Genomic DNA, 72,089 nt, shown 5'->3' on the forward strand with positions numbered 1-72,089 from the left:
ACTCAAGCAACTCATGACTGAGGCTCTCGTATTGGCCATGATAGATTTCTCAATTCCTTTCATTTTGGAATATGATGCCTCAGGTTTCACTATAGGAGTTGTTCTCCTTCAAAAATTCCTATCCCATCACCTTTTATAGCAAGACTTTTTGCAAGTGATACAAACTCCGGAGCAACAAGACTTTTCGCCTCCCAGATTCCCACCAATCAATTCTTCTCATGATTGCTCCCCAACTTTGTATTTATGGAACAACTTCAACAATTGTTGTTGGAAAACCAGGATTACCAGGAGTTACTTGAGCAAATCCACCAACACCCAGAGGCACACCTAGACTTCGCAATCCAATGCGATCTCATTTTTATCCACGAAAAGATTTGGCTCACTTTGGACAATCCTTTCACATCACTTTTGTTGGAGGAATTTCATAAAATTCCTCTTGGAGGCCATATAAGAGTTACTAAGCCTTTTCATCGTCTTCAGGACAATTTCTTCTGGTCTTATATGCGCTCCGACGTCCGCTAATATGTTTCTTGGTGCCTCATCTGCCAGCAAACCAAGTATGAAACTAAGAAGCCCATGGGTCTTCTTCAACCTTTACCAACACCATCATCAATTTGGGGAGACTTATCCCTTAATTTTATCTTCGGACTATCGCCGTTGAATGGTTTTACCACCATTTTGGTAGTGGTGGATAGATTCTTCAAAGGGGCTCATTTTGGTGCCCTTCCTCCACAATATATGGCACACAAGGTCGCTCTCCTCTTTTTGGATATTGTCTGCAAATTGCACGACTTCCCTCGTAGCTTGGTATCAGACAAATATCCTTTGTTCATCAGTTTATTTTGGCGTGAACTATTTCGCCTGAGTTGTACGAAACTCTGAATGAGCACTTCATACCATCCTCAAACGGATGGACTGACAGAGGTTCTCAATTGCATCCTCGAACAATACCATCGAGCTTTTGTTCACGACAAATCGGTTCAAATTCCTTGCGCTTACTAAATGGTCATATAACACTTTGGTTCACTCTGGCATCGGTTTTTCACCTTTCGAGGTAACGTATGGGAAGCGTCCATCGTCAATTCCCAGCTATCTACTTGGGTCCTCACCAGTCGAGGCCATCGATGTAACATCCCAATTTTCATAAACTAGATTAAAAAAGATTGTTATTTATAAATAAATAGAGTTTTAAAAAAATGATGAGATTTTATAAAAAATAAATAAGGAGATATAATTATTAATTAAAATAATGATTTGAGAGAAAATAAAAAGAGTATTTTATCTATTTGTTTGATAGAGAATAAAATAAAATTTGTTTTTATAAAATAATAAATAATAAATAAATAAATAGAGTAAATAATAGGTCGTAAATGCCCCTAGCTATAAATAGCAACATGCTAGGTCAGTTTTCAGACTGACTCCTCAACCTCCTCTGTCTCACAATTTCGTTTCTTCTCTCTTCTCCCAAAACCCTCTCTTTTTCTCGTAGGCCACCTAACCTGTCTCAGAAAAACGACGATCTCGGACTCGTTCACCGTTGGATCATCGTGAAATTTGAGTACTACGTTTGCAGCCCAAGTGGAGGTTTCAATCCCTTCTCCGTCTCTCTGACGTTTAGGAACTCTATCAGAGCAGTCGGAGGAAAAACTGGAGGAATCTCAGGAAACCGCTAGAGATGCTGTTGTCATTGTTGGAAGACACGTGAGCCCACTTAGAGGTAAGATATGAGTTATTCACAATTGGGAATTAGTGAGAACATGTGTAGGGATCCTTAGAGATATCGATTGGAATGAGTTTTGGGGTGTTTTTGCAATTTTCATTAAATCCTTATAATTATTACAGTGAATTATATATGTTTGATGAATCAATTGATGTCCCAATGAGAAATTGGTGTGAAATTGATGTGTTCTTGTATTGAGTGTGAACCCCTTAAAAAAATTAAACTCTTTTTATTAACGTAAATTATATTTTAAATAATATTATTCAATGATTTATTTTATATAAATTATTATCTTGTTCTAATTTTTCTACGACGATGATCAACATGTTATGTGTATATAATTATTGTAATACTAGAATAATAAATTAAAGAAAATTGTAAGGTTAATGTCTAGTGGTAATTTCTTTTGATGTAATATTAAATTAATTGTTATAGAAATCCTTTGATTAAAAACAATGTAGTTTAATTTACTATATACATATACATATATGTTTTGTATCATGCAAATATTATTATTGTGTGATGTGTATGAGTTATAAGGTGTAATAAGTTATTATAATGGTATTATAATATTATAGTGAAGATTGAGTAGTACAAAGTTGAATGTGTCAATTTGCGAGATACATGTAAAAATGAGATGATTGACGTGATATTATGAGATGTTAAATTGTGGGCATGATATTTGATTGTGAATAAGTGTGTGTGTTTGACACTCGATGTGACAATAATTATATTATGAGCTATGAATTATACAATAACCCGACCAGTGTTATCTTGAGAAAAGCGTTGATGCACAGTGTTTAAGAGAAAATGTAGGTTTCCTATTCAGGAACCAATGTTAAATTGTAGCGCAATGTGTTAAATGTGTTTGAAACACGAGTGTAAGGTTGGGGGTATTGTATAATTCATGAGCAATGCTTATAAATGAAATATGTGATGAATTGTGGAATAATATGTTGCCTTGAGATTATAATATTGTTATTGAGATTAAGTAAAAGTGTAAAGTAGAACAGGTGTTGAATTGTGAGATACGTGAAAACATGTGATGGTAGATTGTAACATTATGAGATGTGAAATTATGAATGAGTTTTGGTTGTGAATAAGTGTGTGATTAACTCTTGATGTGACATTATTTGTGTTGTAAGCTGTGAATTGTACAATAACCCGATCAGTGTTATCTTGAGAAAAATGTAAATGCGCAGTGTTAAAGAGAAAGTGTAGGTTTCCTATTTAGGAACCAGTGTTAAAGAGAAAGTGTAGGTTCCTATTTAGGAACCAGTGTTAAATTGTAGCGCAATATGTTGTACGTGTTTATGACACGAGTGTGAGGTCGTGGGTATTGTATAATTCACTAGCAGTGTCTGTGTGCTAAAATGATTTTAGGGGTTGGACCTGAATCAGGAGGGAGAGGCCCTGACGGACTTTTCGGAGTGTAGGCCTTGGGGGTCACCAGGTTTGAGTGCTCCTTTAAGCCTATGCTGATCCATATGGTTGGAGCATTCTCGAAAAACATCGTGACCCTGACTGGTCTCCCTATGATCTTAATTAGTGAGAGTGACCTGGCAAACTCATTGTGTGGTGTGTCTTGTTATGTACTCCTAAGCTTCCCAGGGTGGTTTTTCACTGACATGGTACCACATTGCATGTAGGCTTGAGTCTTAGCATAATTGTCTCATGCGCTTGCTAATTGTTTATTATGAAATTGAGGTGTTATTATGTCTTTATCAGAGCGTGTGATTCTTGTGTAATGTGATTGATGATTGAAAAGTGTGATTGATGGATGAAAAGTGAACTTTGAATGACAAAGTGGTGAAATTATGTGAATTACGTATAAGTTTTATTTGGTTTATATGATATGTATATCTAGTTGTCTTGTTTCTCTATTAGTTAGGAATGTGATAACTCACTCCCAGTTTGCTGTTTGTGTTTGGATCCTGTGATGATCTTGAACTTTGTGCTCGGGGGAACAGATGACTAGGTGAACTGCTTTAAGGAATATTGTGCTGAAGGACGTCGAGACACAACGCTCTGATAAGATGTAACATTGGGATATAAGTTTTTATGTTAATTTTATGATGTTAGTCTATTTTATTTCACCTCACTGATTTAACAAAATATTTTTTATAATTTTGACGGCCTTATTTTGAGTCGAATATGTTTTTAATGAATTTTATTTGATAATTAAAGTGAATGTGAACCTTTTACTCATGTGATTTTGTTTATCAATATATATATATGTCGGGCTAGGGTGTCACAATCGACTCCTTACTAGCCACACAGGCCCCCATTCATGAAACATTATAGTGTCACCTCTCAAAGGCCCAAGCCATTATAAAGCGACACAAGGTCACCCATCGCTGCGATGTTCAGCTTTGGGTCAATGATTGGGTGTTTATTCATCTCCATCCCTATCGCTAAACTTCACTTACCCCGACATACACTAAACTGGGGAAATGTTTTTGTGAGCATTTTCAGATCAAAGAATGTATTGGACAAGTTGCATATCGTCTCAAGTAATTACTTAAATCTTCCAAAATCCATCCGGTCTTCCACGTCTCGTTGCTGAAGCCTTACCAAGGTCCCTCTCCTCCCAGTCCAGACCCCCTACCTCCTATGGCCACCGACAACCACCCGATAATAGAACACATGTCGATTCTTGATTGGAAATGGGACACAACGACAAATCCCCTGACCAAGCTACCGCTGGTGCAATGGTTTGGGTTGCCTTCGGAAGACACAACATCAGAACATTGGGAGGATTTATGGGCTTCTCACAACCTTCTGGACAAGGTTAATTTTCCAGAGAAAGATGATGATAGCAACATTGCAACATATACTAGGCCCAAGAGGACACAGAAGAAGAGGCCCAATTACCTCATTGACTTTGTGTAATTCAGGCTCGGAAGATTGCTTATCCTCCAATTCTGTTATCATTTTGTTATTTTCTGCTTTATTACGAATTCTTCTGCTGGCGAATGATTGGCAGTATCTTCCTTCATCTGTATCCTTTATAAATACCATAATAACCCATGAAATGAGCAGAAATTTCCTTCATCTTTTCTTAGTTAAATTTAGTATAGAAGCTTACCTATCATTGAGCCCGTGAAGTAGAATCCAAAAAAAGAGATCATCAGTCAACACCCCAACAAACCCCTATACAATATTCACTCGGCCCAATGAAGGAAAAGTGGTCAGCAATCTAATTCGTGGCCTAATAGACAAAACCACTTTAATATGGTCACCACCAATCAAACCGGACTAAAAAACCATAATAATTCATTGCTGTTGTCAAACTTTGGAATTGACAATTTGTACGATGTATCCAATTCCTCATTTAAAACAAGGAGCTCACCACTATTGTCATTCAACAAATGATTAAAATGTTACAGATCCTTGGTCTCTTGCATCATCTCGAGACATACTTGTGAAGTATACGGTGATGTATGTTGGCTTGATTATTTGTGAGTTTATTTTTTTTAGCAAGTTGGTATTTGGAAATCGGTTATTATAGCAATTAATTGAAAGAGAGCCAGCTACGTTTCATTTCAGTAAGAATAATTTTGTAATATGTTGTGCATGCATTTGCTACATAATTAGTATCTACTGTGCACTTTAGTAATTGTTATGTTAGCTGTCGTGTCATTTCCCTCTTGACTCTTTTAATCTGTCTTCTTCTCTAAATGATCTGCACCACTTGTGCTTCTGTTTAGATTGGATAAATCATTGGCTTTTTTTTTAAAAAAAAAAGAATTCTTATTTGGCGTTTCTCTTAAAAGCAAAGTCATGAATGAGAGGTGCAGATCATTTAGCCACACAATCAATATTAAAGTCCACAAGAGAAACATGTACGAGATAGAAAATAGGGTTGTGAGATGTATTTGGAAACTCATGCAACGGATATTCAGAATTTGATTATTTTGTTATAATTCACAATTCTAATTTAGTGACCTGACAAAAAAATCAAAAACATTATATTTTCCCTTCTATAAATAATAGTATTTGGAATATAGAAAGGTTCTTCCTGGCAAAAGATAAAGCAATATAAAATGAGAAGAAAAGCTTATAATTTGACATTTACCGGTGAAAGCTCCAATTAACATTTATTTTTTATACAACCAAAATATCTGTAGATCACAACACATCAAAGGGAACATTAGCTTGCTATCGAGGAAGAAATTCGGTTATAGATATTTCGTTGTTGGACAATAGTGTGGAAGATTGGCTGGAACTTGATTCTTGTACAATTGCTTTTGGATCCATTTGCAACAAAAATGCATGCTCTTGTGGAGTTGGTAAATTAATCAAATGATTGCTCATATATGAAACAATTGTTGCCATTGTTGGTCTAGCATCAGGATATTGTTGAACACATAATAAGCCAATGTGAACGCACCTAATTACTTCAATTTCAGGAAAACTTCCTTTCATATTTGGGTCCAATATGCTTAACGGTGCATGATCCCTCCATTGCTTCCAAACCTACAGCATTTGTCAAATTAAAATATCCAAATCATAATTTAAAACTTCTTTGCATGCATTTCTATTAATTTGAGTGTACATTGGATAAATAATGGCATATAGGCATTGATTAATGCAAGGGAATAAAAAGGTTGTGTTATTATATACTCACATAACTTAGGAGGCTATGACCAATCCGTTGTGATTCATATGAATTTACATTCTTTTTTCCAGTAATAATTTCTAAAATCATGACTCCAAAACTGAAAACATCAGATTTCTCCGAAAATTGTCCAAGCATTGCATATTCCGGAGACATATAACCTCTAGAAAGTAAAATTAGAAGCAAAAAATAGAGTCATTTTAGCTAAAATATACATTATAAATAAGCATAAAGAAAGGATAAGGATGAACATTTGTAACTTACAATGTTCCAACAATTTTATTTGTATTTCCTTTGTCTTGATTTATTTCAACAATTCTAGCTAGACCAAAATCTGAGATTTTTGGAATCATATTTTCATCCAATAAAATATTACTAGGTTTGAGATCACGATGTATAACTTTGAGTCGAGAATGTTCATGTAAATATAAGATTCCTTGAGCAATTCCTCCTATGATGTTGTAGCGTTCACACCAACTTAACAATTTTTGCCGTTTAGAATCTACAAAATTGTATAAGTGTGAAATGTCAATGAGAAGCATGTGTTAATCAATAATTGAATTAGATCAAGTTCGTATTAAAGCATATATACTTAATGAATGAGTAGTCTTAACGCATAAATTAGTGAAGGAGTCTAAGGTGAAAAGTGTCAAACCAAATAAAAAATGATCCAGGCTCTTGTTTGACACGTATTCATAAATAAGCATTTTCTCTTGCTCTCCCAGGCAAAAACCAATGAATGTTACTAGGTTTCTATGTTGAAGCTTGGCTATTAGTAAGACTTCATTCTTGAATTCATTTGCACCTTGCTTAGAACTTCTTGAAAGTCTCTTTACTGCTATTTGTTGCCCATCAGGTAATATCCCCTGAAATTAAACCATTATTCATGTGAAAAACAAAAATATGAAAATAACTTTTCTCACATTTACTCACCTTGTAAACTTCTCCAAATCCACCTTTGCCAATACAGTTCTCATTGGAGAAGTTGTTAGTCGCCGCTTCAATTACAGCCAAATCAAATTGCAATGGCTCTAAAATGGCGCTTTCATGACCAACTAGAACAAATATGGTTAGTTTGTTAAACCAAGTTTTCAAAGTTTTGAGGATAACAAATACGAGTTTAAAGTACATATTTTTTACATACAATTTTCTTTGAGAATGGTCCTAAAACTCTTTCTTGCTTGTCTCCTTAGTAAATAGTAGCCAACGGAGAAGACCATTATTGAAACTAACGTGGGCACAATAATTAAGATAATTAACCGAGACTTGTTTTGTCTTTTCTCTGAAAAAAAAAAAGAAGACAATCATCATATCTCAATTACATGGAATAATAACAATAAATAAACGATAAAATATGCTCTTGTTCCTCTAAAATGTCTGAAGTTTAGTTTTAGTCCTTCTAATTTTTTTTAATCCCTCTAAAATGCCATTATTTGTACCAAAAACTTAAAAGGTCATTTCTAATTATCATTTTCAGACTATCTTCCAACATTTTTAGATATTTATCATAGAAGTCGATCCATGTGGGAGAACCTTTTTGATGGACCAATAATGTTTTAAAAACCATATCATTTGTCAGCTGGGTCGAGATACTAAGTTGTTAGATCAATGGTCAAATAGAGGATTAATAGTTGAATCGCATAAACTTATGTAAGTAATATATGTAATGTTTAAATAAATTTATATAAATTATTTTTGTCAAACATTAACTAAACTATCATAATAGTGTGGTGGTAAGTTGCAACTTGAAGTTGTCCCATATATGTCTTGGGTTTGATGTCTATAGAGTGAAGTTTTTTACATTTTTATGCTTAAAACTAATTAATATCATCCCATTAGGCTTGCCTGACAACGAACAGAGTTTGGTACAATAACGACTTTCAGATCTTAGACATCTTAGCTAGGCCCTGTGCGAAGACAAAGTCTAGCACAACAACTTCCAAATCTGGGGGCCTCTATGACATGGCTACATTTCGGTATCTCGATAGCTTGTTGCTCTTTTTGAGGACCTCCTAAACGACCTTTCTTAACAAGGCTACATTTTGGTATCTCGCTGTACACCTAATTAGCCTACATGTTTCCTTAATTTGGCATGTATTTCGATTCAGTCTACCATGTGCATTCCTTTATCATATATACCCTTCCAAAAGGAAATTACTCCTCATGATTTTGTCTGTCTAGTTACAAACATGTTAAGGTAATCAATTAAGTCGAATACCATATGAGAGGATATATAAAGGATAAGATTGTATCCTCTAATGTGGCTCTGTGACTTTTCTTGGATGTTTAAAAGTTTCCCCATAAAATTTAAACCCTGAGTATTTCCCATATTATTTATAAAGCTAATATCAATAATATTCTTAATCTGCAAGTTGTAGTGGGGCACTTTGCAAAAGGAATAGGCTCTAGATTTTTCCAAGCTTATTTTCTTACTTGATAATGAGCAGAAAACATTTATCACACGTGAAGTGAGATAAGCTTGAGATTGCTTTGCTTTAGGAAATAATGAAAACATGATTGTCAAAATCGTGGGATCTACGTAGGTTCATGGGAGTTTCCGTAGACTCGAATAGTAGACTTGTAAAAGTCTACTTTAAATAAAAAAATAATAAATTAACTATAAATATCATACCAATTTAATATTTTATTAATATTTTAAATCACATAAGTAATAAGTTCATCCAATTACAAAACATAAGCTCTTCTCCAACACAAGGTCATACAATTAGAAAACACAAATAGAGAAGATGAACCTGATTGGCAGCAATTGTTTACGAATGGAATGCAGGATAGAGAACAAGTTCTGCTGAGTGAGTATACTAATACTCTTTGGAATTATAAAGATATGAAAAAGACTAGCCAAAATAGAGAAGAAAAATCAAGACAACAACTCTGATTCATCTTTCCAGCTAAAAGAACTGAAGACGGCTAATGCCATGAAAGATGCAGAGATAAGACATTTGTGTCAGAAATTAGGTCTCCTGTAGAGAAGCATAGAAGGAAATGAGGATTTCACAAAGGAACTTTTACAAATTGAACCACTTGAATCTACTTCACCCATTGAAGAGAAATTCTGGTCAAACATGGATGAAATTCTAGAGGAGAACTTAACTTTCTGGTTAAAATTCAGTGCTTATTACTCTAAGATACAAAAGTTTGAAACCCCAAAATGGCCAACAACTAAATATATCACTTGATGAGGGTAATAGGATTGTGACGAACCAACCAACAAGGCAACAACAAAACTAGTCAACAACAATGCATGAGTCAAAGACTAAAGAAGCTTACATGGCTACAACAGAGGTGCGCTTGAGCCTTCACTTGGAAGCAAATCACGATTGGGATGAGAGTAAAGTGAAGCAAGCAAGTTGTGCCTTGAAGTGAAGCAAGCACTGCCTTCACCTTCAAACAAATCGCAATATGAGAGAAGATTCGCAAGTTGTAAACTCGTGATGTTTTGGGTTTGGAAGAAATCACGACTTCCTAAAGAATTGAAGAACCAAATCACAAACTAGGAGAGATTAGGAGGCAGAGAGAGAACAGATGAAGCAAAAGGAGGACTCTGTGGGTTCATTTTAAGGTTGCACAATCGAAGACTAAATGGCAACCCTAATCGCCCAAATTGACCCAAGAAAAATGCACCAAACAACGTAATTTCACGTTAATTTTTTTCCCAAGCAAATTCATTTGACTCAATCTAGACTCATGAGTTAGCATCAGTTTAGCCAGAGTCTACCAAGTCCAGTCCGAGTAAGCTAAAAAATAAGTTTGAATGCGAGTTAACCCGTGTGGATCTCTTAAACTCATAAGAGTTTACAAGTTAACTCTACAGTTTGACAACCATAAATAAAAAAGCATTTGTATGAATGTGAGATAGTGGACCCATTCTTGGACATTTGGATGGGTAAACACCTACCCTTAGGCCTTAACCTCTTTGGTCTCTAAACCTCTCTATTCAAAAGTATAAACAAATAAGCGGATAATGAATCTCTCTATTTCAAACCTTTAAATGGATAAAAATTGAGTACTAGTTTCATTCTAAACATGATTATCAAACTCTCGAGTTAACTCGTTAACTCTTACGAGTTTACGACTCCACTTATCCTATGTGATTTGACTCGTATGTAAACTCTATTTTTAGTAGATTGTAGGTAAACTCGATAAACTCTCAAGTTTACTATCGAACCAACGAGTCATCAAGCCAAAAAAATTAGATCATATAAGTCATTTTAGGTTGTTTTTTGTCTATTTAGTGTTCAATATATCTTCATTTAGTGTGTTGTTCCCGAATAAAAAAAATTTCACCTTAAATAACATCAAACCCTTATTCTCTAATAACATCAAACCCTCGATGGGAATGATCTACCACTACTATAACATCTGCAAGTTATTATCTAGTAGTAATGTATTACTAGACTTGATTATTTGAGTATTGTGAAATTTATGAATTACTATTTTGTTTTATTATATTGTTAAAATGTTTAATTAGTACGTTATTTATAAATATTTTATTATTATTTTGAGTTGAATCCATGAATCGAGTCTATAGAATTTTTAGAGTCTATATAAACTCTTAATTTGATAACCTTGATTCTAGATAACAAAATGGAGGTGGAATTGAATTGACATCCATAATGAGAGAGAAAGTAACTTATAGGAATTGAAATGTCCTTAGGGTTTGTTTGAGGATGTGTTATTTAATTAATCTTGCCTTATACCTTTTCTTAGTCAATCTTAAAGAAACATCCCTTTCCTTCCTTTTCTCCTTGGTCATGTGATGATTAACCTCTTGGAGGACAATTTCATTGTTAGTGGTATTTCTCCCTATAATGAAACTTCCCTAAATAGGGTTGATTAGCTCATGGAGCAAAGGTCACAGCCTTTTCGTCAACACGTTGATATTAAAAAACATTGCATATGTACATGGGCCTAGAATCCTTGAACATCGTTAGGTGATCACTCATAGGAATAAGGACTATTAAGGTTTCAAGTTGATAGTCTTGGCACTTTATACGCTTTCATGCTCATAAAGGCTCTGTGTAGGGGAAATCGTATAAAAATAAAAATAAATTTTTTAAGTATTTAAGTTAAAAAAATAAAAATAATCCTTTATATATATATAAAATAAAAAATACAAGTTATTAGCTTAGACATCACTTTATGAATAATTAAATGTTATATAAAATATAATATCTTCCATGTAAATGTTATATATAAAATGTACATCAACTCTTGATTAAAATTTAAAATTAATGCTGTGCTTTCATTAAAAATCCATTGATTTTATTAAATGAATAAATTAGTCTTAGTCTGCATGTTTTAAAGCAGTACTTAATTAGATTTTTACTGTACTATTAAAATATAAATTATCATGTATGGTATGGAATTAAGATTTTTAATTAACGGGATGATTTGAAGTAGACAGAGAATACATAAAAAGGAGAAACAGTGGAGAAAAAAAATGATAGTATGAAAAAGGAAGAGAAAGATATAAGAAGAAAATGTAGTAGATAGAGAGGAGAGATAGATAAAAAAAAAAAAAAAAAAAGAGAGAGAGAGAGAAAAATGATGTCAACCGTCAACGTTTTGGGGCCGGCCAAGGTGGATTAAGATGAGAATGAGAGAGAAAAGAAAAAGTAGAGGAAGAAAAACGAGATATGTGAAAAAATAGGTTAGAAGTGAGTTGTAACAGAATGAGAGATCATTTATGTTCGGAGAAAAGATTGATAGAAAAAGTGAAACAAATGATGGAAAAGGAAGAAAGATATAGAATGAAAAATAGAGTAAAGAGAAATGAAAGATAAAGTTAGTGAATGATCATAATATTTCTTTTAAAAAGCAAATATTCTGCGTCAGCAACGACTATCATACGCCGCTGGAAAACATCTGCACATGCGGTTTTAGAAAAGAAAAATACTATTTTACTACGAATCAAAACAATTTTTTAAAGAATAAATAGACACAGACGGTTATGTGTTATGTGATGCTTTAAAAGAAAAAGGAAAAAAAATATAAATATATGATGCAATGGAAAGAAAATAAGATTGTTAATTAAGGATTTAAAATTTGTGAATGTCTAAACATATGTATTTTTTTTTTTTTTTTGATGCTGGAGATTTTCTAATAACAACACTTTTTACCAAAATTGTGCATAACCTTGAGGAAGAACTTCACCTGATGAAGAAGGCGTAGCAGCTTGGTCACCATCCTTGTAAAATTGGACCAATTCAAATCGCAGATTGCAGCTAGGGTACATAACTCTTCCCCCTACACTCCCCAAACGAGACCATGGAATTCCGGGTCCAATAACATCCCCCAAACACCCCTTACAATCATCACTGGTCAAATCCCGTGTACACTGACCAAGAGTATAAAGCGTTTGCAAATCATTCAGTTTCAACGATTTGGTTCCGAATCTCTCATCACTGTCCCCTGCTTCAATAGCAACTTTCGACAACGCATTCGACAACACGAAAATGAAGAATTTTTGTCCCTGATCGGGGCTTGAGAAACGCGTGATATTCAGCCTCGAGAACACGGGACTTTTTTCTACCATGTTGAAGAAATTCCGATGTGAATAGCGAAGCAAGCAGTGACTGTACCAAATTATAGCCTCTTGAAATGAACCACACTCTGATAACATTCGATGAGTTGCGTTTAAAACGCACTGTTCACAGTTAGGAGAAGGAACATCACCTCGGCACATGAAGAGACCATACACTTGGTTGTTTATATTTGCATCATGAAACGACTTGCCGTTTGTGGCGTTGGAAGACAAGTAAGAGAAGAGGGTGTTGAGGCTTTTCTGGAAAGTGCTACTGACAGTGAAGGTTTTGCTACTTAAGCAATTGTGAGAGAGATAAACTGGGTCTTCTGAAAACTTTGTGTCTTCCTCGGAAAATTTTGTCTCAGGAACTAGCTTTGGTGTTTGTGTATTAAGAGTGGAGAGAAAGAAAGGGTACATTTCATACCTAATGTTACAACTTGGATTTAGAACTCTCCCTCCTATTTTTCCCTGACAACATGATGGAAGTTCTCCTATGATTTCATCGAGACACGTTTTGCAATCATGGGGTGAAAGGTTGGGTGTGCACTGTACGAGACAATAAAGGGATTGAAGTTCAGAAACTAATACTTCCCTTGTGGCGAACTTTTTAGGGTTACTTGCTGCTTCTTCTCCGGTTTGGTTCATGGTCTGAAACAACAAACGCATGAAGGTTTGAGGGTTCGAGACGTTGCCCGTGTTCAACAAGTGAAAACTCGGAGTTGTGGCCACGGTGGTGAAGATCGGGTTGGTGGAATACCAAACCATGCACTCGTCGTACCAAAACACCGATTCTTTGGACAAGGAGCATTCTGAGGAGAGTCTTTGAGTGGCGTTTATGACGCATGCTTGACAAAGCTGAGAAGGGACGTCGCCCCTACACATGAACATGGCGTAGATTGTGTCGGAGGGGTTGGTTCCGGTGAATGTTGTGTTGTAGAATTGGGTGTCGCCGGTGGCGTGAGATGAAAGGGAAGAGAGGAGGGTTCTGAGGTTTATTTGGAAGGAGGTGTTGGCAGTGGTTCTGTTGCTTGAGCAATATTGGTAAAGGTAAAAAGGGTCGTCTTGTGCGTGACTTGTTGAAAAATTGAGCAAGGTAACAAGGATGATAATGAGGAAGGGAAGCTTGAAGTAAGCCATGGATGTGTTAATTTTTAGAGGTCTAGCTAGCATGGCTAAGATGAATGGATGTCAGGGTTGTGGTTTAATTACTTACTATGATTTGTGAGGATTCTTCACAAGGTCTTATATGTGGATGGAAAATAATCAATGAATTGCCATGGTTATTTAACACCTTAAAAGATAAGGAAAAAAAAAAAGAAAAATAATTATAAGTATGTAAGTATTATGATGTGTTAAAAATTGAAGAAAAATAAAAAATTAAAGATAAGATTTAATAGAATGTTTATTACATAACTAATTGAGAAGTGTCCATATATCACCAACTCTATTGGGATTGTAGTCATGATTTGATACTGTGTGAAATTAGAGAATAAATGCAGTTGATGTTCAGTTGCAATTCCCTTGCGGGTCAATGAAGGCACAAAAACTTTGACACTAATTGCTGTGCCAGACCGTTTCATAAAAAAACGAGTAATTCTGGGTGTTTGTTGTGATGGCCACTGGGGTCTGCTTGAGTTCAGCACAAAATACAAAATACAAAAGATGATAGAAATGGAATTTCATTACTCATGTAATCATGTTATAGTCAGTGTGGGTCCGTTGATTTTGGTTTGGGTCTTGATTCTTGATACATGTAATCATGTTATAGTGTGGGTCCGTTGATTTTAATTTGGATCTTATTCTTAATAACTAGTGTTCCAGACATTTCTTAAGAAATTATAAGATATTATTATTCATGTTATAGTCGGTGTGGGTCCGTTGATTTTAGTTTGGGTCTTGACTTTTGATAACTAGTGTTCTAGGCATTTCTTAAGAAATTAAAAGATTTTTTTTCTTTTTTTAATTAATAATTATATAAGAACCCAATTAAAAATTCAGAAGTACGTATACTATATGCAGGAAAACTAGTGTTTAGATAACAGCTGCATATCATAATAATAATAATAAAAAATCTGTGACAAGAAAACAGATGCACTGATCTGATGCAGTTATAAGATTCGTTGTACAAATACACAAATTGGGTAGTGTTTGCATTTTAGTATTGGAAAAGCATATTTTGATTTGATTATCTAATATTCTCTCTAATTTAAATACTACCTCTATTTATAAATAAACTGTTAGTTGGTGTTCTGTTATATGGAACCCAGCAATCCTCTTTAATATGTTTTTCATTTTGTGGCTTGCTAAAAGGAATCGGCCGCGACAAAGTTGTTTTTTTAACAAGGATTCCCTCTTGTTAAAAGGAATCGGCTGCGACAAAGTTGCTTTTTTGAACAAGGATTCCCTCTGCCCTTTATGTTCAAATGAGCCTGAGTCAAATGCTCATTTGTTCTTTTCTTGCAGGAAATCTTTCCAAGTTTGGGCTCACATTCGTGATTTGGCTCCTTTCCGCAGACGTTTCACTTCTTTACAGCGCATTACTGACTCTTTAATTAGGGGCAGATCCACATCAGGTGTTCAAGAAAAATTACGTTGTCTGACTATAGCAATTACAGTCTACTGCATTTGGCTGTCTAGGAACAAGCTGATTTTTGAAGATTATCAATTTTCTGTCATAGAGGTTATTAGCAAGATTAAGTTTCTTATGTATAAACAAGCGCACCTATTGCATTTGTTTTAGCATTTTGATATATGTCTTCTTGTATTAGGGAGACTTTTGATTTTCTTTAACTGCGATGTATGCTCCGTTTATTATTGTATCATTTTGGGTTTAATATAATTTACATTTTTTTCCAAAAGTCTCTTTTAGATAATTTATAACTTTTTAAAAAGTTGGTTAATGCAAAACACAGGACAGTGTTTTTGCTGGCAACTCGTCTAAATTTTGGGCCGGTAAAACGACACTTTTAATTAAACAATCTTACTTTTTATCTCTATTCTATTTTTGACTTATTTTTCTTTTAAAAAAAGCCTAAGATTCTATTTTATTTCTACTCAATCTCTATTTTCTGTAATAATAATCTCTCGTCTATTTTCATATGTTATACTTAATTCTCTCTTGATAACCAAAGCAATAGTCTCCTGAAAATGGGTGGGCACATGAGTTGCTCCGCAATGGAAGTCAATTACACAGATTACAGTCAGTGTGGGTCCGTGGATTTTAGTAATGTGAAAGGATAGTTTGATTTGATATATTATAACATCTGGTCTCTACAAATCTTTATATAATACATAATTGAAGTTTATTATTTTTTTATAAATTTGTTTTATTTTACTCAATAAATATCATAAATTCATCATTTTTAATATTTTTTCACAAAAACTTAAATGATGTTAATTTAATAATTTATTACTCAAAAAGGAATAATTAGGAGAGAAAAATTACAAATTTCTATATAAATTAACCCCAAAATATACTCATAATTAGCAATTATTAACCTCGTCCAATTTTAAATCTTTGTTTGTCCTTAAGCAAAAGGAAAAGGTTTAGAGTTTACTAATCACAATTCATGATATAACTACATACATTCTAAAATGTTTTATTGGTCAATTCTCAAGTTCACAATTATCATAAGTTCATGAAAGGAGCAAAACAAGATGCGCTTAAATAAAATGGTTAACAAGAATGACTGATCACAAGGAATAATCACCAACTTCAATCCTTACAAGGCTAGTGTTTCTCTCAATCTCACAAGTATCTCGGTAAAAGTGTTTCAATTACAATAGTTGAATAGTAAAATTTCAACTTTGCACATCATCTCAATCAATACTATCATACATGCACAATGTGGATCACTACAGACTTTATTAGGCTTGTAACGTGACTGAGCTAACAAAGAAATCATGGTTTTTCTAGGATTCAAAACTTAGGATCTAGGAGAGAATTCATTCCCCCAAATTACAAACAAACCACAACTTAGAATTTTTCACAACACCAACATTTTTGTTTTACTACTCTTTTCAGCACATTCATTTCCTTTGATGATGATTTACCCCAACTTTTATTCTTTAAAATAATAGAATAATAAGTATTATTTTTAATGCAAATGTAATAACATTCATACTGGCTGGAGTAATATCATATTTTGTAACTCAATCTAATTAACTTGTGTTGTTTATTCATTTTTTTCAATAGAAAATCAACTAAAAACATTCCCCCAAATTTTGGTCAAATTTTTCTGGATCCATGAGTACTCTCCTATAACCTAAGAAAGGGTAGTTAGTAAATATCACATTTTGGGCTTGGGTTCCAATGACAAAAATGTTACATTAAGCTAAAAAAAAAGGGTGCAAGGGATGTATTCATTCACAGGATGACTTTTTGGCTAAGTAGCTGAATAAAATAAGAAACAAGGCCTTGATCATTTCCACATCATACATGCATTTTAAGCAATCCAAAAATCATGTGAAATCAAGAAATTAAAACCAATCATTCTCTCACAGTTTAAAGTTCGCACAAATTACCATTTTTCATTGAAGTATTAAGGTTCTCATTCCATGTTTTTCTGTCAGAAATACTAATCATTTCTCTCGTGTACTGTTAGTTCACACTTCATCACTTACATTGATGTCTGCTGCACGAGAATCAATAATTCACAAAAATATCCATTAGTATGCAGTTCATCTCACTCATGCAATTGATTAACTCCAAATGCGTCGCAACCAATCAATAAGTACCTACTTCTCTATCATGCATCGAACTAAATTACAACTATTACATGACTAAATTTAAACTGCTGAAATTAAGTTGTCCTAAATGCAAGAAATTTAAAATGAAAATAAAATAATAGAAAATGAAAACAAAACAAAATAAATAAAGACAAATTAAAAAATTAAAGAAAAATTATTATCAAAATGGGCCTTAATCCTGTGTGGGCCCTAGATCCCAAGCTTCATGTGCAACAATGATGTCCGCAACATAATCATCATCAGCTCCAGCATCTATGACATCATCATTACCAATATCAGAGATATCACCCCCCTTATAGAAGGAAGTTGAACCCCTGCCCAGGCAACCTGAGATAGGAATGCCTCTAGTGTCATCACTGGTTGTTGAAGAGAGAGCTGGTGAAGGCTTTACATCAAAAGGTACTAGTCATGGTGGAGTGGAGGCTCTGCAACATGGAGAAGAGCTGCTTCTGTTGAGAAAAAGAGGGAGAAAACTTGTTGGTTGTATCTGGACAAGGGATCACCGAAGGTGGAGTCGGTGGAGCATTTGGAGTGGCTCGTGCCCTGACCCGCCTTGGCCCCGGGAAGACACTAGAAGGAACTGTTGGATTCACAACTGGTTTGACCTCATCTTCTTCTAGAAACACATATTTAAGTAGTTTAATTAACATGCCACACAATAAGAGATATAAGGTGAATCAATGATTAAGAGAGAAGAAAAGGAGGGGCTGCAAGGTCACGTGTTTTAATAACTAACATTTGACAAAAAAAAAATACAAATAAATACAAATGAACCTATTGTTTGTTTTTGTAGATGACAACAAAACTACACTATATATATATATATATATATATATATATATTGAGCTTCTTGGTTGTCATGTTTAAGCAACTAAGTTGAAACTGTAATGCTTTAATTTGCTTCTAGGATCAAATGTTGTCATTGTTCTTAATCTTTTGATAATTATATTATGAAATAGATGTTTCATAGCATATATGAAGGGATGAAAATATCCCACGGCAGGGTATTGGCACACTTTATATCTTTTGGTTTCCAGACCAAGGTGTTAAGTAACATCCTTACTTTTTCCTGCAACCAAAAAGGAGATGTTTAATAAGTAGGATTTTGATTGCCATTATCATTTTCCTTTTCCTTTTTCCATATGGGTAAGAATGTCACTTTTTATGTTGATTGTTGAGTCTTGAGTAATTGAAAGTAAGTCATTTCCCTGGATATGATTTTCTTTATTCGATCTTAAATTGGCTATTGCTTTTGATTGTTACTTAGTACTAATGTGAATTGAAAATAAGAAATGGAAGTAGTTGAAAGTAAGTCATATTTCCCTGGATATGATTGTTGACTATAGATTATGAATTGATGATAATGTGTGAACTAAAAACATTGTTATGGTTTGTTAAAAGTTCAAATCTGCAACTGCGTACTATTCCTGACTTGTACCATAGATTACCAGTTATCATAGTTTCGGTTTTGTAGACTTAGTTCCGGTTTTGCTACTTGTATTGTAGCTACAGTACACCAAAAATTTCTATAAAAGGAGTCCTCAAACCCATTATGAGGCACCTTTTCAGATAGAATTTTCAGGTTTAGAGAGAGAAGCTCTACACTAAAACACTCTTTGTAAGCTTTTCTTTCGATTTCAATAAAACTCAAGTTTTCTTTTCATATCTCTTCTCTGTATTGATTGATCCTGTGTGGCTCTACCGCCGTTTTAGTTTCTTCTCTTCTCCTCCCTCATAGATTTTGTTCGGCTCTACCGTCATTTCTGTTTCTTTTAATGTTGCTTTCATTTTAATTTCATTTACAATTAATTTGTTTCCATTACATTAATTTTCATCCTGTTATGTTATACTCTTATACTGCATTCTTACTTCTCATTTGTCCGTTGATCCCTTTCCGTTGATCTTTGGTATCAGAGCCTGATGGGGAAGTAAGAATATGATCTATAAGGATATATGTTTATTGATTTCATGGATCTGAAGTTTTGTACAATAAATGTTTTGGTTCATATACAATACGTTTAATTTATGCAGTATGTGTTTGAACAGTATTCTTGGAAGTACAGCAGTATGGTATTTTAGTTGGATGATATTGTAGCAGTAAGCCCCGTGGATGAGAAAGGACAGTAAGGCTAAGGTGTATTGTTCAAATAAAATATTAAGACATAATATACTGGTGGCTATAGGAGTAATGTTCAAATCGTATTGAAAAAAAAGAGTTAAAATTTTTATTTTTTCAGATCCAAGAAATTTAGTAACATATAACCTTGTGGAAACATTTCTATGGAACCACATGAAGGAAAATATACTAGAGGATAATATTATTATGCCGTGTCTATTACGTTCATTTTCCTGTATTTCCTTTCACTCTAATTCGTCCTCATCATCCTCAAATAGTAGCCCAAGAAACTTAAATATGCTCAATGAGCAAGACAATCAGACCCACGAGGTCGCTCCAAAACATAATCTCTTCGATGAGGAAGTCTGATTCGAAGAAATAAATCAAAATATGGATGACTGGAGTATCCCAGAAATCCATCAGGACAAACTGTATGTTCCTGAGACAATCAAAGATAAACAGAATTTTAATTATGTAATTAAGACTGTAGAAAATAATATTCCTCTAGGACAAGACATAGGGGAAGAATTCCATTTACTCACAAAAAATTCAATTTATGAACATAGCAGAAAATACAAATACCTACACATAGGATGTGTTCAGGTATTTGTATTTTCTATGTGTAGTTGAAGTAGTTGAAGAACTTCTTTTAAGTTCTTGGTCAAATGTTCCTTTGACTTGGATCTTTCTAGGAAAGCCGCTAGCTTGGATTTCTGATTAAGAAACAATGAAGTCTTTAGATCAGTTGCTTTAAGGAACTCTGGATGAGCTTTAAACTAGATTTTAACCTTGTCTAGTTCTGCTTTTGTTGTGTCAAATTGATTCCACCACTTAACAAAGACATGTCTCTACAAGGATGGAAATTGCTTGTTGCTTTATGTTTTGTTGTACTTTATTGCCAGGAAAATATCCAAGAAAAAGCAAAACTGGAAAAATATTTTGAGTCTGTTGGAATTCGTGATTCCTCAAAGTTTAAAAGCTTGTTGAACTGTGCAAATCCATGTTGAAAAAGCTCAAGGAAAATATCTGGAATTGGTCCAAAAAAGTCCCACCACTAAAGGAACCAATTTGGAAAATTGTACACCGTGTTAGTCTTGAAGTAGATTAACCATGAGCTTGTATTTGTTGTTTTGATGCCAAAAAACTTTGGTCCAGACATCCATATAGTCCTAATAGGTATAACCGATTGGATCAAAAGGTACAAATTTTTTTTTGTATTCATTCAGATTGGATCCAAAATGTCTAGGTTGTAAAACCTTTAAAATTTGGATTGCAGAATGAGTATTTAAAAGAGGGTCATTTGGGTCTTTGAAATGTTTAATAGATACTGAGTTTGAATCTATTAAAATGAACTCATAAAAGGTTCTTGTTTTATTGTTTGTTGTTGGTTTGAAATGGAATCCAAGAGGAAAAGCCTTAGCTGTGGCTTTAAAAGGATTCTTGTCCCAATAATCTGGCTCTATCTGCAAAACAGTTGAAAATTTGTTTTCATAAATATAACTGTTCGAAGATTTTGGGGTTGGTTTTGCCGTTGGGGTTATTACGTGTTTCTCTTTTGGAGTATTGTAGATAACTTTTGAATCTTTGATTTTTTGGATTAGGGTTTTCAGATCAATTTTAGATTCATCATCTAATTCAGAGGCTATGTCAGCCCATGTTTTCTTAAGAAGTTTGGTTAGGCTAATTTCTTAAAGGGCCAAAAGTGTTTTGATTGGAAAGACATAGTCGACCTTGGTTTGTTTTAAGGTTTGGATTTTTGAAGGATCCTGAGTAGATGACTCGGATTTAATTTCAACAAGTTGGGTAAATTACCCATCTTGCTGTTTTGGTTTCTGGGTAGATGACCCAGCTTGGGTTGATGACCCGGTTTTGGAGGGTGAAACCCTTTTTCGGGATGGCTCTGGTAAAGCCAATTTAAAACCTTTCTAGCTTCCTCTTCCTCTTCGTAAGGAGGCACTGGATTCCTTAGGCGGCATGACAATTTTTCTATAAGAATTCACGGGTAAGATAGTCAGGTAGAGAGTTTGAAGTGCCCTTGACATACTCTATTTTGAAATAAAAAACACTTAAAATTGCTTGTCATCTCGCAAAAATTTGTTTTGAGGCAAGATTTTTTACATCTTTTTGTAAAATTTCTTTGGCTGATTTACAATCAACCTTGATAAGAAACTTTTGGTTTAATAAATCAAATTGAAATTTGGAAATGCACAAAACAATCACTAAAACTTCTTTTTTAACAGTTGAATATTTTTGTTGTGCAGAATTCCAATGCTTTGATGTATATGCAATGACATTTTCTTGGGTATTGATTCTTTGTTTTTGGATACCACCATAACTTATGCATCTGTTTTGACAATATTGAATGCCTGTGGAATTGGGAGATACAAACATTTTATGGATTGAACTTTGAGCTTGATATCCTTGACAACTTGGGTGTGAATATCAGACCATGGAGGAGGATTTTTTTCTTAAACTATCATGTAGTGGTTTGACAATATTGTTCAAATATGGTACGAATTCTCTGACATAATTTAGACACCCTAAAAATCTTTGTAATTGGATTTTATCTAAGATTTGGTTTGGGAATTTGTTAACAAACTCGACTGACATGTCTATTGGTATAATTGTTCCCTGGTGAATATTGTGACCAAGGAATCAGATCTTTGTTTGAAAAAGATTGATTTTGGTTTGAGAAACTGCAAGATCGTTTTGTTTTATTATATTAATGAAGGTATGCAGGTGTTTAAAATGTTGGTCAATGGTTTGAGAGAAAATTAAGACAACATCAATATAAACAATTACAAATTTTGAATATGGATTGAAGATATCATTCATGATTTTTTGGAATTCTGAAGGGGAATTCTTCAAACCCAATGGCATAACATTCCATTCATATTGCCTAAAAGGAATTGTGAAGGTAGTCTTGTACCTATCAGTTTCCTTTATTTGGATTTGCCAATATCTTGACTTCATGTCAAATTTTGAAAATATTTTTGCAGAGTGCAACCTATTGAGTAGATCCTTCTTGTTTAGAATAGGATACCTAATCCATTGTAGGGCTTGGTTCAAAGGTTTGTAATTTATGACTAGACGAGGTGTTCCTCGTTCAAGTTTGGATTGCTTCTTGACATAGAAAGCAGAACAAGACCAAAGGCTTTTGCTTTTCCTAATTAATCCTTTATCAAGGAGATCCTTGATTTCCTTTTGGCAATACTGAAGAAGTTCTTCATTCATTTGGATTTGTCTGAATTTTTTGGGAATTTGTTTTTCCCTGAAGTCTTTCTCATTTGGGAGATCAACTATATGCTTTTTTGGATACCAAAATGCATGTGGCAGATCGAAACATATTGTTGATTGGATGTGTTTTAGTAAGAACTGAATTTTCTCTTTTATTTGGGGTTTCTCTAGTTGGATTTTTATATTACTAAAGGAAACTTCATCCTTCAAGAAGTTGATTTGGCTAATCTTCTTTTCTATGAAGTTTATGTTCCTTGTAATTGGTTTGGTAGAGAAATCGAAGGTGATTTTCTTTCCCAAGTGCCAAGTGGTTATTCCTCCCTTGGATATTTAGAGAGGGAATGGAGATTTGATGAATGGTGTTCCTGGGATAACTTCATTCTTAAGGTTTTTTACCAAAAGAAAATTGGTTTCAATACTAAGACCCTGGTTTTCTATGATTGCCTTGGATAACTTATAATTGATTTTTAATTTTGACCCACTTGTTGTACTCAATTTCTATGAGGTTTTCTCAGAGAATTTCGTAGGAATTAGTCCTTCCAGAATGCAGTTTGAGTCAGCCCCTGTGTCAAATAGGGTTATTGTATCTAGAAAAAAATCATTGATGACAATTCTAATATTAATATAAAACTTCTGGATTTTAATCTTGTTGATTAATCCCATGAAAATTTCATCATCTTAACATTCATCTTCTTCCCTTTAACCTCATTCTCCGAATCACTATGTTCTTCAAAATGAGAAAGAATGATCCAATGAATTTCTTGTTGTTGTCCAATTTCTCTAATTTCTTGTTTAAGGTTAATCTCTGTTCGGAGATCTTGGATAGTAGCAAGTTTGATAGACATGTTTCCTAATCTTTTGATGATATTACTAACATCAAATTTGTTGTTGGTAATAAATTCTTTTGGTTTAGGTTTGTCTTCCAAAGATTTTTTAAGTATATTCAAGAAAAACTTCTTTTCCCGAGGGTCTGGTATGGAATTTATTGTTTCAAACAAAAGATCTTGCTCTTTTGTCAAAGTGTTAATTTCTTGGGTATCTTCTTCTTTCGAGGATGATGTTTGATCATCATGCTGGATTTGGTTGAGATTTTCCTCCAATGATACTTCCCAAGTCTCTTCTTCTTAAGTTTTGATGAGTATATTATTAATCTGCTATACTATAAATGAATCTAAGCTAGCTAAGGTTTCTTAGTTTCTTTTCAAATCTGCAATATTTGTTTTTGTGGCCTTGTTTTTCACAATTATAGCAAACTACTTTGGTTTTGGGTTTTGGAGCATTGATTTCTTTACTGGTTGAAGGTTTATCTGAGTATTTTTACCTGAAAGTCTTCTTTTAGAGGCATATTTCTTTTGAATCTCCATTTTGGGGTTTTGTTTTTTCTTTTGCTTTGGACAGGCTGGAAACCCAAATTGCTCATAGAAATATTGTAACTCTTATTCTGGGCTTTTTCCTTAGCCAGTTGCCTCTGGATTTTGTCATCTTGACAAATTTTTAGGGCTACCTTTTGGATATAAGAAATAAATTTTCCATAACTCAAGCTCTCATATGGAATATCTCCATTAGCAGATTGGCTACGGATTTTGTCTCTAACCTTATCTCTTAATGATCTTGGAAGACCAGCTAAAAAAATTTCTTTCTAGAAAGGTTGTTGGCTATCCTCTTTAGTGTAAACTCTGGTCAGGAAGGTGTCCCTATACCATCTAAAGTCTGCTAAAGTCCTACACTTAATTTATTTGGTGTAAAAGTTTGTTAAAATTTTTGGTGTACTAATCGATTACAAGTTATCAGTAATCGATTACCAGTTACCAGTTTGGTTTTCAAAATGTTTTCAAATGGTTTGCAATGTTCCAAAATGATTTTCAAATAGTGTAATCGATTACACTATATTAGTAATCGATTACAAGTGAATCTGAACATTGGAATTCAAATCCAATTGTGAAGAGTCACAACTTTTCATAAAACACATTGTGTAATCAATTACACCTTTGTGGTAATTGATTACCAGTGAATAGTTTTGAAGAAAAAGTTAAGAGTTATAACTCTTAACATGGTTTTCTCTAAAGTCACAACTTTTCCAATGGTTTCTTTGACCAGACATGAAAAGTCTATAAAAGCATGACTTTGGCACACATTCAAAAGATATATGATATTCTTCCAAACAATTCTTCTTCACAATCTTTCTCTAACCATTGCCCATTGCTTTTTCTTAGCCAAAAAGCTTTCTAAACTTTGTTTCAAAACTTTGTTTTTCTGCAAGTGGAAATTCTGCAGAAAACAAAATGTTGGATCAAGTGGCCTCAGAATAATTAAGAAAGGGGGGTTGAATTAATTATTAATGTGTCCTTACTAATTAAAAATTTAACCTTCTTAATGTTACTAGATTCAATTAGGCTTTTACTACTAAGTTAAGAAAGTAAAGAACAGAAATAAAAACTTAACCAAAAGTAAAAGCGATAATTAAAAGTACATAGCAAAAATTAAAGAGTGTAGGGAAGAAGAAGACAAACACAAGATTTATACTGGTTCGGCCACAAACCGTGCCTACATCCAATCCCCAAGCAATCTGCTGTTCTTGAGATTTCTTTTAACCTTGTCAAATCCTTTACAAGCCAAAGATCCACAAGGGATGTACCCTCCCTTGTTCTCTTTGAAAAACCAAGTGGATGTATCCTCCACTTGAACCGATCCACAAGAGTTGTACCCTTTCTTGTTCTCAGTATAACAATCCCCAAGTAGATGTACCCTCTACTTGTACCACAAAGGATGTACCCTCCAATGTCTTGGGACAAAGAATTCTCAGGCGGTTAGTCCTTTGAATCTTTGTAAAGGGAAACAAAAGATATCTTAGGTGGTTAGTCCTTTGAAATCTTTTGCTTAAGGGGAAGGGAAGAATCAAAAGAATTCTTAGGCGGTTAGTCCTTTGAATTCTCTTGGAAGAGAGAAGGGAGACACAAAGAATTCAGATGGTTAGTCCTTCTATTCTTTTGGCAAAGGGAGAAGAGAGACACAAAATAATTCAGGCAGTTAGTCCTTATATTCTTTTGGAAAAGGGAAAAAAGAATGAAAAAGATGAATAACACAAGTTTTTGATCAAAGAACTTTTCTTGAAAGAGAAAGTATTGAACAAAAACTTTTAGAAAGATGAAGAGAAAATGAATCAGAAAATTCTGTAGAAAGAGTTGAAAGATATTTGAAAGATTGATTGAAAGATTCATTCGAAGATTGATGCCATGGTCACATATTTATAATCTTTTGATGACTTAAGTTAAGGTTTGTGACTCGTGGAAATTTCTTTAAAACAAGTCACCTTAAAAATTGTGACTCTTTTGAAAACTAGTCACTTAAAAAGTTGTGACTTTTGAAAAAATCTTCAGAAACAAGTCACTTGAAGAATTGTGACTTTTGGAAATTTATTTTTCGAAATCAGTCACTGGTAATCGATTACCATTAAGGTGTAATCAATTACACATCAACAGATGTGACTCTTCATATTTAAATTTTGAAAATCAAAATGTTTAGAAGCTCTGGTAATCGATTACAAGTATTGTGTAATCAATTACACAAGTTTAAAATGATTTAAAACTGTTTAAACACAAGTTGTGACTCTTGAAATTTGAAATCTAACATTTTAAAACACTGGTAATCGATTACTACCTTCTAGTAATCGATTACCAGAGAGTAAAACTCTTTGGTAATGATTTTGTGAATAATTCTTGTGCTACTCAATGTTTTGGAAAACTATTTTAGTACTTATCTTGATTGAGTCTTCTCTTGATTCTTGAATCTCGAGTCTTGAAACTTGATCTTGATTATTCTTGAATCTTGATTCTTGAAACTAGATTCTTGAATCTTTGGAATTTGCTTAACTCTTGATTCTTTGGCATCATTAAAATAACCTTGGAAGGCATTGCTTCCACACAAAAGTGTGCTATCTTTTCATTCCTTCTTCCTCTTGCCAAAATATTTCGAAGGACTAACCGCATAAGAATTCTTTTGATTCTTCCTTCTCCCTCTTGCCAAAAGATTCAAAGGACTAATCACCTGAGAATTCTTTTGATTCTTCCTCTTCCCTTTAAACAAAAGATTTCAAAGGACTAACTGCCTGAGATATCTTTTGTTTCCCCTTACAAAGATTCAAGGGACTAACCGCCTAATAATTCTTTGTCTTAACGCATTGGAGCAGACATCCTTTGTGGTACAAGTAGAGTGTACATCTACTTGGGTTGTTATACTGAGAACAAGAGAGGGTACATCTCTTGTGGATCAGTTCAAGTGGAGCGTACATCCACTTGGTTGTTCAAAGAGAACAAGGGAAGGTACATCCCTTGTGGATCTTTGCTTGTAAAGGATTTTAAAAGGTTATTGGAAATCTCAAGAACCGGTGGTTGCTTGGGGACTGGATGTAGGCCCGGGTTGTGGCCGAACTAGTATAAATCTTGTGTTTGTCTTCTTTTTCCCTACACTCTTTAATTTTCATTGTGTACTTTTTATTTCCGCTTTACTTTTTGTCTAAGTTATTGTTTCTGTTCTTTACTTTCTCATAACTTAGTAGTAAAGCCTAATTGAATCTCGTAATATTAAGAAGGATAATTTTTTAATTAGTCAAGACACATTAATAATAATTAATTCACCCCCCCTTCTTAATTATTCCGAGGCCACTTGATCCAACACCTTCTTCTTGACTTTGAAGTAATTTTAAAACTTCTTTTAAGTTTTTGGTGAGATGTTCCTTAGAGATGGATCCTGCTAGGAAAACAGCTAGTTGAGACTTCTGATTGAGGAATAAAGAGGTCTCTAGATCAACAACTTTCAAGAACTCAGGATGGGCCTTAAACTAGATTTTTACCTGATCTGGTCCAGCCTTTGAAGTATCAAACTAATTCCACCACTTGACAAATGCATGTCACTGCAAGGATGGAAATTGCTTGTTGTTTTCCGTCTTGCTATACCTGTATTGCAATGAAAATATCCAAGACAAAGCAAAACTGGAAAAGTATTTTAAATCTACAGGGATTCATGATTCCTGAGAATTAAACATCTTGTTGAATTGAGCAATCCCATGTTGAACTTGCTCCGGATAAATTTCAGAAATTGGACCAAAAAAGTCCCCCCCATTGAAGGAACCAATTTGGAAAATTGTAGACTATGTTAGTCTTGAAGTAAATGAGCCATGAATATTTGTATTTGTTGTTTTGATGCCAGAATACTTTGGTCCATACATCCATATAATCCCAATAGGTGTAGCCTATAGGATCAAAGGGTACAGAGAATTTTTTGATTTCATGTAAATTGGGTCCAAATTGTCTGGGTTGCGTGACCTTTAAAATTTGGATTTTTGAATGGGTGTTTAATGATGGATCGTTTGAATCTTTGAAGTGTTTGATGGACACTTAGTTAGAGTCTATCAAAATGAACTCATAGAAAGTTTTGGTTTTGTTGATTGGAGTCTGTTTGAAATGGAACCCTGAAGGAAACGCTTTGGCTGTAACCTTGAAGGGACTTTTATCCCAATACTCCCGACTCCATCTGCAAAATAGTTGAAAATTTATTTTTATAAATATAAATGTTAGTTTGTTTAGCTAGAGGTGTTTTTGGTTGGGATAGGGTCTATTTCCCTTTGGGATTGGAAATTGTTTTGAATTCTTTGATTTTTTTTAATAAAAGTTTGCAAATCGATTTCAGAATCATCATTAGATTCTGAGGTAATGTCTGCCTAGGTTTTTCTTGGAAGTTTGGTAAGGCCTATATCTTGGAAGACTTGGAGTGTTTGTATGGGGAAGGCATAATCAACCTTTGTTTGTTTTGAGGTTGAGGTTTCTAGTGGTTCCTGAGTGGATGACTCAGGTTTGATCGAGATTAATTGGGTCGATTACCCTTCTATCTTGGGTTTCTAGGTGGATGACCTAGCCTCGGTTGGTGACCTAGATGTTGAAGAAGAACTCTTTTTGACAGTAGGCTCGGGTAGAGCCAATTTAAATGCTTTTCTAGTGCTCTGTCCTCTTCTTAGGGAGGTGCCTGATGCCTTAGGTGGCATAGGAATTTTTTTGTAAGAATTCACGTGTAAGATAGTCAGGTAGAGAGTTTGAAGTGCCCTTGATATACTCTATTTTGAAATAAAAAAACACTTAAAATTTCTTTCCATCTTGCAAAAATTTGTTTTAAGGCAAGATTTAGGACATCCTTTTGTAAAATATCTTTGACTGATTTACAATCAACTCGGATTAAAAACTTTTGATTTAATAAATCGGATTGAAATTTGGATATGCACAAAACAATTTCTAAAACTTCTTTTTTAACAGTTGAATATTTTAATTGTGCAGAATTCCAATGTTTTGCAATCACATGTTCTTGGGTATGGACTCTTTGTTTGAGAATACCACCGTAACCAATGTCGGATGCATCTATTTCAATGATTTTGAATGCCTGTGGAATTGGAAGATACAGGCATTTTATGAATTGAATTTTAAGTTTAATGTCTTTGACAACTTGAGTATGAATGCCAGACCAAGGAGGCAGATTTTTCTTCAACCTATCATGTAATGGTTTGACAATATTATTTAAATACGGTACAAATTCTCCTACATAATTCAGACAATCAAGGAATCTTTGTAACTGGGTTTTGTTTAGAATTTGGTTGGGAAATTTGCTGGCAAATTCTATTGATTTGTCTATTGGTATGATTGTACCCTAGTGTATATTGTGACCAAGGAATCAAATTTTTGTTTGAAAAAGATTGATTTTTGACTTAGAGACTGCAAAACCATTTTGTTTGATTATATGGATAAAGGTTTGCAAATGCTTAAAGTGTTGGTCAATATTTTGAGAAAAACATTAAAACATCATCTATGTAGACAATGACAAATTTTGAATAAGGATTAAAAATATCGTTCATGATTTTTTGGAACTCCGAAGGGGCGTTCTTCAGACTGAATGGCATGACATTCCATTCATATTGCCGAAAGGTACTGTGAAGGTAGTTTTGTACCTATCAGATTCTTGTATCTAGATTTGCCAAAATTCAGATTTCATATCAAACTTGGAAAATATTTTTTCAGAATTTAATCTATTGAGCAAATCTTTTTTTGTTTGGAATAGGATACCTAATCCATTGTAAGGCTTGATTTAGCGGTTTATAATTTATCACTAAACGAGGTGTACCCCATTCAAGTTCCACTTTCTTGCTGACATAGAAAGCTGCACAAGACCATGGGCTTTTGTTGTTTCTAATTAAACCTTTATCAAGCAAATGCTTAATTTCCTTTTGACAGTATTGAAGAAGTTCTTCATTCATTTGAATTGGTCTGACTTCTGTGGGAATTTGTTTTTCCCTAAAGTCTTTCTCATAAGGGAGATCGACTATATGTTTTTTCTGGTTCCAAAATGCACGAGGCAAGTCGGAACAAATGGTTGATTGAATATATTGTAACAAAGAATGGATTTTTTGTTTTAATTGGGGTTTTTCTAATTGTATTTGAATATTATTAAAAGAAACTTCTTCTTTTAAGAAATTAATTTGACTAATCTTCTTTTCTATGAAATTTATATTTCTTGAAATAGGTTTAGTAGAAAAATTAAATGTAATTTTTCTTCCTAGATGAGTGGTAGTTATTCCTTCCTTAGATATCTGAAGGGGGAATAGAGATTTAATGAATGGTGTACCAAGGATAACGTCATTCTTTAGGTTTTTTTACCAGAAGAAAGTTTTTGTTAACCCTAAGACCTTGATTTTCTATAATTACGCTTGATAACTTGTAGTTAATTTTCAATTTTGAGCCATTTGTCATACTCAGTTTTTATGACATTTTATCAAAGAATTTTGTAGGAACTAATCCTTCCAAAATACAATTTGAATCAACCTTGGTGTCAAATAGGGCCATTGTATCTAAAAAAAATCATTTATAATGATTCTAATATTGATATAAAATTTTTGGATCTTAATCTTGTTGATTAATCCTATAAACATTTCATCTTCTTGATCTTTATTTTCTACCTCCATTTCTTCATTCTTTGAATCATTGTTTTCTTCGAGATGAGATACAATAATTTGGTGGATTTCCTGTTGTTGTCGAAGTTCTTTAACTTCTTGTTTTAGATTATTAATTTTTATTTGAAGGTCTTGGATTGTGGTTGGTTTTGCTGAAGTGTTTTCTAATCTCTTAAGGATATTGCTGACATCGAATTTATTATTTGTAATGAAATCTTTTGGCCTCGGTCTGGTTTTCAAAGATTTTCTCAATTTATCCAGTAAAACCTTCTTTTCTTGAGGGTCTGGTATAGAATTGATTGCCTCGAACAAAAGATATTGCTCTCTTGTTAGAGTATTGATCTCTTGTGTTTCTTTATCGTCTGTAGACGATGGTTGGTCATCCTGTTGAATTTGATTGAGATCTTCTTCAAAGGATTTATCTCCTATTTCCTCCTCCAATGTTTCTATGAGTAGATTATTAATCTACTCTTCGATGGTTGGGTCTAGGTTAAGGTTTCTTAATTTCTTTTTTAACCTGCAGTATTTGCTAATGTGACCTTGTTTTCCACAGTTATAACATGTTATTTTGGGTTTTATTATTGGTTTTGGAATATCAGCATCTTTGCTTGTTGAGGATTTATGCGAGTATATCCTCCTTGGAAATCTCTTTTTGTTAAAGGTTTTGTTTCCATGTAGTTCTTTGTTAAGATTTTGTTTTTTCTTTTGTTTTGGACAAGCTAGTAATCCAAATTGTTCACAGAAAGATCCTAAATCTCTCTTGGTTTGAGCCTTTTCCTTACCTAGTTGTCTTTGGATTTTGTCATCTTGACAAATTTTTAAGGCTACCTTCTGGACATATGAAATTAATTGACCATAACTCAAACTTTCATATGGAATGTCTCCAATGACAGATTGGCTATGGATTTTATCTCTAACCTTATCTCCTAATGATCTTGGAAGACCGGCTAGAAATTTTTCTTTCCAAAAATGTTGGCTATCTTCTCTTGTGTAAACTTTGGTTAAGAATGTATCTGTATACCACCTAAAATCTGCTAAAGTTCTACACTTAAGATTGGATAATAGTTCTGCTGACTTATCTTTCCAAAGTGACGGGTCACCTATAAAGTGTTGGGCTATTGTAAAAATAAGGGTATCAACAACGTCATGAATCTCCTTACTATCATCACTTGTAATGACATTTCCATTTAGATCCGTTTTGACTGCGCTGTAAATTTTTTATTTTTTTATAAATAGTGAGATAGTTATCCTACCATCCTTTTAATTGGCTGGAAAATCCTGCAACTAGGATATCTATTATTATTTCCTCCGAATATTCATGGGATGTCTAGCAGGTTGTGGCTACCATGGTCATGTGTTGGAGTGTATTCATAATATGGTATTTTGTTTAGGCATCTATATTCCACTCATAGATGTTTTTTGCACTAAAGCTTTTGAAACTACTTTCACCTCTTTCTTCTAATAGGAGGTTAGGGGTGGTTGGTCGTTGGTAATAAAGTTTGGAGGGTGTTTTCCAATGTTTGGAATTTATCGGATTAATGTCCTTTCCAGATATTGAACCTTCTTCAGTTGTTTGTTCTGAGTTTTGATCACTATCCTTATTAATGACATTAATTAATTTGGAGCTATTTCTTGTTCTCATTTTGGATGATTCCTCTGAAGGTTGAGGTGTTTCAGGGATGACTTTAAGTAAACTATCAATCTTGTTTAATAATTCACTATTGTTGTCACTGACCCCTTCCATAAGGGATTTGTTTTTTCTTAGTTCCCTAATTTTTTGTTTTGCCTTTTCACTAACCTTAAATGGTTTGAATAAGGGTTTTTCTATCAGGATATTTGGTGGAGATTCTTCATGAGTTCTCTATTTAGGAGATGCCTTTGCCTTAATGGATTCTCCTAAAACCTGAAGATATTTATTGGTGTAATTAGCATGTTCCATTAGGCTTTTGATGTCTTTGGAGGTGACTTCTTCATTAATATCTTTTGTTTTAAAGGGTGAGGCCATGACAGGTTTATCATTACTGTCTTTGACCTTTGGTAGTTGGTATTGTGTTGTTGGAGGTAAATCCGATTGGATTAACTCGCCATCTTTGTTATGCCAATTGGTAATAACATTGGTTGTTGGATCACCTGTGATGTCTTGCTTCCAAGGGTAATCTAGGTTTTCTCTGATGGTATATGCATGAAACCATTCAAAGAAAAGGACATTGATTTTGACTCTTATGATAAATTCATAGAATTTGTCTTGAATCTGTTTTCTTTTTGAACCCTTAAAATGTTGAAAAAACCATATCCTCTGAGGTTCATTCTCTGGAGAATAAAAGTCTTTTCTAAGCGTATCCTTATCAATGCTTAATTTTTCAGATAACATCATAACGCTCATGCGTAGAGGAATATGTGGGAGCTTGGATCGACTTTTGGTCGTCCTCTTGTTCTTGATTATATGTAGTTCTAGGTATACTAGAAGTTCTATCTAACCCTTGGAGGTTTATACTAGGAAAATGGTTTTCTGACTTAGATCTAGATAACCCCACTAGAATTGACCGGGTTCGTACTGAGAAAGACCTTCTTACTGATTCATATTCGGATCTTGAGGCTTCTATTCTGGATGAGAAAGAGTTCCTCCTATTGAAGGTTATTTCTACCTTACCGGAATTATCTTGCTTAATTTGTTCTATAGTTGGAGCGGGTTTGGGGACTGACGGTGGTTCCTTGTCCATGACCCATTTTTCAGGAAGGGTTACCTCGTCCCATTTTTTGGTTCTTGGGAGAGAAACATTAGCCTTTGTCATATTAATGATAAACAAAGTTATCTCTCCTCTTTGTGGTTTTAGAAGGACTCTTGAAGCACAAGTATTCATGACCTTGTACTAGATCCTATATATTAAGGCTGCTGGAATTGATCCTTCTTTCATGTCAAGTCCATGAAAGTGGATGTTTAAGAACAAAGAGGCAAGAATGTTCTTATCCATCAGACTTATCATTTTGTTTGGGTAATAGTTGAAATAGACTGGTCCTTGTCCTAGACTTGTTTCTACTGTTCCTACTAAAGAATCTTCAAATTTGTTGTGCCTAATATCCCTAAGACACATTAAAATTACAACATCTATGCTTATGTCTATTAAAGGTTTGATGATGAGGATGAATTAGAGCAGAAGGAAATACTAGAAAATGAACGTAATAGACACGACATAATAATATCACCCTCTAGTATATTTGCCTTCATGTGGTTCCATAGAAATGTTTCCATAATGTTATATGTTACTAAATTTCTTGGATCTGAAAAAATAAAAATTTTAACTTTTTTTTTAATACGGTTTGAACATTACTCCTATAGTCACCAGTATATTATGTCTTAATATTTTATTTAAACAATACACCTTAGCCTTACTGTTCTTTCTCATCCATGGGGCTTATTGCTACAATATCATCCAACTAAAATATCAAACTGTTGTACTTCCAAGAATATTGTTCAAACACATACTATATAAATTAAACGGAATGATAGTAATAATGCAATTGGTTTGTCTATTGGCATATATATATATATATAAGAATGCAGTATGTAAGGAATAGTGGTAAATACGAAAGGAGGTAACTGTAAATAAAATTAAAATGAAAGCATCATTAAAAGAAATAGAAACGATGGTAGAGCCAAACAGAATCTATGAAGGGGGAGAGGAAAAGAAACTGAAGCGGTGACAGAGCCGCACAAGATCAGTCAAGAGGGAGAAAAGATACGAAAAGAAAATTTGATTTTTATTGAAGTTAGAAGAAAGGCTTGCAAAGATTGTTTCAATGTAGAGCCTCTCTCTCTAAAACCTGGAAATGACTATCTGAAAGGGTGCCTCACAAATGACTTGAGGACTCCTTAAATAGCTAAACAATTCTACTGTGGCTACAGTGCCAGTTTTGTGACCGAAACTATTTATACAGTACATGTAAATCATCATTTAACAAAATACAAAATAGTCGTCCTCATTTTAGTAGAAAGTATAATATTCTCCTAAAGAATTAGTATCTTCCTTCTTAGAGGAAGAGCCTTCATCTTCTTCTTGTTGTAGATGTTGTAAGATTTCTTTCAAATTTTTGGCTAGACTTTGTTTTGAGCTAGAACTTCTGATTAAGGAATAGGGAAGTCTTAGGATCAGCTGCTTTTAATAGCTTTGGATGAGCTTTAAACCAAAGTTTGACATGTTCTGGTTCATCCTTGGATGAATCAAATTGTGTTGTCGCTGAAGTGATGGGAAATTTTTGTTGCCTTCAGTTTTACTGTACCTGTATTGCCAGGAAAAAAATCCAGGATAAAGCAAAGCTGGAAAAATATTTCAAGTTTGCTGGAATTTGTGATTCCTGGGAATTATACAACTTGTTGAATTGGGAAAATCCCTCTTGGACTTGTTCTGGAAAAATTTTGGGTATTGGTCCAAAAAAGTCCCACCATTGGAGAAACCAATTTGGAAAGTCATAGACCGTGTTGGTCTTGAAGTAAATGAGCCAAGAATGTTTGAGTTTACTATTCTGATGTCAAAACACCTTGTTCCAGGCATTTATGTAATCCCAGTATGTGTATCCTCTTGGGTCAAAAGAAACTGTGAATTTTTAAACTTCATTAAGATTTTGTCCAAAGTGTCTTGGTTACAAAACCTTTAGGATTTGTATTGTGGAATGGGTACTAAGCGATTGGTCATTGAGATTTTTGAAGTGCTTAATAGATACTGAGTTTTTTTTCTATTGAGATGAATACATAGAATGTTCTTGTTTTGTTAATTGATGTTGGCCTGAAGTGGAATCTCGGAGGAAATACCTTAGTTGTGACTTTGAAGCGATTTTTGTCCCAAAATTCTGGTTCCATCTGCAAAATAGTTGAAATTTTGTTTTTGTAAATATAATTGTTCGTTTGTTTTGGTGGAGGTGTTTTTTTGTTTGGATAGTGCTTGTTTTCCTTTAGCATTGGAAATTGTTTTGAGTTCTCTGACTTGTTGAATTAAAATTTGCAAATCAATTTCAGAATCATCATCAGATTCTGAGGCAATGTCTGCCCAGGTTTTTCTTGGGAGTTTGGTAAGGCTTATATCTTGTAAGGCTTGAAGTGTTTGAATTGGGAAGGCATAATCAGCCATCGTTTGCTTTGAAGTTGGGTTTTTTGGTGGTTCCTGAGTGGAAAACTCATGTTTGATTGAGATTATTTGGATCGATGACCCTTTTGTATTAGGTTTCTAGGTGGATGACCCAGCTTGGGTTGGTGACCCAGATGTTGAGGAAGAATCCTTTTTGATAGTTGGCTCAGGTAGAGCCAACTTAAAACCCTTTCTTGTGCTTTGTCCTCCCCTTAGGGAGGTGCCTAATGCCCTAGGTGGCATGACTATTTTTCTGTAAGAATTCACAGGTGAGATAGTCAAGTAAAAAGTTTGAAGTGCCCTTGATGTATTTTATGTCAAAATCAAAAACACTTTAAATTGCTTGCCATCTTGCAAAACATTGTTTAGAGGTAATATTTTTGACATCCTTTTGTAAAATGTCTTTGGCTGATTTGCAATCAACCCGAATTAAAAACTTTTGATTTAATAAATCGGATTGAAATTTGGATATGCATAAAACTATAGCTAAAACTTCCTTTTTAACAGTTGAATATTTTAATTGTGCAGAATTCCAATGTTTTGACGTATATGCAATCACATGTTCTTGGGTATGGACTTTTTGTTTGAGAATACCACCGTAACCAATGTCGGATACATCTGTTTCAATGATTTTGAATGCTTGTGGAATTGGAAGATACAAACATTTTATGGATTGGACTTTGAGTTGAATGTCTTTGACAACTTGAGTATGAATGTCAGACCAAGGAGGCAGATTTTTCTTCAACCTATCATGTAATGGTTTGACGATATTGTTTAATATGCTTTCCAAATACTGAACCTTCTTCAGCTGTTTGTTCTAAGTTTTGGTCACTATCTTCATTAATAACATTAATTAAGTTGGAGGTACTTCGTGTTCTCATTTTGGATGATTCTTTCGATGGTTGAGGTGTTTCTGAGATAACTTTAAGTAAACTATTAATCTTGTTTAATAATTCAGTATTCTTGTCACCTACCCCTTTCGTAAGGGATTTGTTTTTTCTTAGTTCCCTAATTTTTCTTAGTGGAGCTCGCCTGGGCGAGCTGGGCAGCAAGCTCGTCCCCTATGTTGGCTATAAAAGGGCGTGGAAGGCTGAAGGAAAGAGTTCAACACCCTGGGAAAGCATATTTCACTTAAAATTTGTGAAAATAAGGAGAAAGAAGAAGAAAATCAAGGCCGAGGTGCTTCCGTAACCAAATCCGTGAACATTTTTTGCCGTTCTTCGTCCGTTCTTCATTGTTCATCGTCCTTCGACAATTAGTTTTTGATTTTGAAGCTTTGTATTCATTCTTTGGACCCTTAGGGGTCCATTCTTGCTTTGTATGTTTTCATCTTCATCTCATCTACTTTCAGTATTCTTTTTCTTCGTTTTAAGCGAGTTTTCACCGATCGTTCATACCGTAATCTCGCTTAATCACCGTTTAAATAAAATTCAACCGATCATTTGTGTTGTAATCTCACTTAATCACCATTTAAATGAATTTCAACCGATCGTTTGTGTTGTAACCTCACTTAATCGTTGTTTAAATAAGTTTCGACCGATCGTTTGTGTCGTAAACTATTTCCATCATTGTAAAATAAGTTTTAACCGATCAATAACGCCGCAAGTTATCTTTAAAAAAGGATTGAAGATTAATCAAACAAAACCAAATGAAAACCAACTCATAAACTTCTTCATTTCATCAAAAAATCAAGAGATCGTTTCAAGGTCCAACACCTTAATGATTCTCTCCTTTCATATATCAAGAGAACATTCAAGGTCCAATGCCTTAATGGTTCTCGCCTGTCAAATTTGAGAAGATTGTCTCAAGGTCCAACGCTTTAACGACTCTCTCCTCTTTAAAAAAAAATCAAAAGATCATTTCAAGGTCCAACACCTTAAACGACTTTTGTTCGCAACTAAAATCATTTCAAGGGAAAATAAGTAATATTGAAGTCATGATTTGCACACTCGATTAGAGGTTGCCGTCCCTTGTGACGGGCGTGGGGGGTGCTAATACCTTCCCCGTGCATAAACAGCTCCCGAACCCTCATTTCAAAAATATGCAAACCATCATCTTTTGGGTTTTTCTAACGTTTTCCTCAAATAAACGTTGCTGGTGACTCCACGCGTTTTCCTTCAACAGAAGACGCACCCTTGGCCTGACCAAGAGGCCTTTTCGTGCCACCCCCCCCCCCCCCCCCCGCCGGAGGGCAGGTCACGACAGTTGGCGACTTCACTGGGGATTGTTAGAGAGTTAGGTCATTTAGTCAGTGTGCAATGCTTCTATCATGACTTCTTCTTAATTTGTGTTCCCTTTTCTCATTTATCTGTTATGTTGTTCATATTTGTACATAACATTTGCTATGTTGTTGTGTTTGGTGTGTGTTTATCTATCGATTACATTCATAGTTAGAAATAATTTTTCTACACACATGGCACCTACACCTCGCACACACATTGAGATGTTAGGCCATATACCTGGGTCTATGTGAGCCATAAGGAGTGGAGGTTGATCTGTGGTCATGCTGAGTCTCCGACTCGCTTGATGATAGTAAAGCCTCATCTAGAGTTTTCCTCTTTTAGTGATGCATTGTCGCTAATAGTCCCTATCACCACAATGTATTACTTAAGAGGATGATATCTTTAGAAACTAGTAAAGTTACTTAAAACCACCCTCTAGAGTTATCACTAGAAGTGGACCTTTGGATCATTTCCATTAGGTTCCTCAAATTAGGGGGCACATAGAAAACTTACTCTGGCATATTCCTTGATTGCATGATGCATCTCTTCATGGCATCACAATGGACATATCATTCCTACATTTTGTCGTTTATCATATTCGTGCATTGCATTTGTATAAATCACTACATTACCACACATATGCATTTAGCATGCTTTTTTGTTCTGACAACTGCATACATTCTATTTTCCTCGTTCGAGTGTCATGTTCACTCATGCATAACCCTTGCATTTTCCTCTGCAAAAAAGGGGGGGATAACAAAAAAAAAAGAGAACGAAAAGAAAGTCACACCATATTCTTAGTTACATGTGTTGGGTACCATGATGATGGTTATAAACTAACCATGTTTTGATTATACACCCATTTCTTAAAAAATGATTGAAAATCATGTAAACACGGTACCTAATGCATGGTTAACTAGGAAAATGATGGTTCCTAGGGCATCTCATGTCAATCTCATAATTGCATTTTGTCGTGCATAACATAAGTATGCCCGAGTCATTCATCTCTATGAGGTGTGGTCGAAGTATTGCCAATCAAAATTGTGGAAGCAAAGCTTCATGATGAATCGACAATGATTCAAAGGTGTTTTGATGATAACAATGATGACAACAAAAGATGATGACAAAAAGCTCAAGAGAATCAAAGAACATCCATCTCAAGAAAATCTAGAACAAGTCAAAGAGTTCAAGAATCAAGAAGAATTCAAGACTCAAGAAGAAAGCCTACAAACAAGAATCAAGATTCAAGATCTCAAGAATCAAGATCAAGATTCAAGACTCAAGATTCAAGAATGAAGAAAAGACTCAATCAAGATAAGTATTAAAAAGTTTTTCAAAACTTTGAATAGCACATGAGTTTTTGACAAAACCTTTACCAAAGAGTTTTTACTCTCTGGTAATCGATTACCATATTGTTGTAATCGATTACCAGTAGCAAAATGAGTTTGAAAATGTTTTCAAACTGAATTTAGAACGTTCCAAATATTTTCAAAAGGCTGTAATCGATTACAATGTTTTGGTAATCGATTACCAGTGCCCTTGAACGTTGAAATTCAAATTTAAATGTGAAGAGTCACATTGTTTCATTCAAAAGCTTTGTGTAATCGATTACACATATTTGGTAATCGATTACCAGTGTTTGTTTCTGAAAAATCTAAAGATGTAACTCTTCAAAAAGGTTTTGACTCTTTCACATGGGTTTTAAGTTTTTCTAAAAGATATAACTCTTCTGAATGACTTTCTTGACCAGACATGAATAGTCTATAAAAGCAAGGCTTTGTTTTGCATTTTGAATCAATCATTCCAAGTCTTTCTAATCAATCTCTTACAATCCTTTACAAGCCTTGAATCTCTTTGAACTTCTTCTTCTTCTTTGTACCAAAAGTTTTCCGAAGTTTTCTGGTTTTTTCCAAACCTTGAAAACTTGTGTTATTCATCCTTTCCATTCTCTTCTCCCTTTGCCAAAAAGAATTCACCAAGGACTAATCGCCTGAATTCTTTTTGTGTCTCTCTTCTCCCTTTTCCAAAAGAAGGAAGGACTAACCGCCTGAATTCTTTTATGTCTCCCTTCTCCCTTGTCAAAGAATTCAAAATGACACAGTCTGAGAATTCTTTTGATTCTTCCCATTCCTTAATACAAAAGCGTTCAAAGGTTTAACCGCCTGAGAATTCTTTTGTATCCCCATTCACAAGTATCAAAGGTGTAACAGCCTGAGATCTTTGTCTTAACACATTGGAGGGTACATCCTTTGTGGCACAAGTAGAGGGTACATCTACTTGGGTTTGACTGAGAACAAGAGAGGGTACATCTCTTGTGGATCAGTTCTAGTGGAGGGTACATCCACTAGGTTCAAAGAGAACAAGGGAGGGTACATCCCTTGTGGATATTTGCTTGTAAAAGGTTTTTACAAGGTTGAAAGAAATCCCAAGGACCGCAGGTTGCTTGGGGACTGGAGGTAGGCACGGGTTTGTGCTGAATCAGTATAAAAATCCTTGTGTGTTTGTTTCCTTCTTCCCTACTCTTTTACTTTCCGCTGTGCATTTAATTTCCGCTTTTACTTTCTGTTAAGTTTCTCTTCTACTCCTCTTTCTCTTAACAATTTAGTAAAAGCCGTAGAAGAGTAATTTTTAATTAGTAAAGGTTTAGGAATAATTAATTCAACCCCCCCTTCTTAATTATTCTGAGGCCACTCGATCCAACAAAAATTTATTTTCCTTGGATTATGGGGTTGAACCAAGCACATGCCTTTAAGGATAGGTTCATCAAGTCAAGGTCAAGTATGGAAGTAACCAACTTGCAAAAATTGGGGCAAAAAATGGATGGAGTTACATCGTTTCTTTGTCTACTGCCAACAAATAAATTCTGCCAATTTACAAAAAATTGAGGACTGTTGACGTTCATATGTTACTTCCAGTTTCACTTTGACTCTGACAAGATGTAATAAACAATGTCGTTTGAATTGATTCAACCCTATATCCTGTGTAAAATTTGCAATACTTCAACAATGCATTATTCGTATGCATCCATACTTTTCATTGGTTGCATTGCTCATTGTATTCTTTCCTTGAAATCAGAACTGTAATCATTGTTATCAACAGGAAAGAATGCACTTTACGGTGCCTTTACCGAACGCATGCTAGAGCTAGAGTAATGAGTGAAGAAGAAGACAAGGTACAAGAGTGGATAAAGGCCGACATAGAGGCCCTGATGTTGGATCGAGTGGCCTCAGAATAATTAAGAAGGGGGGGTTGAATTAATTATTCCTAAAACTTTACCAATTAAAAAATTACTCTTTTAAGGCTTTTACTAAATTGTTAAGAGAATGAGGAGTAGAAGAGAAACTTAATAGAAAGTAAAAGCGGAAATTAAATGCACAACGGAAAGTAAAAGAGTAGGGAAGAAGGAAACAAACACACAAGAGTTTTTATACTGGTTCGGCAACAACCTGTGTCTACATCCAGTCCCTAAGCGACCTGCAGTCCTTGAGATTTCTTTCAACCTTGTAAAAATCCTTTTACAAGCAAAGATCCACAAGGGATGTATCCTCCCTTGTTCCCTTTGAACCTAGTGGATGTACCCTCCACTAGAACTGATCCACAAGAGATGTACCCTCTCTTGTTCTCAGTCAAACCCAAGTAGATGTACCCTCTACTTGTACCATAAAGGATGTACCCTCCAATGTGTTAAGACAAAGATCTTAGGCTGTTAAACCTTTGATACTTTGTGAATGGGGATACAAAAGAATTCTCAGGCGGTTAGTCCTTTGAACACTTTTGTATAAGGGAATGGGAAGAATCAAAAGAATTCTCAGACTGTGTCATTTTGAATTCTTTGACAAGGGAGAAGGGAGACACAAAAGAATTCAGGCGGTTAGTCCTTTGTTCTTTTGGAAAAGGGAGAAGAGAGACACAAAAAGAATTCAGGCGGTTAGTCCTTGGCGAATTCTTTTTGGCAAAGGGAGAAGAAAATGAAAAGATGAATAGCACAAGTTTTTCAAGGTTTGGAAAACCAGAAAACTTCAGAAAGCTTTTGGTACAAAGAAGAAGAAGAAGTTCAAAGAGATTCAAGGCTTGTAAAGGATTGTATGAAATAAGTGTTCAAGATTATTGAAATGAAAAACAAAGCCTTGCTTTTATAGACTCTTCATGTCTGGTCAAGAAGACCATTTAGAAGAGTTATAACTTTTAGAAAAACTTTAAAACCAATTTGAAAAAGTCAAAACCTTTTTGAAGAGTTACATCTTCTGATTTATCAGAAACAGTCACTGGTAATCGATTACCAAATAAGTGTAATCGATTACACAAAGCTTTTGAGTGAAAGGATGTGACTCTTCACATTTAAATTTGAATTTCAACGTTCAAGGGCACTGGTAATCGATTACCAAAACATTGTAATCGATTACAACCTTTTGAAAATAATTGGAACGTTGTAAATTCAGTTTGAAAACTTTTTTAAACTTATTTTACTACTGGTAATCGATTACAACAATATGGTAATCGATTACCAGAGAGTAAAACCTCTTTGGTAAAGGTTTTGTCAAAAACTCATGTGCTATTCAAAGTTTTGAAAAAACTTTTTAATACTTATCTTGATTGAGTCTTTTCTTCATTCTTGAATCTTGATTCTTGATTCTAGGCTTTCTTCTTGAGTCTTGAATTTTTCTTGATTCTTGAACTCTTGACTTGTTCTTGATTCACTTGAGTTGTTCTTTGATCTTTGAGCTTTTTGTTCATCACCTTTGTCATCATCTTTTGTTGTCATTATTGTTATCATCAAAATACCTTTGAATCACATTCACCATGAAGCCTTGCTTCTACACCTGAAAGAGAAAATGACCACAATGATGGAGGCCATGATGAGCATGAAGAAGATAATAGAGGTCAATGCGGATGCAGTTGCCGCTACCAGTGTTTTTGCTGAGGTGGACCCGACTCCCCCATCTAGCCTCAACCAAATAAATCGTCCAACCTCAGATAGTGTAGGTCACGGGGGCAAGGAATTGGGAAGTACGGATGACCCCCATTTTGTGCAAGTGCAAAACAAGCATGCCTTCCCGCCATATGGCTTGCCTCCCAACTATGCACCACCCAATGTGGTACACACTCCCGATGAGAATGTCAATAACTCCAATCCCATACCTATTGAGAGCCAACAACCCCAAGCTGATCATGCACATGTCTCTCAACCCATCGGGGAGACACATGAAATACCCCACCACAATCTAGCCGACTTCGAGCCTCGCCTCGGATATGCCCTTGAGGGGCAAGCAGTTGGTGGTGTACCCCTGCCAAACACTTTGGAGGGCCCTCAGTTTTTCTCACAACCACAACCCTTGCATTTTGCGGTGGGAAGAGCCCCTCCTGCTATGGCTGAAAAGGGAAAGTTGGATCAGATAGAGGAAAGACTCAGGGTCATTGAATGAGGTGGAGATTATGCCTTTGCTGACATGGAAGATTTGTGCCTAGTACCTGATGTGGTCATTCCTCTGAATTTCACAGTATCGAACTTCGATAAATACAAAGGGACAAATTTCCCCAAGAATCACCTAAAGGTGTACTGCAAGAAAATGGGAGCATATGTGAAAGATGAAAAATTATTGATGCATTTCTTCCAAGAAAGTCTTACTAGGGTAGCCGTCACCTGGTACACTAATTTGGAACCTTCCCAAGTCCATCCTTGGAATGACCTAATGATTGCCTTCATTAGGCAGTATCAATACAATTATGATATGGTTCCGGATAGGATGCAACTACAGAATATGTGCAAAATGGAGTAGGAATCTTTCAAAGGATACACCCAAAGGTGGAGGGATATGACAGCTCAAGTAGAGCCCCCAATGATGGAGAAAGAGATGATAACAATGATAGTAGACACCTTACCAGTGTTCTACTATGAAAAGATGGTGGGTTACACACCTTCAAGCTTTGCAAATTTAGTTTTCACCGGTTAAAGGATCGAAGTTGGTCTGAAAAGAGGAAAATTTGATTATCCTGCTTTGATGAATGAGAAAGCTGGGGCAAATGAAGAGAATGAGAAGGAGGGAGGAACCCATGTTGTGACTCCTGACATTGACAAGCAACACTATATATGGGGCAATTTTGAAAGTTGTTGTTAGATGTCTCTAATGACTCATTAGGATTTTCAAGTTCATGTCATTATTGTAAACCACAGTTACAATGCTAATAATATGGATACATTTGACGTCCTTATCTCTCATCCTCTCACAATTACATCTTTGCTTATTTGACTTCCACTGGAATGTGAATGTAAGTCGTTGGTTTGTTTGCTCAAGCGACATGCGCTCCTGAGTTTTGACTTCCAAGACTATTCAATCATAAATTACTCGTTCTGTACATTTGGTCGGGGTGCCGTAAAACGACGAGTAAAGTTCGAAACAAAAAAAGAAAAAAACATTTGACTGACTGTGTTTCAAATAAAAAATATAGACATTCATGTGACCTCATTTTATCATTTCTGAAAGTTTGTCTTTTTGAGAGAGAAGTGAGTTATCAAGAATAGGAGTCATTTGACTTAATCTGTCAAAAAATCCTTCAAATGTTTCTCATCCTTGAAAAATTTATTTTTGAGAATCTGCATAGCTTCTTTCATTCTTCCTTGCTACAAGGTCATGACAAAAAAAACAATAGATACCTCAGAGCCCTACACTGGGGCAATGAGGGGCACCATGCATGAACATCAAGCAAACCTAGGGGCAGATCAGAAATCCTCACCTGGTAGGTTCCCTGCTACATTGCCATAGCAAAAGGTATGAATAGATACCTCAGAGGCCTACACTTGGGCAATGAGAGGCACAGTGTGTGAGCCTTAAGCGAACCTAGGGCAAATAAAAGTTCTTACCCGGTGGGTTGAAAACCCGAAAGGGCGACCTAAGCAAAAATTAGGGTTGACAAAAAATAAAAAGAATAATAAAGAGAAATAAAGAAAAACAATCACGGGCGTGTTGTTAAGGTTTTGTCCTGAAATCTAAACTATAAAAAGATCTAAGTCAGGATTTGAAATGACACATGGCCATGTTTCAACATCCCAGACACTAGTCTATCCTTTGCTACCCCCTCCGAGCCAAAGCATGTTGTTTTCTAAAAACAACAACAAAGAAAAATAGCAAAAGCAAAATAAAAACCCTGAGTGGGAACCACCGCTAAACCAACGGGAAGAGCAATGCAAAACAACACATGTATGAGGTTGGGCAACAATGAAAAAAATAAAAATCCGTCGAAGGTAAGCAAAAAAAGAGACAAAAGATCTCCAAATTCTACAAGAAAGGCACGAAAGTGCAATGGAAGATTAATGTACAAGGCAAAAGGAGTAGAGCCCAGCTCAAAAGTTGAAATGAACAAAAGGTACAAGCAAGACGCTCTTGAGGTTCTTACTCAATATAACCCTCAAACACTCTTTGAGCCTGTCTAATCCTTTCTTTCATAGCCCTCTTACCCTTGACCACGTTACAAGCCCAATAAAGCCCATGTGGATCAAGGAATGACTAATTTGCTTTTTAGTTGGGATTCTAGAATGAAACCCGCACATGCTTGTGATTGTTAAAAAAAATACATATATAAGAAAAAAAAACCCTGAGGTTCACACTTGCACATTTGAGAAGAAAACTCATTTGACCAAGAGCTCATGGGAAAAAACCAAAGACAATTGTGATAATAGGGTACATCTGATGTTAGTCACTCGTGTTGACTCCTTAGGATTCCTTTCGAATCCAAGGGCAGCCTTCACTATATAAGTTCTTTCAAGATCAACCCATGTCATCGAGTTCCAGTGGGTTCAACAGACCCTTAGCATTACGCTATGACCCTAAATCTAGAAAGTTTCACTTGGTCATACACCAAAGTGTATTAATCCATGGTCATCCTTCAATGGTGCATGCGATTGATCCCAAAGCCATATATTTTCTTGTTATGCAAAATAATCGAAGTTTTTTAAAAGAAAGGGGAAAACCCTAGGATTGACATTTCAATTGACAAAAAGAAATCAAGGATTTGCTTGACAAAGGCTTAATCCGAAAAAGCAAAAGCCCATGGTCTTGTGTGGCTTTTTATGTCAACAAACAAGCTGAGCTTGAGCGAGGAACATGATGCAATCCTACCCTGCAAGGGCATTGGATAGTAGACTCCAAGTAGATTGGATCAGAGATGTAAGAGAAGGCCCTAGGGTTCTCATGAGCCTTAGGGTAGATTTCGGGCCCATGGGCTAAGTATGAGCTCACTTATCTTTGTACATACTAGATTAAGGTTTCATTATCTTTGGACCTTGTATTTTGGGCTCTATAATGTAGGTAGGATACCCTTGAAATGTAGGATTTTTCAGCCCTTGTATTTTAGGGCACCTAGACTAGTTTTTGTATTAGGGGTAATTTTGTAATTTCACATGCATTGAGTGAATATTTGATGTGTGTGTTGGTAAATAAATTTAATTGAATTGGGAGAAGCCCAATCTAATTAAATTTTAGAGGGGGAGGTGAGCATTTTCTTGCTATACCCCATTGCCACATCATATAGTCACACTTTGTGCATGTCCTTCATGCTTTACATGCCTCATGACACCTAAGCACACTTAGTGGAGAATCTTGGACTTGATCTTGGATTAGTGGGCTGAACCATAGCTACAATTCACTAATCATAATTAGTGAAGTTTTGGCTCCAAAATTTGGGTCCAAAAATTCAATTTCAAATTCAAGTAAAATTTGAATAGAAATTCAAATTTCCCTCCAATTTTGTGTGACACTTAGGCTATAAATAGAGGTCATGTCTGTGCATTTTTTCAACTTTGATCATTTGAGAATTAAACTTCAAAGTTCAGACCTCTTTTGAGGCACAAAATTTTGTGCTCCTTCTCTCCCTCTCCCTCCATTCATCTTCTCCTACCTTCTAGCTCTTATCCATGGCTTCCTACGGTGGTGAGCTTCTCTCCCTCTCCCTCCAATCATATTTCTCCTTCTCCATTCCACTGCCATCAAACTTCAAGAAGCAAAGGACTTCATTGATGAAGAAGATCCAAGGCCTACAAGCTCCATAGGAGCTACGTCAGAACACCTCGCTTAGTCATAAACTATAAACCTTTAAATCAAGCCTTACAGTGGATTAGGTATCCTATTCCAAACAAAAAAGTTTTGCTTAACAGATTAAACTCTGTAAAGATATTTTCCAAATTTGATATGAAATCTGGATTTTGGCAAATCCAAATCCAAGAATCAGATAGGTACAAAACAACCTTCACTGTACCTTTCGGGCAATACGAGTGGAATGTAATGCCATTCGGTCTAAAGAACGCCCCTTCGGAATTTTAAAAAATCATGAATTATATTTTCAATCCTTATTCAAAACTTTTCATTGTCTACATAGATGATGTTTTAATTTTTTCACAAAACATTGACCAACACTTCAAACATCTTCAGACTTTCATCCATATCATCAAACAGAATGGATTGGCAGTCTCTAAATCAAAGATCAATCTTTTCCAAACTCGAACTTGATTCCTTGGTCATAATATATATCAAGGTACAATCATTCCAATAGAAAGGTCAATAGAATTTGCTAACAAATTCCCTAACCAAATCCCAGATAAAACTCAGTTATAAAGATTTCTTGGTTGTCTAAATTATGTAGGAGAGTTTGTCCCCTATTTAAACAATATTGTCAAACCATTGCATGACAGGCTGAAGAAAATGCCGCCCCCTTGGTCTAATCTCCATACCCAAACAGTTAAAGAGATCAAACTCAAAGTCCAATCTATAAGATGCATGTGTCTTCCCATTCCGCAGGCATTCAAAATTGTCGAAACAGATGCATCAAACATAGGTTATGGTGGTACCCTCAAACAAAGAGTCTATACCCAAGAACATGTCATTGCATGTACCTCAAAGCATTGGAATTCTGCACAATTGAAATATTCAACTGTCAAAAAAAAAGTTTTAGCAATTGTTTTGTGCATTTCCAAATTTCAATCTAATATGTTAAACCAAATTTTTCTAATCTGGGTTGATTGCAAGTCAGCCAAAGATATTCTTCAAAAAGATGTTAAAAATCTTGAATCAAAACAATTTTTTGCAAGATGACAAGCAATTTTAAGTGTCTTTGATTTTGATATAGAATACATCAAGGGCACCACAAACTCTCTTCCTAACTACCTTACCCATGAATTCTTACAGAAAAATAACGATGCCTCCTAAGGCGACTGGGTCCTCCGATAGAGGAGGAAAGAGTTTCGGCAATGGATCATTGTTGACTCTACCAGAGCCAACCGTAAAAAAGAGTTCCTCAATATCCTCTGGGTCACCTACCCAGGCTGGGTCATTAACCCAGAAAACCAAGTTTGAAGGATCATCGACCCAAATAGCCACTATCAAACCTAAGTCATCAACTCAGGACTCCCCAAAGCCAGTAACAATAAAAAACCATGGCAAATTATGCCTGGTCAATTCAAACCCTTCAGGCCCTCGAAGACATGGTTCTTACCAAAATTCCTAAACTAGCCAAAAAGACTTAGGCAGAAATGGCCTCAGAATCAGATGATGATTCTGAAACAGAACTCCAAAAACAAATTCAAATAACCAAGAAAACCAAAATGGTTAGCCACTCAAAAGGAAAACAAACACTAGCCTAACAGAATCCTACTCCAAAATCAACTAACAATTTTGTTTCAAAAAATAAATTTTTGACTGTTTTTGCAAATGGAGCCGGAATTTTGGGACAAAAATCCCTTCAAGGCTACAACAAAGGCATTCCCACAGGGATTTCATTTTAGGCCTATGGCTATCAACAAAACAATAAAATTTTATGAGTTCATTCTGGTGGAGACAAACTCAGTATCCATCAAACATTTTATGGATTCCAATGACCCAAGTCTGAACACACATTCGACCATTCAAATTTTAAAAGTAATGCAACCTCGACATTTTGGATCTAATCTCAATCAACCCAACAAATTATTGGGACTACATTAATGCTTGGACCAATGTCTTTTGGCATCAAAATAAAAAATTCAAACATTCTTGGTTAATTTACTTCAAAAATAGCACAGTATATAATTTTCCGAATTGGTTTCTCCAATGGAGGAATTTTTTCGGGCCAACTTTAGTAATCTATCCGGAACAAGTCCAACAAGGTGTTGACCAATTTAACAAATTGTTCAATACTCATGAATCCAGAATCCCTGCTAACTTGATGTATTTTTCAACTTTGCATTGTCTTGGATTTTTTCATGGCAATATAGGTATGGAAAAACAAAAAGTAGTAAACAATTCCACCATTGCAGTGACATGCTTTTGTTAAATGGTGGACCCAATTTGACACTTCAAAGGCAGCACCAGACCAGGTCAAGAACTGGTTCCAAGCACACCCTGAATTCTTAAAACCTGCTGATCTAGAAACTTCATTGTTTCTAAATCAGAAGTCACAATTAGCAGCTTTCCTAGCCAACTCAAAATCTAAAGAAAGCCTGGCTAAGAATTTAAAGGAAGTTCTCCAACTACTTCAACAAGAGGAAGAAGAAGGTTCTTCATCCAAAAAGGAAGAAAATAAGTCTTCAAAAGAGAACGATGATCCATTCTACCAAAATGAAGATGATTGTTTTGGCATATCTTTAGAAGATGTTTAAAAGTTTGATTTGTTTTAGCGGTTACATAGCCATTTCATTATTGCAATGTAATATTTTTGGATAATTTGCTTGTACTGTAGCAATTATTGTAATAGTTCCGGTCAAGTTAAACAATATGTTTTTTGGCTATAAAAGGAGTCTTCATCCATGTTGTGAGGCACCCTTTCATTCAGCCATTTTCAGGAGTCCAGAGAGAGAGAGGTGATTTTAGAAGAACAAATTTGTAAGCTCTTCTTTCAATTTCAATAAATTTGAAGTTTTTTGTCATCTCCCTTCTCCCTTCTGTCGATCCTGTGCGACTCTGTCGCTGCTTTGGTTTCTTTGTTTATGAAAACCTGAGATTTGTAAGCCTGTAAAGGTGTGCCCTTGATCCATCAGGCTCTGACACCAGAGATCAGCGGAGGATCAAACGGACAAATAGGAAGTAAGAATGATGCAGTTTGAGAAATGCAGTTTGAATTAGCCCGTGTATCAAATAGGGACATTGTGTCTAAGACAAAATCATTAATAATGATTCTAATGTTTATGTAAAAATTATGGATTTTAATCTTGTTGATTAATCCCATAAACATTTCATCTTCTGGATTTTCAGTTTCATTTTCTTTATCCTTTTCAGTATTCTCAGAATCACTGCTTTCTTCAAGCTGGGAAAGGATGATTTGGTGAATTTCTTGTCGCTGACGAAGTTCTTTAACTTCTCTTTTTAAATTATTAATCTATGTTTGGAGATCTTGGATTGAGGTTGGTTTTGCCGGAGCATTTTCTAACCTTTTGAATATGTTACTAACATCAAATTTATTATTTGTGATAAAAATTTTTGTCTAGGTTTGGTTTCTAAAGTTTTCTCTAATTTTTCTAGAAAAATCTTCTTTTCTTGGGGATCAAGTATGGAGTTGATCGCTTCAAACAAGAGATCTTGTTCTCTTGTTAGAGTATTGATTTGGCTTTCTTCGTCTTCCTCCGAAGTTTCTATGAGCAAATTATTAATCTTCTCTTCAATGGCCGATTCTAGTGTAGAAGCAAAGCTTCATGGTGAATCAAAGGTGTTTTGATGATAACAATGATGATAACAAAAGATGATGACAAAAAGCTCAAAGGTCAATCAAAGAACAACTCAAGTGAATCAAAGATCAATCAAAGAACAACTCAAGTGAATCAAGAACAATTCAAGAGTTCAAGATAAGAATCAAGAAGAATTCAAGAATCAAGAAGAAAGTTTAGAGTCAAGAATCAAGATTCAAGGTTCAAGATCTCAAGAATCAAGATCAAGATTCAAGACTCAAGAGAAGGCTCAATCAAGATAAGTATGAAAATTTTTTCTCAAAAATTGAATAGCACATGATTTTTCTCAAAACATGTTTACCAAAGAGTTTTTACTCTCTGGTAATCGATTACCAGATTGTTGTAATCGATTCCCTGTAGCAAAACTGTTTTGAAAAAGTTTTCAAATTGAATTTACAACGTTCCAATTAATTTCAAAAAGCTGTAATCGATTACAATGTTTTGGTAATCGATTACCAGTGCTTTTGAACGTTGAAATTCATATTCAAATGTGAAGAGTCACATCCTTCCACATAAAAGCCTTGTGTAATCGATTACACTGATTTGGTAATCGATTACCACTGATTGTTTCTGAAAAAATCAAAAGATGTAACTCTTTAGAAAGGTTTTTGACTTTTTCAAGTTGGTTTTTAAGTTTTTCTAAAAGGCATAGCTCTTCTAATGGTTGTCTTGACCAGACATGAAGAGTCTATAAAAGCAAGGCTTTGTTTTGCAGTTTAAGTATCTTGAATACTTTTCCAATCAATCTCTTACAATCCTTTACAAGCCTTGAATCTCTTTGAACTTCTTCTTCTTTGTGCTAAAAGCTTTCCAAAGTTTTCTGGTTTTCTAAACCTTGAAAACTTGTGCTATTCATTTTTTTCATCTCTTCTCCCTTTGCCAAAAAGAATTCGCCAAGGACTAACCGCCTGAATTCTTTTTGTGTCTCTCTTCTCCCTTTTCCAAAAGAACAAAGGATTAACCGCCTGAATTCTTTTGTGTCTCCCTTCTCCCTTGTCAAAGAATTTAAAACGACACAGTCTGAGAATTCTTTTGATTCTTCCCATTCCCTAATACAAAAGAGTTCAAAGGGTTAACCGCCTGAGAATTCTTTTGTATCCCCATTCACAAAGTATCAAAGGTTTAACATCCTGAGATCTTTGTCTTAACACATTGGAGGGTACATCCTTTGTGGTACAAGTAGAGGGTACATCTACTTGGATTTGACTGAGAACAAGAGAGGATACATCTCTTGTGGATCAGTTCTAGTGGAGGGTACATCCACTAGGGTTTCAAAGAGAACAAGGGAGGGTGCATCCCTTGTGAATCTTTGCTTGTAAAAGGATTTTTACAAGGTTGAAAGAAATATCAAGGACCGCAGGTCGCTTGGGGACTAGATGTAGGCACGGGTTGTTGCCGAACCAGTATAAAAACTCTTGTCACAGAAAGATCCTAAGTCTCTCTTTGTTTTGGGCTTTCTCTTTGGCTAATTGCCTTTGAATTTTGTCATCTTGAAATATTTTTAAGGCTACTTTTTGGACATAAGAGATTAATTGATCGAACTTAATCTCTTATATGGAATGTCTCCATTAGCAGTCTGGCTATGGATTTTGTCTCTAACCTTATCTCATAATGATCTTGGAAGACAAGCTAGGAATTTTTCTTTTTAGAAAGGTTGTTGACTATCTTCTCTGGTGTAGACTCTAGTTAGGAAGGTATCTCCGTACCACCTAAAATTTGCTAATGTTCTACGCTTAAGATTGGATAGTAATTTTGCAGACCTATCTTTCCAAAGAAATGGGTCTCCAATAAAATGTTGGGCTATTGTAAATATAAGTGTATTAACAGTGTCAGGAATCTCTTTATTATCCTCATTAGTAATGACTTTTCCATTGAGATCCATCTTAATTGCGCTGTAAATTTTTTATTTTTCCTCATTAGTGAGATAATTATCCCACCAACCTTTTAACTGCCCGGAAAATCCCGCCACTAAGATATCAATAATAGTTTCTTTCGAACATTCATGGGATGTTTGGTAGGCTGTGGCTACCATGGTTATATGTTGGAGTGTATTCATGATATTATACTCCGCCTGGGCATCTATATTCCACTCATAGATGTTGTTTGCATTGAAACTCTTAAAATTATTTTCACCTCTTTCTTCTAATAGAAGGTCAGAGGCAGTTGGTCTTTGGTAGTATAATTTGGAGGGTATTTTCCAGTGTTTGGAATTTATTGGATATATGTCTTTTCCTGATGCTGAACCTATCTCAGTTGGGATTTTTGAGTTTTGATCACTATCTTCATTAAGGACATTAATTAATTTGGAGGTACTTCTTGTTACCGTTTTGGATGTTCCCTCCGAGGGTTGGGGAGTTTCGGGGATGACTCTAAGAAAACTATTAAGCTTGTTTAATAATTCACTATTATTGTCACCTACTCCTTCTGTAAGGGATTTTTTCTTTCTGAGTTCCCTTATTCTTTGTTTGGCTTTGTCACTAATTTTGAATGGTTTGAATAAAGGTTTTTCTATTGGGATATTTGACTAAGGTTCTCCAAAAGATTTTTGTCTAGGGAGTATCTTGGGTTTGATAGACTCTTCTAAAACTTGTACATATTTGTTGCTGTAATTTGCCTATTCCATTAGGCTTTTGATGTCTTTGGAGGTTATTTCTTTGTTGATGTCCTTTGTCTTAAAAGGATTGGCCATGACAGATTTATCATTATCGTCTTTGACCTTTAGAAGTTGATATTGTGTTGTGGTAGGTAATTCTGATTGGATTAACTCACCATCCTTAATTTGCCAATTTGTTATCACATTTGTTGTTGGATCACCTATGATGTCTTGCTTCCATGGGTAATCTATATCCTTTTTGATGGTATAAGCATGGAACCAATCAAAGAAAACGACATTAACTTGGACTCTTTCGACAAATGCATAAAACTTGTCTTGGATTTGTTTTCTGTTTGAACCCTTAAAATGTTGAAAAAATCATCTCCTTTAAGGTCCATTCTCTGGAGAATAGAAGTATTTTCTAAGGCTTTCCTTATCAATGTTAAAATTTTCCGATAACATCATAAGGTTCATGCATAGAAGAGTAAGTTGAAGATTGGATCAACTTTTGGTTGTCCTCTTGTTCTTGGTTGTAAGTTGTTCTAGGTACACTAGAAGTGATATCTAAACCTTGGAGGTTTACAGTAGGAAGCTGGTTGTGTGACTCAGATCTAGTTAATCCTACTGGAATTGAACGGGTTCTCACCGAGAAAAACCTTCCTGCTGATTCATATTCTAACCTAGAGGCTTTTATTCTTGATGAGAAAGAATTTCTCCTGTTGAAGGTTATTTCTACCTTACTGGAGTTGTCTTGCTTAATTTGTTCTATTGTTGGAACAGGTCGAGGAACAGACAGTGTGGCCTTATCCATGACCCATTTTTCATGAAGAGTTACCTCATCCCATTTTATTGTTCTCAGGAGAGAAACATTGGCCTTTTTCATATCAGTGATAAACAAAGTTGTCTTTCCTCTTTGAGGTTTTAATAGGACTCTCGACACACAAGTGTTCATGACCTTATACTGGATCCTATAGATTAAAGTTGTTGGGATTGATCATTCTTTCATGTCAAGGCCATGAAAGTTGATATTTAGGAACAGAGAGTCAAGAATGTTTTTGTCCATCAGACTCACTATTTTGTTTGGATAACAATTGAAGTATATCAGACCTTGTCCTAGGCTTGTTTCTACTGTACCTATGAAGGAATCTTCAAATTTGTTATGCCTAATGTCCCTAAGGCACATTAAAACTGCTGCATCTATGCCCATATCAATTAAGGGCTTGATGGATACTTGTACACAACCGATGTGTAAATATTTGTACTTACGACTATGTTCACAATTGAGTTTTTTGAAAGTAAATGAAATTCTTCCCCTATATCTTGTCCTAGAGGAATATTATTTTCTACAATTATGATTATGTAATCAAAATTATGTTTGTCTTTAATTGTCTCAGGAACATATAGTGTATCCTGAGGGATTTTTGGAATGTTCCAGTCATCCATGTTTTGATTTATATCTTCGAATCGGCCCTCCTCATCGAAGATATTGTGTTTTGGGGCGACCTCGTGGGTCTGGTTTTCTCGTTCATTGAGGTAATTGATATTTTTTGGTGAAGTGTTTGAGGATGATTATGACAAATTAGATCTAAAGGAAATACAAGAAAAAGATAGTAAAAGACGCCACATACTAAAAACATCCTCAAGTATCTTTGCCTTCATGTGGTTCCATAGAAATGTTTCCATAAGGTTATATGTCACTATTTCTTTGAGGAATCCTTGAGGAAAGACTTTGGCAGTTGCTTTGAAGGGATTTTTGTCCCAGTATTATGGTTCCATTTGAAGGACATTAAAAAAATTATTTTTTGGGATATAGCTGTTTGTGGGTTTTGGTGTTTGGTTTTGTTGAACCAGCGTTTGTTTTTCTTTTGGGTTACAAACTGTCTTGGTTTGCTTGGTCTTTTGGATCTGTTTCGAAATCATCGTCTGATTCTGAGGCCATTTCTGCCCAGGTTTTCTTGGCTAATTTTGGAATTTTGGTAAGGCCCATGTCTTCAAAGGCCTGAAGGGTTTGAATTGACCAGGCGTAGTCAGCCACGGTCTGCTTTGCTGTTACTGGTTTGGGGGAGTCCTGGGTGGATGACTCAGGTTTAATGGTAGCTATTTGGGTCAATGACCCTTCAATTTTTGTTTTCTGGGTTGATGACCCAGTCTGGGTAAGTGACCCAGAGGATGATGAAGTTGTCTTTTTGATTATTGGCTCAGGTAGAGCTAAAAGAACTTCTTTACCTTTACTTCTTGATCTTCCTCCTCTCCCGGAGGAGCTTGACACCTTAGGAGGCATCAATATTTTTCTGTAAAAATTCACGCGTGAGGTAGTCAGGTAGAGAATTTTAGGTGCCCTTGATATATTCTATCTCGAAATCAAAGACACTTAAGATTGCTTCATCTGGCAAAAAAAATTTTTGATGCGAGGTTTTTAACATCCTTTTGAAGAATGTCTTTGGCTAATTTGCAATCAACCCTTATTAAAAAATTTTGATTTAGTAAATCAGATTGAAATTTGGAAATTCACAAAACAATTGCTAAAACTTCTTTTTTAACAGTTGAATATTTTTCTTGTGCAGAATTTCAATGCTTTGATGTATATGCAATGTCATGTTCCTGGGTATGGACTCTTTGTTTGAGGATACCACCGTAACCTATGTCTGATGCATCTGTTTTGACAATTTTGAATGCCTGAGGAATGGCCTTGTTTTCCACAATTGTAACATGTTATTTTTTATTTTATTTTTTGTCTAGGATTTTCTATCTCTTTACCGGTTGAGGGTTTGTGCGAGTATTTCCTTCTTGAAAATCTCTTTTTATTGACTGGTTTACTCTCATGGATATCTTTCCTATAGGTTTGCTTTTTCTTTTGTTTTGGACAGGCCGGTAGACCAAATTGTTCGCAGAAGGAACCTAGGTCTTTCTTTGTTTGCGCCTTCTCTTTGGCTAATTGACGTTGAATCTTGTCATCCTGATAAATTTTTAAGGCTACCTTTTGGACATATGGAATTAACTAACCATAGCTTAAGCTTTCATATGAAATGTCTCCATTGGCAAATCGACTACAGATTTTATCTCTAACTTTGTCTCCTAATGATCTTGGAAGACTGGCTAGAAATTTTTCTTTCCAAAAAGGTTGTTGGCTATCTTCTCTAGTGTAAACCCAAGTTAGGAAAGTATCTTTGTACCACCTAAAGTCTGCTAAGGTTCTACACTTAAGATTTGATAACAATTCTGCAGACCTATCTTTCCACAGAGATGGGTCTCTAATGAAGTGTTCAGCTATTGTAAAAATTAATGTATTAACAGCGTTAGGAATCTCTTTATCTTCGTCATTAATAATGACTTTTCCATTGAGATTTGTCTTAGCTGCGCTATAAATGTTTTATTTTTCTTCATTCGTGAGATAATTATCCCACCAACCTTTTAATTGTTTGAAAAATCCTGCCACCAAAATATCTATAATGGTTTCTTTCGAACATTCATAGGAGGTTTGGTAGGCTGTAGCTACCATGGTCATATGTTGGAGCGTGTTCATAATGTTATACTCCATTTGTGCATCTATGTTCCTTTCATAGATGTTGTTTTCACTAAAACTTTTCAAATTATTTTCACCTCTTTCTTCTAATAGAAGGTCAGGGGCAGTTGGACGTTGATAATACAATTTAGAAGGTGTTTTCCAATGTTTGGAATTAATTGGATTTATACTCTTTTTTTTATATTGATTCTTTCTCAGTTGCATTTTTTGAGTTTTGGTCACTATCTTCATTAATAACATTAATTAATTTGGAGGTACTTCTCGTTACCATTTTGGATGTATTTTCCAAAGTTTGGGGAGTTTCTGGAATGACCTTAAGTAAACTACCAATTTTATTTAGTAATTCACTATGGTTGTCTCCTACTCCTTCAATCAAGGATTTAGTTTTTCTAAGTTCCCTAATTTTTTGTTTAGCTTTATCACTAACTTTGAAAGGTTTGAACAACGGTTTTTCAATGGGAATACTTGGTGAAGCTTCCTCAACTAATTTTTGTTTAGGAACTACCTTAGTTTTAATGGTTTCTCCTAAAACTTGTAAATATTTGTTGGTATAATTTGCCTGTTCCATTAGGCTCTTAATGTCTTTGGAGGTTACTTCCTCACTGACATCTTTTGTTTTGAATGGAACTGCCATGATAGGTTTATTGTTACTGTCTTTGACATTCGGTAGTTGATATTGTGTTGCGGGAGGTAATTCCGATTGGATTAACTCACCGTCCTTCATTTGCCAGTTTGTTATGACATTTGTCGTTGGGTCACCTATGATGTCTTGTTTCCAATGGTAATCTATATCCTTTCTGATGGTATAAGCATGAAACCAATCAAAGAAAAGGACATTAATTTTGACTCTTTCAACAAATTCATAGAACTTGTCTTAGATCTGTCTTCTGTTTGCACCCTTGTAATGTTGGAAAAACCATCTCCTTTGAAGTTCATTCTCCAGAGAATAAAAGTCCTTCCTAAGGGTTTCCTTATCAATGCTAAAGTTGTCAGATAACATCATAAGGTTCCATAGAAGAATAAGTTGGGGATTAGATCAAGTTTTGGTCGTCCTCCTACTCTTGGTTGTAAGTTGTTCTAGGTATACTGGAGGTGGTATATAATCCTTGGAGATTTATAGTAGGAAACTGGTTGTGTGACTCAGATCTGGTTAGTCCTACTGGAATTGAATGGGTTCTAACCGAAAAAGACCTTCTGGCTGACTCATATTCAGACAAAGAGGCTTCGATTCTAGATGAAAAAGAATTTCTCCTATTAAAGGTTATTTCCACCTTGCTGGAGTTATCTTGCTTAATTTTCTCTATGGTTGGAGCGGGTTAGGGAATAGACTGTGTTGCCTTATCCATAACCCATTTTTCGGGAAGAGTTACTTCATCCTATTTTATTGTTCTTGGAAGAGAAACGTTAGCCTTTGTCATATCAGTGATAAACAAAGTTGTCTCCCCTCTTTGAGGTTTCAAAAGGACTCTAGATGCACAAGTATTCATGACCTTGTACTGAATCCTATAAATCAAAGTTGTTGGTATTGATCCTTCTTTCACGTCAAGGCCATGAAAGTGGATATTTAAAAATAGAGTCAAGAATATTTTTGTCCATCAGACTCACCGTTTTATTTGGATAACAGTTGAAGTATATTGGACCTTGTCCTAGGCTTGTTTCTACCGTTCCAATTAAGGAATCTTCAAATTTGTTATGCCTAATATCTCTAAGGCACATTAAAATAGCCACATCTATGCCCATATCAATTAAGGGCTTGATGGCTACTTGTACACAACCGATGTGTAAATACTTGTACTTACGGCTAAGTTCATATATTGAGTTTTTTGAAAGCAAATTAAATTCTTCCCCTATGTCTTGTCCTAGAGAAATATTATTTTCTACTATTTTGATTATATAATCAAAATTATGTTTGTCTTTAATTGTTTTAGGAACGTATAACATATCCTAAGCGATTTCTGGTATGTTGCAGTCATCCATGTTTTGATTTATGTCTTCGAATCGAACTTCCTCATCGAAGAAATTATGTTTTGGGGCGACCTCGTGGGTCTGGTTTTCTTGTTCATTTAGTAATTTTGTATTTCTTGGTGAGTTATTAGAGGATGATGAAGAGAATGAATTAGATCTAAAGGAGATTCGGGAAAAAGAACGTAAAAGTCGAGACATAGTAATAACATCCTCTAGTATCTATGCCTTCCTCTGGTATCAGAGCCTAATGGGGAAGTAGGAATAGTGTCCATAATGACATATGTTAACTAAGTTCATGGATCTGGAACTGTGTACAGTAATTTTAATTTGAACAGTGTATGTTTGAATAGTATTTTCTTAACAGTATATATATATATATATATATATATGAAATCATGCGGAAGGGATCAAACAGACAGATAAGAAGTAAGAATGTAGGATAATAATTAAAAAATATGATAATGAAGAAAAAATATGTAGTTTCATAAACAAAATCAAGGGCACACCTTTGCAGGCTTACAAATCCCAAGTTTTCACAAACAAAGAAACCGAAGCGGCGACAGAGCCACACAGGATCGGCAAAGAGGGAGAAGAAAGATGGTAAAAACTTCAAATTTATTGAAATCGAAAGAACAACTTACAAAGTTTTCCTATGTAGAGCACCTCTCTCTAAAGACTTGGGAAATAGCTATCTGAAAAGGGTGTGTCACATTAAGGACGAGTGATCAAGGCCGTACCCAAATCAAATAAACATTAAAAATGCAGTATCTAGGAAGTGATCCTAGGTCGTCTCCCAACGAGCAATGGTCAACCAAACGTTCATAACAGATAGTAGGAAAATAGTAACGAATTTGGGGGGGGGGGGTTGTTTGCTTTTGTAAATTAAATAGCGAATAGATGAGAATTAAAAAATATCATAATTAAAACACGTTGCTTCCCCTTTATTCACAAGCAAGTCTCTTATCCTAGGTTACGAGAGTTTATCCTTTATCAGTTCAACCACTTAATCCAACCATAAATTAAATTACTAAGCGAAATTTAACATAAGACATTCATTATGTGATTAAGCAACACATACACCAATTAATCATAAACGATCATTAAGCATGAACGTAAATTAAGCGCAGAGACAATTAATCAAGCACTAAGCATGCATGAATTAATAGCAACAAATATAGAGTAATTGGTGAAAAGGAAAAACTGATTAGAATTTAATAGTAATAATAGAACCTCAAAGAGAACTATGCTTGATCCTCAAGAGAAAACAACGCTGGAGACTTAGCCTTCCATTAATCAATAGAGAACGAAATTATAGATTGAAGCAAGAACGAAATTTTATTGCTAAAACGAAAAGTGACAAATGAAAAAGAGAGTAGCACTCTAAAACTAAAACGAAAAAGAGAGAGAGGAGAGGAGAGAGAGAAGAGAAGAGAGAGAGAGAGAGAAGAGAGACTAAACTAGAACCTTGGTGCTGTTATATAGTTTTCAGCCCCAAAGCTTACAAATCTGTTTTAAATCCAAGCCCATAAATAAAATAAAATCTAGAGAAGATAAGATAAGATAAGATCTGGATGAGATCAAATCTTAATAATATCTAGATAAGATAAAATATAGATAAGATAAAATTGGGTAGAATAAAATAATCTGCTTTCTTCAAGTCCAAGCCCAATTCTGGATTCAAGCCCAATGCTTCATTAATTCCTGAAATTAGATTGAAAACATCAAATTAGCTGAATGAGCCCAAATAATAAAACTGCCTAATTAATTTGACAATTAAGACTAATCAGTAATTAAAATGGTGCAAAAAGGGTAAAGAAATAGGAGAAAATAATGGCACATCAACGAGGACTCCTTTTATAGCCGAAAATTTCACTATATGTTATAGTACCGGTAACTTGATTGAAACTATTAAAACATACAACCGGTTATGTGACCGATAATACAATTAAAATTTTTAATCATCATCCAGAGAAATACCAAAACAATCATCTTCGTTCTAGTAGAAGGGGTCTTCTTCTTCTTCTTCAGATGAACTTGTTTCTTCCTTCTTTGAGGAAGAGCCTTCTTCTTCTTGCTGTAGCACTTGGAGAACTTCTTTTAAGGTTCTCTGCCAGGCTTTCTTTAGACTTTGAGCCGGCTAAGAATGCCACAAGTTGAGACTTCTGGTTGAGAAATATAGAAGTTTCCGGATCGGCTGCTTTGAGAAGTTCCGAATGAGATTGGAATCAAAGCTTGACTTGTTCCGCGTCAGCCTTGGATAAATCAAACTGCGTCCACCATTTCACAAAGGCATGCCTCTATAGTGATGGAAATTGATTTGTTCTTTCAGTTTTACTGTAACGATATTGCCATAAAAAATCCATGACAGAGCAAAACTAGAGAAATATTTAAGATCTGCTGGAATGCGTGATTCCTAAGAATTGTATTATTTTTTAAATTGAGCAAATCCTTGTCGAACCTGCTCTGGGAAGATCTCTGGTATTGGGCCAAAGAAATCCCACCATTGAAAAAACCAGTTTGGCAAGTTGTAGACCGTGTTGGTCTTGAAATATATCAGCCATGAATGCTTGTAGTGGGTGTTCTGGTGCCAAAATACCTTGATCCAAGCATCCACATAATCCCAATAGGTATATCCTACAGGATCAAATGGTACTAAAATTTTTTTGCCTTTGTTTAGGTCTTGACCAAAATGCCTTGGTTGAAGAATATTTAAGATTTGGATCGTTGAGTGAGCATTCAATGATTGGTCCTTTGGGTTCTTGAAGTGTTTGATAGACACTAAATTTGAGTCTACCAATATAAGTTCATAAAAGGTTCTTGTCTTATTGATGGCAGTTGGTTTGAAATGAAATCCTGATGGGAAAGCCTTAGATGTCGCCTTGAATGGGTTTTTTGTCCCGAAATTCAGGTTCCATCTACAAAACAGTTGAAAATTTGTTTTTATAAATGTAATTGTTAGTCTGTTTGGTAGGTGGTGTTTGGGTTTAGGCTAAGGCTTGTTTCCCTTTGGAACTGATGATCATTTTGGAAATTTTTGCATTTTGAATAGTGTTTTGTAAGTTCGTTTTAGAATCATCGTCGGATTCTGAGGCAATGTTTGTCTAGGTCTTTTTTGGTTAATTTAGGAACTTTGGTCAGACCCATTTCTTGAAGGGCCTAAAATGTTTGAATTAACCATGAATAATCGGCTGATGTCTGTTTGACGGTTGCCGATTTAGGAGATTCCTAAGTGGATGACTCAAGTTTGATAGAGATGATTTGGGTCAATGACCCTTCAACTTTAGTTTTCTGGGTGGAAGACCCAGCCTGGGTTGGTGACCTAGAAGATACTGAAGAGCTTTTCTTGATAGTTGGCTCTGGTAGAGCTAATTTGAAACCTTTGCTTGAACTCCGACCTCCTCTTTGGGAGGTCCCTGCTGCCTTAGGAGGCATCACGGTTTTTTTGTAAGAATTCACGGGTAAGGTAGTCAGGTAGAGAATTTGAGGTGCCCTTGATATATTCTATCTCAAAATCAAAGACACTTGGAATTGCTTGCCATCTTGCAAAAATCTATTTTGAGGCAAAGTTTTTGACATCTTTTTGTAAAATATCTTTGGTTGACTTACAATCAACCCGGATTAAAAACTTTTGATTTAACAAATTTGATTGAAATTTGGAAATGCACAAAATAATTGCTAAAACTTCTTTTTTGACAGTCGAATATTTTAGCTATGCAGAATTCCAATGCTTTGATGTGTATGCAATGACATGTTCCTGGTCATGGACTCTTTGTTTAAGGATAGGAACATAACTTAAGTCGGATGCATCAGTTTCAACAATTTTGAATGCTTGTGGGATAGAGAGATACAAACATTTTATAGATTGGACTTTGAGTTTGATGTCTTTGACTGTTTGAGTATGCAGGTCAGACCAAGAAGGCAGATTTTTCTTTAGCCTGTCATGCAATGGTTTGACAATGTTGTTTAAATATGGGACAAATTCTACTACATAATTTAGACAACCAAGAAATCGTTGTAACTAGGTCTTGTCTAAAATTTGGTTGGGGAATTTGTTGGTGAATTCTATTGACCTGTCTATTGGAACGATTGTGCCTTGATATGTATTGTGACCAAGGAACCAAATTCTAGTTTGAAAGAGATTGATCTTTGATTTTGAGAATGCAAGACCATTCTGTTTGATAACATGGATGAAGGTCTGTAAATGTTTGAAATGTTGATCAATGTTTTTAGAGAAGATTAAAACATCATCTATGTAGACGATGACAAATTTTGAATAAGGATTGAAAATGTCATTCATGATTTTTTGAAATTCTGAAGGGGCGTTCTTTAGACCGAATGACATTACATTTCACTCATATTGCCCGAAAGGTACAGTGAAGGCAGTTTTGTACCTATCAGATTCTTGAATCTGAATTTGCCAAAATCCTAATTTCATGTTAAATTTGGAAAATACTTTTGAAGAATTCAATTTGTTGAGCAAATCTTTTTTATTTGGAATAGGATACCTAATCCAATGGAGGGCTTGATTCAGAGGCTTATAGTTTATAACTAAACGAGGCGTACCCCGCTCAAGCTCAGCTTGTTTGTTAGCATAAAAAGCCTCACAAGACCATGGACTTTTGCTCTTTTTTATTAGGCCTTTATTAAGCAAATCCTTGATTTCCTTTTGACAATATTGAAGAAGTTCATCATTAATTTGAATTGGCCTATCTTTCGTGGGAATTTGTTTTTCCCTAAAGTCTCTTTCATATGGGAGATCGACAATATGTTTTCTTCTGTTCCAAAATGCATGTGGCAGTTCAGAACAAATGGTTGATTCAATATGTTGTAATAAGGATTGGATTTTTTATTTTATTTGGGGTTTTTCTAATTGTACTTGAATGTTATTAAAGGATACTTCTTCTTTTAAGAAGTTAATTTGGTTGATCTTATTCTCTATGAGATTTATGTTTTTGGAGATTGGTTTAGTAGAAAAATTGAATATAATTTTCCTTCCTAAATGGGTTGTAGTTATTCCTTCATTGGATATCTGTAGGGGAAAAAGTGCTCTAGTAAAGGGAGTACCTAGGATTACTTCGTTCTTAAGGGTTTTTACCAGAAGAAAATTTGTGTTAATCCTAAGGCCTTGGTTTTCAATTATAGCACTTGATAATTTGTAATTAATTTTTAATTGAGTCATTCGTTGTACTCAATTTTTCTGAGGTTTTCTCAAAGAATTTTGTATGAACTAGTCCTTCCAAAATATAATTTGAATCAGCCTATGTGTCAAATAGGGCCATAGTGTCTAAGACACAATCATTAACAACAAAAGTACAGTACTTTTCTAGAAATACTGTACTTCCAGAAATATACATACACATACACACACGCTGATCTCTGGTATCAGAGCCTGATGGGGAAGTAGGAATAATTTCTGTAAGGGCATATGTTAACTGAATTCATGGATCTGAACTGTGTATAGTAATTTTAATTTACACAGTATATGTTTGAACAGTATTTTCTGGAAGCACAAAAATCTGATATTTTAGTTGAATGATACTGTAACAGTAAGTCCCGTGGATGAGAAAGGGCAGTAAGGCTAAGGTGTATTGTTCAAATAAAATATTAAGACATAATATACTGGTGGCTATAGGAGTAGTGTTCAAACTATATTGTCCGTAAAAAAAAAAATCTTCTTTATTTTTCAGATCCTAGAAGTTCAGTAACATATAACCTTATGGAAACATTTCTATGGAACCATATGACGAAAAAGATACTATGGAACCCTAGAATTTCATCTGCTTTCAAAAAATTCAATTTATGAACATAGCCGTAAATACAAGTATTTACATATCGGTTGTGTACAAGTAGCCATCAAGCCCTTAATTGATTTGGGCATAGATGTTTCAATTTTAATGTGCCTTAGAGATATTAGGCATAACAAGTTTGAATATTCCTTAATTGGAACAGTAGAAACAAGCTTAGGACAAGGTCCAGTATAGTTCAACTATTATCCAAACAAAACGGTGAGTCTAATGGACAGAAACATTCTTGACTCTCTGTTTTTAAATATCCACTTTCATGGCCTTGACATGAAAGAAGGATCAATCCCAGCAGCTTTGATATGTAGGATTCAGTACAAAGTAATGAATACTTGTGCTTCTAGAGTCCTGTTAAAACCTCAAAGAGGAGAAACAACTTTGTTTATCACTGATATGACAAAGGCTAATGTTTCTCTCCCGAGAAAAATAAAATGGGATGAAGTAACTCTTCCCGAAAGATGGGTTATGGATAAGGCCACACCGCCTGCTCCCCGACCCGCTCCAACCATAGAGCAAATTAAGCAAGATAACTCCGGTAAGGTAGAAATAACCTTCAATAGGAGAAATTCTTTTTCATCAAGAATAGAAGCCTCTAGGTCTGAATATGAGTCAGCCAGAAGGTCTATTTGGTTAGAATCCGTTCATTTCCAGTAGGACTAACCAGATCTAAGTCACACAACCAGTTCCCTACTGTAAACCTCCAAGGATTAGATACTACTTCTAGTATACCTAGAACAACATACAACCAACAATAGGAGGATGACCAAAAGTCAATCCAATCCCCAACTTATTCTTCTATGGAACCTTATGATGTTATCTGACAACTTTAGCATTGATAAGGAAACCCTTCGGAAAGAATTTTATTCTCCGGAGAATGAACTTCAAAGGAGATGGTTTTTCCAATATTACAAGGGTACAAACAGAAAACAGATCCAAGACAAGTTCTACGAATTTGTCGAAAGAATCAAAATTAATGTCCTTTTCTTTGATTGGTTTCATGCTTATACCATCAGAAAGGATATAAATTACCCTTGGCAACAAGATATCATAGGTTATCAACCAACAAATGTCATAACAAATTGGCAAATGAAGGACAATGAGTTAATCCAATCAGAATTACCTCCCGCAACACAATATCAACTACCAAATGTCAAAGACAGTAACAATAAACCTGTCATGGCAATTCCATTCAAGGAAAAAGATGTCAACAAGGAAGTAACCTCCAAAGATATTAAAAGCCAAATGGAACTGGCAAATTATACCAATAAATATTTACAAGTTTTAGGAGAAACCATTAAAACTAAGGTAGTTCCTAAAAAAAAATCAGTTGAGGAAGCTTCACCAAGTATTTCCATTGAAAAACCATTATTCAAACCTTTCAAAGTGAGTGATAAAGCTAAACGAAAAATTAGGGAACTTAGAAAAACTAATTCCTTAATTGAAGGAGTAGGAAACAACCATAGTGAATTACTAAACAAAATTGGTAGCTTACTTAAGGTTATTCCAGAAACTCCCCAACCTCCCATGAAATTGGTAGCTATAGTCTACCAAACCTCTCATGAATGTTCGGAAGAAACCATTATAGACATTTTAGTGGCAGGATTTTCCGGACAATTAAAAGGTTGGTGGGATAATTATCTCACGAATGAAGAAAAATAAAAAATTTACAGCGTAGTTAAGACAGATCTCAATGGAAAAGTCACTACTAATGACGATGATAAGGAGATTCCTAACGTTGTTAATACATTAATCTTTACAATAGCTCAACACTTCATTGGAGACCCATCTCTGTGGAAAGATAGGTCTGCAGAATTGTTGTCAAACCTGAAGTGTAGAACCTTAGCAGACTTTAGGTGGTACAGAGATACTTTTCTAACTAGGGTTTACACCAGAGAAGATAGTCAATAACCTTTTTGGAAAGAAAAATTTCTAGTTAGTCTTCCCAGATCTTTAGGAGACAAGGTTAGAGATAAAATCCGTAGTCAATCTATCAATGGAGACATTCCATATGAAAGTTTAAGCTATGGTCAATTAATTTCTTATGTCCAAAAGGTAGCCTTAAAAATTGTTAGGATGACAAAATTCTGAGGCAATTAGCCAAAGAAAAGGCTCAAACAAAGAAGGATTTAGGTTCTTTCTGCGAACAATTTGGTCTACCGTCCTATCCAAAACAAAAGAAAAAACAATCCTCTAGGAGAGAAATCCATGAGAATAAACCAGTCAATAAAAAGAGATTTCCAAGAAGGAGATACTCACACAAATCCTCAACCAGTAAAGAAATGGAAAATCCTAAACAAAAAGTGAAATAAAAAATAACATGTTACAATTGTGGAAAACAAGGCCACATTAGTAAATATTGTAGACTAAAAAAGAAGTTAAGAAACTTTAACTTAGAATCGGTTATTGAAGAGCAAATAAACAGTTTGCTTATAGAAACCTCGGAGGAAGAAACAAAAACTTCATCCTCTGTGCTTTCCGATGAAAACCTAAACCTAATCCAACAAGATGACCAACTATCATCAACAGATGATGATGGACAAATCAATACTCTAACGAGAGAACAAGATCTCTTGTTTGAAGCAATCAATTCTATACCTGACCCCTAGGAAAAGAAATTTTTTCTGGAAAAACTCAAGAAAACATTAGAGGTAAAACCTAGACAGAAGGATTTTATTACAAATAATAAATTTGATGTAAGTAACATATTCAAAAGATTAGAAAACTCTTCAACCAAACCAACAACAATCCAAGATCTTCAAACAGAGATAAACAATCTAAAAAAGGAAGTGAAAGAACTTCGTCAACAACAAGAAATTTATCAGATCATTCTTTCTCAGCTTGAGGAAGATAGTGATTCTGAAAGTGTCAACAACAGTGAAGGAAACCAACCAGATAATCTAGAAGATGATATGTTTATGGGATTAATCAACAAGATTAAAATCCAAAATTTTTACATAAACATAAAAATAATTATTAATGATTTTGTTTTAGATATAATGGCCCTATTTGACACAGGGGCTGATTCAAACTGTATTTTAGAAGGATTAATTCCTACAAAATTCTTTGAGAAAACCTCAGAAAAATTGAGCACAACAAATGGCTCAAAATTAAAGATTAATTTTAAGTTATCAAATGCAATCATCGAAAACCAAGGTCTTAGGATTAACACAAACTTTCTTCTGGTAAAAAACCTTAAGAACAAAGTGATCCTAGGAACTCCCTTCATTAGAGCCTTGTTTCCCATTCAAATATCTAATGAAGGAATAACTACAAATTATTTAGGAAGAAAAATTATATTTAATTTTTCTACTAAACCAATCTCCAGGAATATAAATCTTATAGAAAATAAGATTAACCAAATTAACTTCTTAAAAGAAGATGTATCTTTTAATAATATTCAGATACAACTGGAAACACCCCAAGTAAAAGAAAAAATTCTATCTTTATTAAGTCATATCGAATCAACTGTCTGTTCTGATTTGCCACATGTATTTTGGGATAGAAAGAAACATATTGTTGATCTCCCTTATGAGAAAGACTTTAGGGAAAAACAAATTCCCACAAAAGCTAGACCAATTCAAATGAACGAAGAACTCCTTCAATACTACCAAAAGGAAATCAAGGATTTTCTTGATAAAGGCCTAATCCGGAAAAGCAAAAGCCCATGGTCTTGTGCGGCTTTTTATGTCAATAAACAATATGAGCTTAAGCGAGGAACACCCCACTTAGTCATAAATTACAAACTACTAAATCAAGCATTACAATGGATTAGGTATCCTATTCCAAACAAAAAAGATTTACTTAACAGATTAAATTCTGCAAAGATATTTTCAAAATTTGATATGAAATCTGGATTTTGGCAAATTCAAATCCAAGAATCAGATAGGTACAAAACAACGTTTATTGTACCTTTCGGGCAATATGAATGGAATGTGATGTCATTGGACTGAAGAATGCCCCTTCAGAATTTCAAAAAATTATGAATGATATTTTTAATTCCTATACAAAATTTGTCATTGTCTACATAGATGATGTTTTAATCTTTTCCCAAAACATTGACCAATACTTCAAACATCTCCAGACTTTCATCCATATCATCAAACAGAATGGTTTGACAGTCTCCAAATCAAAAATCAATCTTTTCCAAACTCGAATTCGATTCCTTGGTCACAAGATATATCAATGTACAATCATTCCAATAGAAAGGTCAATAGAGTTTGCTAACAAATTTCCCAACCAAATCTTAGACAAGACCCAGTTACAAAGATTTCTAGGTTGTCTAAATTATGTAAGAGAATTTGTCCCCTATTTAAACAATATTGGCAAGCCATTGTATGATAGGCTGAAGAAAAATCCGCCTCCTTGGTCTGATCTCCATACCCAAACAGTTAATGAAATCTAACTCAAAGTCCAATCTGTAAAATGTATGTATCTTCCTATTCCTCAGGCATTTAAAATTATCGAAACCGATGCATCAGACATAGGTTATGGTGGCATCCTCAAACAAAGAGTACATGGTCAAGATCATGTCATTGCATATACATCAAAACAATGGAATCCTGCACAATTGAAATATTCAATTGTTAAAAAGGAAGTTTTAGAATTTTTTTTGTGCATTTCCAAATTTCAATCAGATTTATTAAACCAAAAAATTTTAATTAGGGTTGATTGCAAGTCAGCCAAAGATATTTTACAAAAGGATGTTAAAAACCTTGCCTCAAAACAAATTTTTGCAAGATGGCAAGCAATTTTAAGTGTCTTTGATTTTGAAATAGAATACATCAAGGGCACCTCAAATTCTCTACCTGACTACCTCACGCGTGAATTTTTACAGAAAAATACTGATGCCTCCTAAGGTGTCAAGCTCCTTCGGGAGAGGAGGAAGATCGGGAAGTAAAGGAAAAGAAGTTCTTTTAGCTCTACCAGAGCCAATAATCAAGAAGACAACTTCATCATCCTCTGGGTCACCTACCCAGACTGGGTCATCAACCCAGAAAACAAAAATTGAAGGGTCATTGACCCAAATAGCTACCATTAAACCTGATTCATCTACTCAGGACTCCCTAAAACCAGTAACAGCAAAACAGACCGTGGCTGACTACGCCTGGTCAATTCAAACCCTTCAGGCCTTAGAAGACATAGGCCTTACCAAAATCCCAAAATTAGCCAAGATAACCTGGGCAGAAATGGCCTCAGAATCAAACGATGATTCTGAAACAGATCTCCATAAACAAATCCAAATGACCAAACAAACCAAGACAGTTTGTAACCCAAAAGAAAAATGAATGTTGGCTCAACAAGATCCAACACCAAAACCCACCAACATCTATATTCCAAAAAATAAATTTTTTAATGTCCTCCAAATGGAACCAAAATATTGGGACAAAAATCCCTTCAAAGCAACCGCCAAAGTCTTTCCCCAAGGATTCCATTATAGGCCAATAGCCCTCAATAAAACTAGAAAGTTCTATGAATTTATTCTAGTAGATACAAATTCAGTATCCATCAAGCATTTCAAAGACTCAAAAGATCCAAGCTTAAATACCCATTCCACAATCCAAATTCTGAAAGTAATGCAGCCACGACATTACGGGACTAATCTTAACCAGCCCAAAAGGTTTTCTGCACCTTTTGACCCAGCAGGATACACTTATTGGGACTATATTGATGCTTGGACCAATGTGTTTTGGCATCAGAACAATAAATTCAAGCATTCGTGGTTGATTTATTTCAAAAATAATACTGTATACAATTTTCCAAACTGGTTTCTCCAATGGTGGACTTATTTTGGTCCAATCCCACAAATCTTTCCAGAAGAAGTCCAACAAGGATTTCAACAGTTCAATAGATTGTTCAACAACCAGGAATCAAGAATTCCAGCCGATCTAATGTATTTTTCTAGCTTTGCTTTGTCATGGATCTTTTCATGGCAATACAGGTATGGGAAAACTGAAAACAACAAGCAATATCCACCTTTGCAGAGACATGCTTTTGTAAAATGGTGGACACAATTTGATACCTCAAAGGCCGCTCCAGACAAAGTCAAGAACTGGTTCCAAAGTCACCCCGAATTTCTCAAACCTGCTAATCCAGAAACATCATTATTTCTGAGTCAGAAATCTTAGCTTGCGGTGTTCTTGGCCAGTTCAAAATCCAAAGAAAGTCTTGCCCAGAACCTTAAGGAAGTTCTCCAGCTACTTCAACAAGAAGAAGAGGAGGAATCTTCAAAGAAGGATGCCGGATCTTCAAAAGACATTGATGACCAAGATGATGATCCTTTCTACCAGAATGAGGATGATTGTTTTGGCATCTCATTAGAAGATGATTAATTAGTTCCGGTTGTTGATAATTAATTTGTAATTTCGGACAATACTATCTGTCCTGTAGCAAATAAGTCCCGGTCAAAACTAATTGTTCTGTAACAAACAGTTAAATAGTTCCGGTCAAAACTACCGGCAACTACCGGTCAAATAATTTTGGCTATATAAGGAGTCCTCAACCATATTGTGAGGCACCTTTTCATTTGGCCATTTTTCAGGTTTCTGAGAGGAGGTGCTCTGAAAGAAAAACTTTTGTAAGCGTTTCTTTCAAGTTTTAATAAATTTCTATTTCTCAAACGTCTCCCCTCTCCCTCTTGTACCGATCCTGTGCGGCTCTGCCGCCGCTTCGGTTTCTTTGTTTATGAAAACCTGGGATTTTTAAGCCGGTCTCCGGTGTGCCCTTGATACCTGTTTTGAAAAGTTTACATTTGGATCTCCGTTTATCATACTGCATTCTTACTTCGTATTTGTCCGTTAGGTCCATCTCCGCTGATCTCTGGTATCAATGCCTGATGGGGAAGTAGGAATAGTGTCCGTAGGGGCATATGTTAACTGAATTCATGGATCTGAACTGTGTATAGTAATTTTATTTTAAACAGTATATGTTTGAACAGTATTTTCTGGAAGCACAGCAGTCTGATATTTTAATTGAATGATATTGTAGCAGTAAGTCTCGTGCATGAGAAAGGGCAGTAAGGCTAAGGTGTATTGTTCAAATAAAATATTAAGACATAATATACTGGTGGCTATAGGAGTAGTGTTCAAAGTATATTGTCTGAAAAAAAAATCTTCTTTATTTTTCAGATCCTAGAAGTTCAGTAACATATAACCTTATGGAAACATTTCTATGGAACCATATGACGGCAAAGATACTAGAGGATGA

General features: G+C 34.9%; 1 protein-coding gene across 2 annotated transcripts; it reads right to left on the reverse strand.

Annotated features, from left to right (window-relative positions):
- Window positions 1-5,762: 5,762 nt before the first annotated feature.
- Window positions 5,763-14,153, reverse strand: LOC114425882 (cysteine-rich receptor-like protein kinase 7). Of its 2 annotated transcripts, none has more exons than XM_028392848.1 (7): window positions 12,516-14,153; window positions 7,486-7,623; window positions 7,275-7,396; window positions 7,147-7,207; window positions 6,606-6,843; window positions 6,351-6,504; window positions 5,763-6,199 (listed from the first exon to the last, which is right to left on the reverse strand). In XM_028392848.1, the coding sequence occupies exons 1-7, from the start codon at window positions 14,056-14,058 to the stop codon at window positions 5,882-5,884; spliced, it is 2,574 nt and encodes an 857-aa protein (XP_028248649.1). In that variant the 5' UTR covers window positions 14,059-14,153; the 3' UTR covers window positions 5,763-5,881. The 2 variants fall into 2 exon arrangements, with proteins under 2 accessions (XP_028248649.1, XP_028248648.1); XM_028392847.1 differs by having other exon boundaries at window positions 6,997-7,207.
- Window positions 14,154-72,089: the final 57,936 nt, after the last annotated feature.

This window comes from Glycine soja, chromosome 9, assembly GCF_004193775.1.
Source record: "Glycine soja cultivar W05 chromosome 9, ASM419377v2, whole genome shotgun sequence".
Classification (NCBI taxonomy): domain Eukaryota; kingdom Viridiplantae; phylum Streptophyta; class Magnoliopsida; order Fabales; family Fabaceae; genus Glycine; species Glycine soja.

Excerpts from the sequence above, each read along its gene's own strand:
- LOC114425882 (XM_028392847.1), bottom strand. The coding sequence starts at position 14,058 with ATGCTAGCTAGACCTCTAAAAATTAACACATCCATGGCTTACTTCAAG. Across the intron at positions 7,624-12,515 it reads TGCTACGCCTTCTTCATCAG|AGAAAAGACAAAACAAGTCT; the intron begins GTGAAGTTCTTC and ends TTTTTTTTTCAG. Across the intron at positions 7,397-7,485 it reads GACCATTCTCAAAGAAAATT|TTGGTCATGAAAGCGCCATT; the intron begins GTATGTAAAAAA and ends TATTTGTTCTAG.